The sequence below is a fragment of the Leuciscus leuciscus genome, assembly GCF_965113295.1.
Source record: "Leuciscus leuciscus genome assembly, chromosome: 4".
Taxonomy (NCBI): Eukaryota; Metazoa; Chordata; class Actinopteri; order Cypriniformes; family Leuciscidae; genus Leuciscus; species Leuciscus leuciscus.
The window spans coordinates 53,213,370-53,285,458 of NC_138728.1; the positions used below are offsets into that span (position 1 = coordinate 53,213,370).

General features: G+C 38.7%; 1 protein-coding gene across 1 annotated transcript; it reads left to right on the forward strand.

The window, feature by feature from the left end:
• The first annotated feature begins 26,523 nt into the window (after window positions 1–26,523).
• LOC309497616 (protein insensitive-like) lies at window positions 26,524–29,089 on the forward strand. Its single transcript, XM_082167892.1, has 4 exons — window positions 26,524–26,565; window positions 26,645–26,993; window positions 27,827–28,037; window positions 28,890–29,089. The coding sequence occupies exons 2-4, from the start codon at window positions 26,856–26,858 to the stop codon at window positions 29,000–29,002; spliced, it is 462 nt and encodes a 153-aa protein (XP_082024018.1). The 5' UTR covers window positions 26,524–26,565; window positions 26,645–26,855; the 3' UTR covers window positions 29,003–29,089.
• Window positions 29,090–72,089: the final 43,000 nt, after the last annotated feature.

Consider the following 72,089-nt stretch of genomic DNA (forward strand, 5'->3'; position numbering starts at 1 on the left):
ATCCAAAAACCGAGAGACGAGCAGTGCCAACATAACCTGCATGGACTACACCGCCAGCTTTAGTCCACAGTACAGCTTCATACAAAACATGTACAATACAAACACTATACAATAACGCTTTATTGATGTTGCACATGCGCAGTTTACTGTTAGTTGACGTAATTTCATAATACAACCTTAAATGTTACAAATACTTTACCATTTACAAACGAATGCGTACATTAAGTGCTGTAAATGGATTATTCCTGCTAGCTAATGTGTAGAACATTATTGTAAAGTGTTTTATATATATATATAGGCTATTATTACTATAATTAAACACAAATGTCGCATGAATGCAAAATAAAAAGAACTGCATTTATTAATTTATTTATAAAGATTTTAATTTTAAGAAATGCTCACAACGACTTTGTTTCCTCAGACGAAGATGGGGAATGTCTCCAGCGACAGTGGCATGACCACTTCACCTGGAAGTGGGAGTTTGGTAAGTAGAAATAAATATTGATAGAAAATGCTTTTTCATTTGGCCAAATCTTAATCTTTAGTAACTTGATTTATAACAAATTAAAGCTTGTGGTAATAGCTTCAAGTCAAGTCAAGTCAAGTGAATTTATTGATTGAATTAGAAAAATGAAATATCCCCAAAATATCCCAAATTCACATTTCATTTATTTTATCTTTCTTCCCCAAGGCATCCACGGTAATAATCAGCCGGACTGTGAGTACACTTGCCATTAAACAGTGCATCTGTTTTAGACAGAGATTATCGTATGATGTGCAGTTGGACAGATGTTGTATTGTGTTATTTTGCAGGATACCGAACATTCATCCTCTTCTGAGGAAATCATGGGAGGAGTTAATGTTCCTCCTCCTCCTCCTCCTCCTCCTCCTCCTCCTCCTCCTCCTCCTCCACCCAACAACAGCCCCAATCTCCCCCACCAAGGGGCAAATGAGGATGACTTACAGGTAATGGATATATTCAATGTAGGCTGTCAAACTATCTAGTTGCAATTCTGGTGTTAATTATTCATTTGATTTTTATTTATCTCCAGTACTTTGCTGATGATGAAGAGGAGGAGGAGGATGACGACTGATTTAAAAAAATATATATATATATATTTTATACATACTCACCTTTTAATGTGATTTCTGATTTTATTGCAAAACTAAACAGTTCCTTTGATTAATCTTGTTAATAAAATAGTATAAAGTCAAATTAACACTGAAAATAATTAATTAGCCTAAATTTGCCGGTGTTTGTGTCCTCAACGACAATCAGTTGTATGTAACTTGTAAGGTAGCAAAGTTTCTCTTCAAGCATCATCAATATGATGGGCAAAGAGCATGTGATTTTTAATTAAGTATAAATAGAAGCTATCCTTTAATGTGATTGTTGATTTTATTGCAAAACAAAAAAGGCATGAATCTGGGCTATATGTTACCCTTAGTCAGTTACAGACGGGACTTTAACCAAAACATCCCACCTGTAACTTTTTTCTAACCAAGCACCAGCACTTTTCATTTTTTTTTTACAATTTGAATGTGAATGTGAATGTGACAAAGTGCACCATAAGTGAGTTAAAACCCTCCCCATTTATCCGGGCTTGGGACCGGCACTGACATTGCACTGCTTTGTGTAAAGTCAGAGGCTGGGTTAAAAATATATAATTTTTTGGGGGGTTTTGTTATTTTTTAGTTTTTTTTTTTGTTGGATTTTTTGTTTTTGTTTTTTTACTTTTAAAACAAGTGTGCTTAATAAAAATTAAAGTGGGTTTTTAATGAATAAAACATAAAAAAATTAACCCTAACTACCTATAACTAAAAAAATAAGAAAAAACACTATAATAAATTTTGCAAACTATATACAGGAAAACTAAAATGTGTGTAAACAAATTAAATTTTACACCGGTTTGAATGGGGCCTACTCATCCAGCCATTCAAGGTCTAACCCTTCCCCACGAAAAGATTTTCGATTGACCCCGTAATCAAATTTCAATTCACAGTCAACAGGGATTGCAACAAGTGCTTTGAACAAAACCACCTCCTTTGGTTGACCATCAAACGTCAAAGTGCAGCAAAAGGGCTTTACATTTGCTGCTTTTGAGGAGTGGTTTATACGCCTACCGAACGTATCTACTTGTGGGTGACAGACACAAGGGAATGTTTGTGCATCCACGCATAGGCTTTTCTGACCTGATTTAAAAAAAAACAGGTAGCCTGCCTCATCATGAAGGTTCTCCATTATTGCTCTCCCTTCAGAAGCTGTGATGACTTGTCCATGATAATCACAGACAATGTCATCTGGGTGAAAGGTTCTGGTTGCAACCACTCCTGTAATTAGGAAAACATTAAATTTGGAGTTACTGAATATACTTTGCATGTAGTAAAATGTGTCAATAACTATTTATAATTATTGGTGTAGTCAATAGCTGTAACAAAATGTACAATTTACAGTAGTATTTTATATTATCTGACATTAAAATTAGCTGAAATGTTTTCTTACCAAGACCTTTTGGAGGACCAAAATCTTTAAGAGCTAGGCCTGCTCAGGCCTGCTCGGACACACAGTGCTCCACATAAGGGTCGGTCTCAACCATTTGTTTTGTGGGTGGCTTCCACAACCGCACCACCTCCTCAGCTTTAGGACAATTAGTGGTCCAGCCCTCCTGACCAATCAGCCTTTGTACTTTGCCCGCCGAAGGCCTCCGCAGATTGAAGTGACCTGAAAGACAGAATGACAATACTATACTAATGCAAGTCATTTGTCACAGTGAATCAATGTCAAATTAATGAGTGCCAATGCTATATTGATAGATTTGAAGACTTACTGAGAAGATAGTCTCTTCTAAGACTATATTGGTCCATCCGCCACTTATCATAGAAGGACCGAGCCTCAAAAAATCCTGAGGAACATCGCTGCCTCTTGGATGGAGGCTGGCCCTGCAGAGTCACAGGAAAGGTTTCCAAGAATTGGCCAAATGAACGCCGTGCACTTGACTCCGCAACTGCTGCTGCTGCTGTCCCCTCTTCCAAACGAGTCCTGTATAAGTGAGGAATACAACATTTATAGTAATATAATGTACAAATACTTTTTATTTGTTATGTGCTTGATACATAAAGAGCCATTGTGACAGAGGGCTCTGTCACGATCGCGACAACACTGTATTCACACATGTATATGAACCACTGTTCAACCGTTCACATGTTTATCCTACCCTTGGGTGCACACTAGGGTCAGGTTAACGCTACAGTTTCATACATAACGCATTCATGTCCACTCCATTACTACATCCTATCCTATAGCCCTTAATAAACACACACAAACACCAGATAAGTTCAGCAATACATATTTATTGTACTTATCTGCACGTTATTTCGTCATTAGTTGTGTGTTTATGTTGCGTCTTTGTCCATGTTACCGGAAGCAAATGGCAAACCCCGGTGACGATCCAGAAGGGTGGATATCAGTAAATTCCCGCGTTGCGCATGCGCGATCGCTCTGGTAACTGGACTGTCGTAAATGTTGTTTGTTTAGGGTTGAGTTAATACATGTATGATAAGGAATGATGTTTATATACATATATATAGTATTTTATATATATATATATATATATATATATATATTTAGGTGATGAATGTTACACAATGTGAATGTGTATATTTGATTTTCTGACACTAATGTTATGTATATAAATATGTATGTAAAGCTATAATACTTACCTCTGTAAGAATGTGGATGAGTCCATGTGGGTGGAGCTTCTGGTTTAAAAGCCAGCCTTGTTTGATTGTTCAAGGGGGGTTTTTGTAGTTTGGAGTCTTACTTTGACAAAGTGTAGTTGTGTGTACTTACCTTTCTGTAGAAGGACGTAACAGCCAAGGGCTGTCTGGATATTTTTACTCCAGTTTCCCCATCTTTTCATTTATTATTTTATATATATATTTTTTTCTTTAATAAAACAACTTGCACCAGAAGTACTATTGCGGCTTTGCCATTATTTTCTTGTGGGGGACCATTTTTCTATCACGCCTCATCACAGCCATACACAGCCATAGTGGATAGCAGTTCGGCTGCCTCTACCAATTCGTCGTTGTTGACAGCACCAGCGTTACGGGTCAAATACAGGTCAAGAATCTTTTTTTGTTTTTCTTGGTAATTTTTTCCCACCATCCACACCGCCCGGCGCACGTCCTGGCTTGTTGACACTCCCAGTTTATACCTGTTGAAATAAAATTTAAAAGGACATGTTAATCATTACATGACTGTGACTGACAAGATGTAATTGAGATTATACATTCAGACATGTGTACATGATTCTGTGTAGGTATGTACATTGAATGGAGGTGATTCATATCCTGGGAGACGCTATGAACCTTTTCTCCAGACACAGAGATAAAATATTGGTTGCAGCCTTTGTCTGCCACAACATACTTGGGCCTGATTGAAATGTAGTACTACTGCAATATCTATGAAAAAAAATCAGACAAGTTATTACATTTAAAACATTGGTGTTAAGCTAACTACTCTTTGTTTCACAATGAAACTTACAGCTTCCTCTGACTTGCTTAGGGCAACCCTCATGCCGACAGAGTTGGCTCTTACAGTACGTACAATCACCCTACTGCCATGAGCGACACGTCCCACCCACTCCGCATCCTTGAAAACATTGAAAAGGTGTCATTCAAAATGTGTGTGTGTGTGTGTGTGTGTGTGTGTGTGTGTGTGTGTGTGTGTGTGTGTGTGTGTGTGTGTGTATAAGTGAGTGAGTGTGTGTGTGTGTGAGTGTAAGTGAGTGAGTGAGTGAGTGAGTGTGTGTGTGAGTGAGTGAGTGAGTGAGTGAGTGAGTGTGTGTGTGTGTGAGGGAGTATGAGAGTGAGTGAGTGTGTGAGTGAGTGAGTGTGAGTGAGTGAGTGAGTGAGTGAGTGAGTGACAGTGAGTGTGAGAGTGAGTGTGTGAGTGAGTGAGTGAGTGAGTGAGTGTGAGAGTGAGTGTGTGTGTGTGTGTGTGTGTGTGTGTGTGTGTGTGTGTGTGTGTGTGTGTGTGTGTGTGTGTGTGTGTGTGTGTGTGTGTGTGTGTGAGTGAGTGTGTGAGTGAGTGAGTGAGTGAGTGAGTGAGTGTGTGTGTGTGTGTGTGTGTGTGTGTGTGTGTGAGTGAGTGAGTGAGTGAGTGAGTGAGTGAGTGAGTGAGTGAGTGAGTGAGTGAGTGACAGTGAGTGAGAGTGAGTGTGTGTGTGAGTGAGTGAGTGAGTGAGTGAGTGAGTGTGAGAGAGTGTGTGTGTGAGTGAGTGAGTGAGTTAGTGAGTGAGTGTGTGAGTGAGTGAGTGTGAGTGAGTGTGTGAGTGAGTGAGTGACTGTGTGAGTGAATTTAATAATACATACATGAGAAAATATTAGATGTCACAAGTATAAAGTCTTTAAATTTGATGAACTCACAGTAAAATCCTCCACAGCTCCGGGGAGCTGCATGTGGCTATAAATGAGGACCGCCTCACAGTAATACCGATAGATTGTTCTATCTGTACTACTGATCGTGCGGCCCTCCTGGAGGTCCTTGCTTATTCGTTTCGCGTCATTCTTTACCCAATGTAGGATTGAGTGGCGTGAATAGGAAACATCCACAGCAGACGCAACAGACTGTCTGTATTGATTAAACATGAAAAAACAGAGAGGATAATTAAAAATAACCCTTAAGATTAAGTGAGACAAGACAGGTGAAGGTGGAAAATAAGTGTTATTACCCACTTTGGTCACACTTTATATGAAGTTGCCCTAATACCTGTGAACTTACATAGTTAATACATGTGTACATGGTATGTAAATACAGTGTAAGTACACACTGGTACATAGTATCTACAGCTGTAATATTTGTGTAACTACACATAATTTGTATTATGTAAATACATTTTGTCACATCAATATTGTACACAAGTTGTTTCAACACATCTTAAATACTGCAGTTATCATTTTGAATATAAATGTATTTAATTTCAATCCATGTGGAAGTGGAACAACTTGTGTAACTACATATTGTTGTTACAAAATGTAGTTGCATAATTCCTGTTACATGTGAACTTACTGAAGTGAAAAGAGTGTCGTTACCAATGTCCTGTTACACATTTGTACACATACCATTCCGTGTGTTGTTACATATGTGTAGTTAAACGAATATTACAGCTGTAGATACTATGTACCAGTTGGTTAACTTACACTGTAGTTATATACTATGTGCACATGTACTTACTATGTAAGTTCACAGGTATTAGTTACTATTTATATAAAGTGGGACCCAATTGGTCATACTGAGATGATGAAGTTTCACTGCAAACAATGTTGGCTAACTACACGGCACTAACCTTTCCAAAGGCCTGTCAACATCATGTGTACTGCTTGAACCAGCAGAGGAAGGGTGGTCAGATGCTGAATGAGCTTCTTCGCCGGAGTCCATGTTGGGCTGGTTATGGACCAGAAATCCCAGGCGAAGAAGCTCATTCAGCATAGCCACCTGACAGCCTCTGTCTGGCAGCAGGGCACATAATTTCTCGAAATCCCAGGTGCGGGCATTTCGAGCCCAGTCACAGGCGGAAGTGCTTGCTCGCACTACCTCCTCATCAATCTGGGCCTGTGTGGCCTCTACCATGCAGACATTGTTGAGATGTTCTTTGATGTCCTCCTGCGGCTTGTAGCAGGACAAGCAGTGAACAACCATTTTATCCATTGGATCTTCAAAAACAAAACAAGAACATAATTAATTAAATTCAATTCGATAGTATTATTACATAGTAAATGCATTATGTACACTGCAAAAAATGCTTTTCTTACTAAGTATTTTTTGTCTTGTTTCCAGTCCAAATATCTAAAAATTCTTAAATCAAGATGTATTTACTAGATGAGTAAAATGACATAGGATATTATGTCCTGTTTTAAGGGGGATTTAATCAAAATTAAGTGAGTTTTTGCTTAAAACAAGCAGAATTATCTGCCAGTGGGGTAAGCAAAATAATCTTGTTTTAAGATTATTAAAATAATAAAAATCTTGAAACAAGATTATTTTCCTTAACCCACTGGCAGATAATTCTGCTTGTTTTAAGCAAAAACTCACTTAATTTTGATTAAATCCCCCTTAAAACAGGACATAATATCTTATGTCATTTTACTCATCTAGTAAATACATCTTGATTTAAGAATTTTTAGATATTTGGACTGGAAACAAGACAAAAATACTTAGTAAGAAAACATTTTTTGCAGTGTATACAACATTGATATACATTATTAAGCCTTTTTTTAAATACAGTTAGACATGCTTTATTATTGATTGTTTAAATATATATATTTTGTGTTATAATTGTATTTGCATAATATAATTATAAGCAATTTGTCATTTATAAGTTAAATAATTCATTCTTTATAAACCAGTTATTTAGGACTTGTCAGTTGTTCATAAGATCACTTGGAAATTGCAATTAAATGCAGGTAGTTATAACGCATTTATAAAAAAAAAAAAAAGAGTAATCTGGGTCAATAAAAATGACGTACAATATTAAACAACAACTATATTGATAAAAAAAATGCCATTGCACATAAAATAATATTAATTTTGGTCCATAACATAAAATGCAAACAACACCTATATTGTTCAAAATACAGTATTCAATATACACATTTAACCCCTTCAGACCTGAATTATGTTTCAAGTTTCTGAAAAATATAAAAGTAAATTTTCCCAGCTCATGAGGCTTCTATAAATGAGACCAAACACAAATATTACAAATTTCAATAATCTTTAATAGTAATTTTTTTTGTCCATTTCAATGGACGTCTGGTCAAAACAGGGGTACTTCACAAAAATGTACCATTATGAAAAACAATAATAAACATAAAAATTGTTGGTCTACACTCTAAGCTTCTTCTCAAGGTCAAAAACTTGAACAGTATAACATTTAAACCTTAATTGCCCATGTGTTATTCATAACAAAATTAACCTAGGAATCAATCAAGTCACGTTAGAGTCATTTCCTGTGTGCATCTTTGAAACAATTTCTCTGTGACACAAAGCAGTAGTGCACCTTGCACTTATCACAGAAGACATGTGTTTTCCCAGAACAACCTTCCAATTTGCATCTTGTTGCTTCTTTTTTTGCATCATAATTTGGCAGGTGGTCAACCATATCTTTTTGGACTTCAAGAACTGGCCGCCATTCCCTTGCCCCTCTCTTTTGTCCAGCTTCTTCATGTGGAGTTTGAGAGGTACTGGCTACGTCAGAATTGCTTAGCCTCCCTCGTTTTTTTGAACCCTGTGGCTTCCCAGAACGCACAAGCACTTCGGCCACATTCATTTTGAATTCAAGGAGATCCATGATTTTCTGTGGCTGAGTTCCTTTGGATTCATTGTCCCTGCGAAACTCAAGCCAGCTGTTCACTACAGCAACATCAAAAGCATGAGTAATCATGCGCAGTGGCCATTTGCGGGACTTGATATCAATCCTGTACAGGCTGATTAGCTGATCAAGCTTGTCCACCCCTCCCATGGCCTTGTTGTATTTCTTCACAACCTCTGGACGCTTGATCTTCACATACTGCCTCTCTTTCTTATCCCACCTCTCAATTTCGTCTTCATCTCCAACACCAACAAAGTTGGAGGCCAGTACAACAGAGCGGTTATCAAACCACTTCACTAGAACAACTTTTCCATCCCTACTTATAACTTCATCATGGTTTCCCCGCGTTTTCTTAGACATTTCCTTGTCTGGCTTCAGTGGTGGATTTGCAAAGCGGCAAAGCCTTGCTGTTCCAGCAGCATGGATTTTCTTTTCTGCAAGAACTTCAAGGATATTGTAGGTGGTGAAGTAGTTGTCAAAAAAGAGCTTGTGGTTGGGATCCTGAATTCTCTGGCACAGGTGGAAGACAACAGAAGCTCCATGCCCTAGAATATTTTTGCTTTTCTCAGAAAGCTCTGTTGTGGCACCTTGATAGATGAGGAAATCATAAGCAAGCCCACTTTTGCCACAGAGGAAATAAATCTTCACTCCCCATGGAGTAGGTTTCCCTTTGATATACTGGATCACAGAGAGTTTTCCTCTGAAAGGCACAATCTGCTCATCAATACAGAGATCTTCCTCCAGTTGTAGCTGCAGACAGCGTTTCCTTATGGACTCATAGATTGGTCTGACCTTGAAGAAAACATCAGTGTCTCCAGGAGGCCTCTCATGGTTGTTCACAACATGCAGGTTGGAGCGGAGTTGAAAAAAACGATCTCGAGACATGGTTTCCGTGAAAATTCCAATATTGATACTGGAAGACCAGTACATTCTCGCTCTTGGAAGACCAAGAACTCCCATTGCCATATGTAGACCGACAAGGACTTCAATCTCAGAAGCTGAGGCATGTTTATACCCCCTGACTCCATTTTGCTCTGCATATATATTGGTCATTGTGCTCATCAGCTCAAACATCTGACTTGGAACATACTGCTTGAAGTAGCCGTATGGTGTTAGTGGCTCAGGGGGGTCACTGGTGGGACTTTCCCATGTTGTTTCTACTGGGGTAAAGCGGGTGTGACGACGCCACTGAATATCACTCTTTTTTGTGATATTTGTAAAAGGATCATCACCAAGTACTGGTTCTACATCTGCCTCATGCTCATGCTCATAATCTTCTCTGTCTTCTTGATCCTGACCTTCCTCTGCCTCAATCTCAATTTCTTCCCCTACTACTGGTGGTGGCTCATCTCTGTCCTCCCCTGAAATTATTACCAAAAACTGTCCCTTACAAAACAACTTCATACAAGTTTTATAGTGTAATTTATTTTTACAGGAAATAAATGAAACTGTATATCAAATAAAACTATTCAATACATGTAGGGACATCTAATTGTATGAAACGTCTTAACTAACTATCCCTAATTTTCATTCTACACTCACCAATTGTTGGAGATCTAGCATCATCTGCATTTCCATCTGCATTTCCATCTTCCTCATCACTCCACATAAAATCAACATCTGAGATATTTCCATCAGCTATATTTTCAAGAACTTCAAGAGCTGTATATTCTGCATATGAAATAGTTTAAAAAATGTATTAGTACTGTGATACAGATTTTTTTATATATAAGAAATTTCAATCAGCATTACAGGACATGTGATTTCAGTAACAGACGTTTGAACCCACTGTCCATTCTAATGGACAGACACATTTGAAAAAATCCTGCTTTAAAACTTGCAATTCTATAATCGATTTTTAACTTTAATTAATAAGTTCAATCCCTCTATTTTACATACAAACTATGAAATACTGGCAAATATATCAATAAATGTTAATAAAACCATAGAAAATGCTGCTTACTTCTGTGCTTTGAGTGAAGTGCTGCCATGCTTCTCTTCAATGAAGTGTTTTTTTTTTTAAATTACCACATGCAGAGCTTTACTGCCATTTGATTGGATGACAAGCGTCCAATCTAATGGACTGCAGGCTTTAAACTAAGTTAAATGCTCCAGAAGTAAAAAAAAAAAAGGGCTGACATGTGATGTCCATTGTAATGGACGCAGGGTAGAATGGGTTAAGGAAAACGAGTCATTTGGACCTTTGTTTACACATACAACATAAATGAACAAGAAGCCTAGCAAAAAAACGTCCAATCTACACACAAACAAACACTAAGCTTTCTAATCACTCACAAAGTTCAACTTTGACCGATTGATAGTTGATAGTTTCAAATTCGTTTTTATGTTTATGTTTATGTTAGCTAATTGATAACACCTGCTCCCTTGTTTACCGACGATCACCCGACAAGACCAGGTTTATTTTTCAAAATAAAAGTCCCGATTTCTAAATGCAACTTTATGTTTAATTTAAATGTAAATAAATAAATAATAATAAACTACTTATTTACTTGAATTATATTTACATAGTAAATCTCATTTTTTTCATTTTTAATTTTTTTACTTTATTTAAGGCTTGAAAATAAACCACTGTTATTTTTTACTTTCAATTACACATTCGTTACCAATAATTATTTCTTCATAGCTTGGTAATAAAAAATAAACAATACCTTAAACTCTACATAAAAAAACTACATTTAAAAAAAAAAGCTTTAATTGTACAAAAAAATTGTTAACATTTCGAAAAAAACTTTATTTCAATAGGATTTACATTGTGTTTAAAAGTAACACATTAAACAGCAAGGTTTCTGTATTTTATTCATTTTTAATCTTTATAATTAATTGCTGATATGTTTTTTTTTTTCAATATATGTATATAGTTTAAGACTTGAAAAAAAATCACTGTTATGTTTTAATTTCAATTTCACATTCGTTATCAATTATTATTTATTCTTAACTTGATAATAAAAATAACCGTAATTTTAATCTTGACATAAAAAATCAACAAATAAAAAAAATAAATAAAAAAATAAAAGCCCCGATTTTTAAATGATTTAATGGTTCAGAAATATTTGTACCATTTCGAAAAATACTTTCATTTCAATAGTATTTACATTGTGTTTAAAAGTAACACCGGTTTCTGTATTTTATTCATTTTTAATCTTTATAATAAATCGCTGATATGTTTTTTTTCAATATATGTATATAGTTTAAGCCTTGAAAAATATCAGTGTTATGTTTTAATTTAAATTTCACATTCGTTATCAATTATTATTTATTCTTAACTTGATAATAAAAATAACCATAATTTTAATCTTGACATAAAAAATCGAGAATAAAAAAAAAAAATTAAAAAAATAAAAGCCCCGATTTTTAAATGATTTAATGGTTCAGAAATATTTGTACCATTGCGAAAAAAAACTTTATTTCAATAGTATTTACATTGTGTTTGCAAGTAACACATTAAACAGCAAGGTTTCTGTATTTTATTCATTTGTAATCTTTATAATAAATCGCTGATATGTTTTTTTTCAATATGTATATAGTTTAAGCCTTGAAAGTAAATCACTGAAATGTTTTAATTTCACTTTCACATTCGTTATCGATTATTATTTATTCTTAACTTGGTAATAAAAATAACCGTAATTTTAATCTTGACATAAAAAATCAACAAATAAAAAATTTTACAAAATAAAATAAAAGCCCCGATTTATAAATAATTTAATCATAATTAATGGCTGTAATGTACATCAGTGTGTGGGGCTGTGTCCCCTGAGTGGTGTACAGTAGGTTTCACCTCATACAATCACTGTATATATGAAATATGACCCATTAATATACTCAGCATCTGTAACTTAAAAAGTTACTCACTGGCCTTCACCATATCTTGTGAAATCCCCAATTGTTTACAGGGATTCACCCGCTGAAAATGTCTAAGTGAAAAAACAGCATCCCACCTGTAACTTATTTGACAGAGCACCTATAGGCTGTCTGTGCTGCCATTGGTCAAATGGGCCTCATTGTGTGGGGTAGTGGTCAGTGGGGACTCTCTTGTGGTTAAGGGCCCCTTGGCTCGTGAGGACCTGGGATCTAATCCGGCTGTGACCACGATATGAGATCACCCTGATGATTTGTCCATTTTAAAACTATTTTGATAGTGACAAGTGGTCACTATTTTGAAGTGGTCAGTGTGCACTGTCTTTTGGTTGGGGCCCCTTGGCTCGTGGGGACCTGGGATCTAATCCGGCTGTGACCACGATATGAGATCACCCTGATGATTTGTCCATTTTAAAACTATTTTGATAGTGACCATAAAATAGTGATATTGACAATAAGGGGCCCTTTCAGATAAGTTACATAAAATACAAATTATTGGACTGGGACATATATGCTACATGTACAGCATATCTACTGGGGGCTTTTCCTGTCTTCTGTGGGGAAGTGGTCGGTGTGCACTGTCTTTTGGTTGGGGCCCCTTGGCTCGTGGGGACCTGGGATCTAATCCGGCTGTGACCACGATATGAGATCACCCTGAAGATTTTTCCATTTTAAAACTATTTTGATAAGTGTGGTCTTTTTTTTTTTTTTTTTGGTTTGGGCCCTTTGCTCATCAGGACATGGGTTCTAACCCAGCCGGGACCACGTTATGGGACCACCCTGATGTTATGAATGGACCTGGGAAGCCACTCCAAGACTGGTGTGTTACCGAAGACATGTGAATCCAGAGTGCTTCGTTGTTGTTTGCTTTTGTCATTTTCTTTGTGTGATTGTTATTTTTAATTTTAATATTTTTCATAGTTTCTTATAGAATCACAGATTGCAGAACAACAGTATCTATATGTTTGCCTAAAAACTATGCTGTATTTCAAGTAAATCCTGCTATATACCACACACACAATACAACACACTGATGAACATACCATTAATTATGCAAAGTTATATAGTTTGTGAGAATATTTATTTTGATTTAACATTTATTCTCTTTCAACCATATGCAAAGCATGCTGGGAATCTCGCGTTCAGGCGTGCGTCTTTCTGTGTGCTATTTCTGTTGGATTAGAAATATTAGAAAGAAAGGCAGCATTATTGCGTTCTGAATTGCGGCCGCCATTTTGAATCGCGCCCGCTGGTTTTCGGCAAATATCTCCGCGAAAAAAGCACAAAAAACCATGAATAATGTATCATTCTTTTCAGCTAGATCAGACGGTTACAAAGAGCTAAGCAAACGACGGATACGTCGTGTTTCCGCTGAGATCACTGGGCGCGCGGTGACGTCATGATGGTTCATTCATTCAAATTCATTCTGATCTAGTCATCAGCATGCTCTGCGTATGGTTGAATTAAGAGAGAATAAATGTTAAAATTACGTGCTTTTTTGAGAAAACGAGAAAAGGGGAGGACTTGATATTGTGCAATTGTGTTTATTCTACAATTACATTGGAATTATTACAACAAAGTGACCATTTTTGAGAAGAGTTGAGCATTTGTCAAAACCAGCCTTTAAACTGGTGATCCCTGTGTGCAAACAGCAAAATGCAAGCTATTTAATGTCTTTTGCAGTTTGTACATCAATATGAAAGTATAAATGCAGAATGGGAAGCTCCTAACATACGTGATTGTTTAAGTTTAGGGAGAATATGAGTGCCTTTTTTTGTTTTAATTTTAATGAACATTAATAACTGAAAACAGCTAGGTGATACAGATGATGATGATGATAATAACAGTGAAGATGACACATGATGACAGGTAGCTAAGGAGAACAGGCCTGGTGAGACATGCATAGAGAGACATAGGTCTATTTAGACATGCAATATTTATTATGACATCATTGCAGGCTATTTAGTCACTTTTTGAATCCATTTACTTGCTAAGTAGCATTAATTTATTCCAAGAAATAAATAAAACAATGACTCACCCCAAACTTCTGAATGATAGTATGAGTATCTATATTTGCAACTTATTTAATTATTATTGTTACTATTTGTTTAGTTATTTATAGTAAAACCAAACAAAACTATTTACTCACCTGATAAATTCTTCTTTACTATTGTTTGATTTCATTCTTTCTATTATTAGTACAAATCGACATGATTCAAAAGTTTCAAATAACTGTACAGCTAAGCCTAAACTAGACCACTGTATGTGATGCACACATTTAAAGCTTAGCTCTTCCTCTATACTGCAAGGCAAGGCCCACAATTCTAAGACAACCTGGCAGCTGGTGACCGTTGTGCTTGACAGCGGGCCTCTGGAATCAAATTCAATGAATTCAATAACATGTTTGAAGTCTAAAAAAAATCCTTTGTTATTTTGCAATGTTATTTTATTTCATTCCATTTTTATCAGCATGTGGCAATATACAAAATTAGAACGATGTTATTAAATGTTTTTGTCTTTTACTTATGTAGCAAATAAATGGTTAACATAAAGGAATTCATCATCAACATTGATGGGCTTTTAAAAAAGATACTATTTTTATTTTAAGACTATTTTAAACAAGATTATTTTTAATAACTTTATTCACTTTATTTCTGCTTTTTATTGTATATACTTTTGTTATTGTATATAGTTCTTTAATGTTTTTTTAAATGTGTATATAGTTATTTACTATGTTTTTTAAGTGTGTGTGTGTGTATAGTTTACTATGTTTTTTAAATGTGTGTGTGTATAGTTCTTATGTTTTTTAAATGTGTGTGTATATAGTTCTGTTAATGTATATAGTTATATATATATATATATATAATAAACATACAGAATGGTAATTAACAAAATAAGTATATATATGTTTTCCTAAAAACTATGCTGTATTTCAATTAAATCCTGCTATAGAAATTTTTTTTTTACTCTTAACAATGCTAATACTGAATCCTTATTGTCTGTTATGCACATAATAAAACTGAAAACAGTGTCAAGTTAATAAAATGTGCAAACATCATGCAGTGTATTTAGACTGTGACTGAAGCACCTCTGGTTATAAGACGGTCATGTGGAATAATTCAGACTGATTTGAAAGGAGCAAATTAAAGCTTGTAGAGTTGGGGGAGGCCTGCTTAAGCAGCTACAAACACATTTTGCACTCTGAGAGAACTATTATAACTCTTGTGTCACCTAAAATGTGATCAGTCAACAAGCTACCATGCTAGAAATGTGTCCTATCTTACATAAATGAATGAAAAGAATGCAGTTAAACAATGGCCATTTTATTCCGGGACAAGAAAGAACTATATACAACAAAGCACAGCATAAAAATGAACAATACATAAAATAATGCCAACAAGAACAAAACTTTTTCTTTCTTTTTTTTTTTGGCCCGCCACACCACACCACCCCCCCCCCCCTCTTCGGAGGACAACTTTATTTTTTAATAAGGCAAACTATATACACCACATGTTACAATACAGACAACAGATTTATATACAGTGCGTAAGAACAAAACTGATGAACTCTCAGAGACGATGAACATGGAACATGTCAACTACAGAACCTTAAACAAGAAAGAACACACAAATTAAGCAGTGAAGACGGAGGCCTCTCCAACCTGCTCTTCATCTAGTGCCAGACACATCTCCCTAAAATTGACAGGAACCAATGTAGCAACCACACAAAAGCACAGATGGCTAAATACAAAAATATATGTCTATTAAACATTTGGCCCTGCTGTATCTTACTTTTCAGTGTATATCTCATCGTAGAAAGAAGGAAGGGGAAAAAAGAACTGCTAATTTCACGCCTTCTGCTCCTCTGAGAAGTTTGCAGCCACATCTGTCTCCACGGTCCTGCGTATCTGCGGGCTCTTGATGTTGGGCAGTTTGTAGCTGCAATGGGGCAGAAATATCAGATTAAACTCCCAAACTTGAATGATATAATTTTCTAGAGACTGATTCGTTTAATAAATGCACAAATCCGCTATTAGTTTAATGCTAATCCAACAGATATTTTTGGACTTATGGACTGCTGTTAATACTTACTGTGCGAGCAGACGAGAGAGGTCATTGGTTGCTGCCTGGCACTCCTGAAGGCTCTTCTTACCCTCTTGGAACCGTTCTTACCTAGAATGACATGCAAGACAACAATGCGGCGGAGAATTACACACATGTCTGTATCACATAACCCCAGATGTACAGCCAGCACATAAGTACTATCAACATTAGGGCTGTCAAACGATTAATCGCGATTAATCGCATCCAAAATAAAAGTTTGTGTTTACATAATATATGTGTGTGTACGGTATATAATTATTTTCTATATATAAATACACACACGTTCATATATATATTTAAGAAAAATGTGTTATTTATATATAAAATATTTATATATAATATAAATTATATATAATATAAATATATATACACAGTATATACATGCAAATATTTCTTAAATATATACATGCATGTGTGTGTATTTATATATAGAAAATAATTATATACCGTACACACACATATATTATGTAAAAACAAACTTTTATTTTGGATGCGATTAATCACGATTAATCGTTTGACAGCCCTAATCAACATGCAGGAAGTCATTAAAGAAAAACAAATGGAAAGTCAAGTCAAGTAAAGTCAAGTGTATTTGTATAGCGCTTTTCACAATACAGATTGTATGTCGCACATGTCTGAAAGTGCATGTCACACCTGTCAGAAGTCTGTCCAACTGCTGCAGTCTATGCCTACACCCTGGCAGACGTCCGTGTGATCCCAAGCTGCTCACTTTTGGCAGATAATGCACGGTTGAGAGGGAAAACACAGTCGTCCCCAAGCTGTTAAGCAAAGATTTTTAAATGTCTCAAAAACATGAAAGAAGTCAAAGTATAATTTAAGGTGCACTTCACTTCAATCTTAAAGATTAAGGTTCCATACCTGGTTGCACTTCCATTCTGGGAGACGTCTGTGTGCTCGTCTTCGCTTTTGTCTCCAAACTGCTCATCTTCATCCTCACTTGTGCCAGACACAGATAAAACGTACACAATCAATACAACAGCAGAAGAGGCTGATGATACACAAGTAGAATTGTTGCATTTTTAATGACTCATTGACATGGTCACCACACGGACTTGTGCGCCTCCTCTTTCTTCTGTGGCTACTGTACACCACTCAGGGGACACACCACAGCACACTGATGTACATTGCAGTTATTAATTATGCATAATTTGCATAAAACTCAACCGTCCACAGACAGCATATAGGAGTCATGTCAAATAAGTTACAGGTGGGATGCTGTAACTTGACTTAGACATTTTCGGCCAGTGAATTCCTGTAAGGAATTTCGGATTTCAACATATATGTGGAAGGCCAGTGAGTAACTTATTAAGCTACAGGTGGGATGCCAATACATCAAAAGGTCATATTTCATAAATACAGTGCTTTTATGAGGTGAAACCTACTGTACACCACTCAGGGGACACACCACAGCACACTGATGTACATTGCAGTTATTAATTATGCAAAATTAGCATAAAATTCAACCGTACACACTCCCCCAAAACTCACCCGTACACTGCAAAAAATGCTTTTCTTACTTAGTATTTTTGTGTTGTTTCCAGTCCAAACATCTAAAAATTCTTAAATCAAGAAGCATTTACTCGAGAAGTAAAATGACATAAGAAATTCTATTTTGTTTTTAGATAAACAGAAAGTAATTTAAGTAATTTTTGCTTAAAACAAGCTAAATTATCTGCCAGTGGGGTAACTTAATAAAAACATCATCTTAAAACAAGATTATTTTTCTTACCCCACTGGCAGATAATTTAGCTTGTTTTATGCAAAAATTGCAATGTACATCAGTGTGTTGTTGTGTGTCCCCTGTGTGGTGTACAGCAGGTTTCACCTCACAAAAGCACTGTAATTGTGAAATACGACCATTTGATACACTCTCATCCGACCATTAGCTTAGCTAGTTACTCACTGGCCTTCCACACATGTTGAAATCCCCAATTCGTTACACTTATTTGAATGCGGCCCTGTATGCGGCCAGTGGACAGTTCAAATTTGAAGCAAAACTTGCATAATTAAAAGCTGTACATGAGTTTGTGGTATTGTTTCCCCTGCAATTAAGTATAGATATCTTAAACATGCTAAATTTGCAAGAAAAATATTAAAAAAATTATTTAAAATGTAAATATAGTGCAAATAGTGTAAAATAAAAAATAACATTAAAATGTATACATTACTGATATTAAACACACACACACACACACAGTAAATAAATATAATAAAAAAGTGTATATAAAAAGTGCACAAACAAAATTACAAAGTGTTAGACACTTAAATCCAGGAGGTCACTGAGTCGTGGGCAGGATCTGTAAAAACAAACCAATCACTTTTAATGGTCCTGTTATATAATAATACAATAGCGCCTGATTACAAATGTGCTGACCAATTTAAACTTACCCTGCAATCTAGTCCAAATCCAAGAGGTCCTGCAGGTCCAATATAGCAATGTCCTGACCAGGATCTGTCTCTGTAAATATAAATCATTCACTTTTAACGGTCCATCTAGATAATACAATATAGCCTGATTACAAATGTGCTGACCAATTTAAACTTACCCATCATAAAATACTCCTCCAATGAGTCGTCCAGCCATTGATCACCATCCTTATCGTCAGGGAAATCAAGGGAGACTGTAAAAAATACAAATTAAAAAAAGTTCACAATTCTGTAAAAAAAATACGTATGTTCAAATAAGATTAGGTTGGTTTAGTTACCTAGCGATTGAGAAAAAGAATCATCCTCTTGGTCATGGGAAGCTGTCACTTGGTCTGCTTGGGCCAGGCTCTCAGCGACATCTAATGTGCTGACCATTGGAATTTTGGGATTAGTTGCCCTCAGGCGAGCAAGTGCCTCCACTGAGATCTTCAGCTTGGTGTCTTTTAATATGTCTTTAACCTTATTTGCCTAAAAATAGAGTTTAGTGTAAAACAACAACATTGGTTTTTAAAGATATTGTAATATTAGTGTACTAAAGTTGTAACAACACATTAACAATGTGTTACAATAAATGTTTACATTACACAACTATTATAATATCTTTCTTAAATCAACAACAAGCCTCTGAAGTAAGGAAAACTTCTTGGAGCACAATGGGCAGCTCACATTCTTCAAACTCACCCGTCCTCTGGACAACTTGAGCAGCACAATACGTTCCTCCGGGTTCAGAACCTTGTGCACAAACCCCAAATGATGTCTCAAATGAGTCATTTTGTTGGGGCAAAGGGGGCATTTCAACTCCATCTATGAATGGTTAAATTAAGTTATTACAGTTGAAATGTCTTAAAGGATCATGCACAACTGTGAAATAAAGGTGAAATGTTCAACTTACATTTCAAAAAGTAGCAAACAAAATCTAGACAGTCCTTATGCTGCTGCTTCTTTGAGATGATGTATTGTAATGAACTTAGCCTAGCCTTTGGATGACCTATGAACCTTGGTCATTAGCATAGGTATAGGGAATCTAAGCTTGGGGTTTAGCCAAATAACTTATTATTTCATGTAAACTTAATACATCATTTATTGCAAAAATGGGAAAAAAGGGAACACTGCATTTAAAAGTTCACAAAGAGCCTACTAATTTGTCCAAATAATCCATAACAGTTGTCCAGGATGCACACAGAGAGACCCCAGCTCAGTCCAGGATGCACACAGGGTTCAAACCCAGCTCAGGCCACCTTTTTGGGATAACCCTTATGTTATGGAATGATTTGTCCATCTGAAAACTATTTTGACCTGGACAGATGGCCTGCACATATTATTTGACCCTCAAAAAATGGTTGCCCTTGTCAAAAAATCCTAATGGAATTTCAGTTTATCCTGTAGGATCTTATTGGATTCCAATAGGATCTTAATAGATTATTATAATCCTATTGGACATTCTGATTTATTTTAATGGAATTTCACTTTGTCCTGTAGGATCTTATTGGATTCCAATAGGATCTTAATAGATTATTATAATCCTATTGGACATTCTGATTAATTTTAATGGAATTTCACTTTGTCCTGTAGGATCTAATTGGATTCTTATAGGATCTTATTAGATTCTTAGAATCCTTCATTCAGATTTATTTTCATGGAATTTCAGTTTGTCCTGTAGTATATATATTTTTAATTCTATATCTGTATTTCTTTATGTTGTGCTGTTTTTCCAGGTAATTACAATTAAATATTTTATACAGCAAGATCATTTTAATAATTTCAATTCAGAAATTATATACATTATAGATAGATTCATAAATAAAAGAATATAAATACAATTTAGGTAGAATGTCATGTAGTCGACACAATAAAAGGATTTATTTACTTTATACTTGCAGGAACACCATTAAATATGAAATATATTAAATCAAATATATAATATTAAACATTAAATATATAATATTAAATATTATAAACATTTATACAGCAAGATCATTTTAATCATTTCAATTCAGATATTATATACATTATATATAGATTCATAAATAAAATAATATAAATACAATTTAGGTATGTCATATAGTAGACACAATAAAAGGATTTATTTACTCTTGCAGGAACACCATGCAGCTCAGTTACTATAAAAGTATTCAGCCATCAGCTGAGCTTTATGCTAGGCCTATACATCAGTCAAGCTCGATGCTGTTTGGTTGTAATGCAATATAGCATGTTTTTTTTAAGCAAATGTGCACAACCTTACGGACAATTTCCAGAGGTTTTACAATCATACGTGTTGGAGTTGGCACCACTTCTTTTATATGGGAAGGAGATCCTTCAGACACAAAACCAGCAAGTGTGGTTTGTAAAAGCTGAACTTGGATGAGCGGATTGTTTTTGTGATCATGTATGATATTTACAATTGACTCAATCTTTCCAATGCAACCATTACTTAGCTGGACAGTAAAACTGTTGTGTTTGTATTCCTTTCCATATTTCTCTGTCGTTAACAGTTTTCCATTCACAATTGCTCTGTCATATGTCTCTGCAGAGTACGCATCATTTTCAGATAGATCACAGACTGGGAGCATTAAGAACTTCTCTTTGTGATCTAACATTTTTTGTCGGGAACATCCCAGTAAAACAACACCCTCTAGCTTTTGTGCCTTAGCAACAAGAGGATAAACACATAGCCAGTCATTGACAAGTTTGTCCACCCTATTTGAGACATCAGCACTAGTCGTTGTTCGTTTAAGTAGTTGGGGAATTGACTGAAGTATGTTGAATTGGCGTGCAATTTGAGATGGAATACAATTTGTTCCATGACACAACCTCTTCAGTTTCTGGTTGTGACCCTCAAATGAAAATGCAGATGTACACCAAAGAGGTCCATACATCTTGACAGAGAAGGGCAAATGTGTAAGTTGATGGACATTGAAGGACATTTGGCTCAAGCCATATGTCGTTGGTATCTCCTGCACAAACTTTGTGATCTTGGATGTTGCTGCTGCCAAGTCACTTTCTGTGACAGTGTCTTTCAGAAAGCAAAAAATGGCAGTGACCAGAAGTAGCCAATGTTTCAAAAATTTAGTTGGAAGAATCTTGTACAGAACAGGACCACTGTAGAATAATAGCCAGCTTCTGCATTCTGCAGCCTTCCACCTTTGCGCAACTTTCACAGTTCGTGGTATTCTTGGTATATCAGATGGAGGTTTGATGGTAAGCAGCCTTTGATCAACAAGCTTATGTGATGTCCCAATGTACCATGGGCTGTCATGGTACTTGCTATTGAACCACAAGTCCAAGAACTGCTTTGTCACTCCCAAGGCAACACAGTGCATGTAGTCAATTGGAAAGCTGTTCACAATGTCAAAACCAGTGGAGGGATTCAGGAGGACTAATGGTGAAACTGTCTTCACCCCAAACACATGGTCAACATCATTCTCAATGGCCCTCTGCCCACATTCAATGACATGGTCATGGGTTCTTTTCTGTGCCTCAGTGGGTGGATAGACTCTGGCATATCCTCTTCCCTTTGGAACTGTTTTCCCTTCATTTAAGCAATGTCCACATCCATATGCACCATTGAACTGATGTATACCTTGAAGCACACATCGGGCTACTGCGTCACATGAGCATACAATAGGGAAAACTTTAGACACCACAGTTGTGTTTGTATGTGGGTGCCTCCATTCCAGACCTTGTGAATTGATGTTTAGAATGTCATCCACAAATTGCTTAAGGTAGGTGGACATGTCAGGTTTACCACGCCCAAACCAGACACCTGCGAGTATCATGTTTTTGAAACGAACATTTGGTTGGAGTTCATTTATTACACATCTGATGGGCCACAATGAAAAAGGTGAAGATTTAAACATTGGAATGCCATCACAGTTCCATAGTAGTGATATGTCATTAGCTGTGAAATTAGGGAGTGTTTGATACATTTCACCCTTTCTCACATCATTTGTTCCATATACTTCTGATTGAAATGCACAATCATCTTTTTGTAGGATGTCTCTTAGCTGGTCCTCGATAGAGAGACTTATATAAAAATTGCCTTCTGCAATATTCTTTTTTGGGTCATTTATCTCATTACACTCTGGACAATGCATGTTGTTCTTTGGAAGATATGTTTGGCAAATGTTGCAGAAAAGGTGAACATTTAGAGACTCAGATGGATCATGGAATATTTTTCGGAAGAGGTGGAGAGACTCTGGCAATATGTTGCTACTCGGGAGAAAGACATTTAAGAGCTTTAAAAGGTCTTCCACAGCACTTGCTGTTAAACTGTGCCTCAGAGAAAAGGACAAAATTAGAACTATTGCCTGTGCAATTGTTATCTCTGATCCTGTGTAAAGAGGGGCCCCAGATTTTTCAAATTGTGCATTTGAATCAGAATTTGTGACAGCAGTGTCATCCATAGTAGAGTCTATTTCTCCCTGAGTGTCACTCCACTCATCTTCACCATGGTCCATTGCATCAACAGAATCATAAAATTCCTCCCCGTCTTCCTCACTGTCCGCAAGGGAGTCATCCTGATGGGTAAGATCATCCCAATTGTAATGAAGAGCGTTGTTTGTCCGCCATCGACTTGTCTTTGGAAGAGGGCAACTCGATTCTGGGTCCAAAAATCTAGTAATATGATCAATGACTATTTTAACATGTGACAGTGCTTTCAAGTGATAATATTATAAAGATATAATATTTATTTAACCCTCTGGTACTTTTCAGTCATTTTCATGTTTTGAAGTTGTTCAATTTTTTACTTTATAAAAATGGTACAAAGCTTTGTGATTTTTGTAGCACTTGCTGCAGTATAGACACACATTTATTTGACTATAGTGAGGATTTGATATCAAGCTAAAACTATTTTATAATTTTATAATATAATAAAACATGTTTTGGCAGGAGGACATCCAACCCTAACCCTACTTTAACCCTAAACCTACCCTACCCTAAGCCTCAAGGTTTTTTAATTTTATTTGTATACTTTACATACTGTATATTCTGTCTCTTAATTCCAGACCTACTGCTAAACCTACAAATCACAGAAAAGTTTCAGAATTTTTACATTTTCAAAAAACATCACTTAGTCTGATTTAAGCTGTTTTCATTAGGGGACCAAAAAATATCCCCACAAGGATTTGTCCTCGTAATGTAGGGTGTACCTAGATGCACACACAAGATTGTGGAGATAAATGAATGAATGAATGAATTAAGCAATTAATGAAGAAATACATGTATCTAGTGGCTAAAGTTGTATAGATGATTTTCTTTATTTCTTTCCATCTGATGCCACCAATAGATTTGTAAAACAAATTATGTACAATTAAATGGTCCATAATTTAGATATTTAGAATGTTGTTTAGTAACATGTTATGTACTCCAAAATTCCAAATATTAAAGAAACATTACTGAAATGAAATGTAGAACATTCTCTTAATAAAAATAAAAATAATTATACAAATATAATCTCGGGTCTGTTTTGACAGTAAACCATAAGTGTGGCTACAATATAAATGAACAGTACTAGAGGGTTAAAAAACTTTCTTTAGAACAAAAACAAATAATTATATAAATAACAGTGAACATTGTATTAGATGTACAACATTGTATTAGATGTACAATGTCAATATTTATGAAAAATTATTTGCATTATTCATATTTTAAATTTACAAATTATTTCAAATGTATAAAATTGAAATGCTTATCTATACTCAGCTTCAAGCTGTAAAAATAGGGTACCTTTTGTAAGGGCCTCGTTGTTTTGCATTCATTTCAATGTAGGGATATCTTCTTGTTTAGAGGAATCATTTGTGGTCACTGTTGTGGAAAAATGTAATATGTATAACGTACTGCATATGTAAATAATAATAATTGTAATACAAAATCTTGGCGTTAGAAAGTTAACATAATTAAAAATGAACAGAAAATAATTTGTATATTCATACAAAGAACACCGCCCACAACTCACATTGTAGGCATAAACATTCAATTGCGCATGCGCATCCTTGTTCACTGCAGCGCAACGGTCGGTCGGAGGAGACGAACTTTCTGGAAGACGAGCTGTGACAAACAATTGTAAGTAACATATTTAAACGTTTCTTTATATTAACATTTGACACAATCTAGAAATATTTATGTGTAAACCTGCGTAAAAAAATTTTTTTTCTCATCTTAAGACATGTGTGGTCACAGTAACGTTAACGTTAGTCATCTGCTTTTCAATATATAACGTTATAATTAGATCATGTTTAACGGTCTTACATTTATCAACTACTTACACCATAAGTAGAAACTTAAGTCATTTCTTAAACGTTATTTTTGTTAACATCACAATGGACTTAATCATCAGTGGCTGTCGGTTATGCTTCGGACATACGTTTCTGTTGCTGGTTGCTTAGTAACAGTTTTAAACATTATTTTGGAGGGAAATGGCCCTTATCTGTTCTAAATCCACTGTAAACCTCGCAATATAAACGAGAAACAACTTATGTTCTTTGACCTTGAGCATATCTCTCCTGAGAGAAAGCAAGCAACAGGCTGTCATAATGTACAAGACTCATACAGGCACGCAACACCTATAAAACATTCATGTCTTTTTACATTAAACATCAAAGCATATAATATTAGGATAAACACTGTTTGTTTTACACACCAAGAGCATATGATTGACTGAATATGGTCTTTTATTTTTATTTTTATCCTATTTAGAAAATGAGGTTTATGCTAATCCAATGGATTGAAGATCCCCCAACATGGGATGTGCTTCCAACGGAAAAAATTATGAATGGACGGTGTGAAATTGGTGGTTTATGTGATGTACAGTACAAGGAAGAATCCAGCCCTGCAAAAATATTAAACGTTGGTAAGTATTTTTTGTAATATGTCTGTGCATTACTGTGAAAAAATTTATTCATCTTGTGATAATTATTATTTATCATTTCAGGAACTAGATCTGCCATGCTTAAGCAGCTTCATTCTATTGAGAAAAATCAGTCCATCAAAAGATCTGGAGGGAATGAAGAATTAGGGAGAGGGCAGCGCCAGAAATATAGCAGAATACTTTCTGAATCAGAAAGCAGTGAAGAATATGAGGTAAGTTAGACCCAGATGATTGCCACTTTCAGCTAATTTGAAGGTTATATTTGTAATTATATTATTCTATGCTATGCTAGGTAGCTTTAAACGGTTGCTAAGGTGTGGTTACACAGTTACCATGATGATATTTACAGACTGGTTTCTAATACCTAGCAACCATATTGCAACGTATAGAAGCCATATTTCAGCTCCACAACATCGTACAGACATGTTTGTTGGTTCGTATGCAATCATGTACCACACTCTAGCAACCGAGTGGCGAGTTTTGCCACTGCAAGCACCACTCACATTTTCTTTTTTATTTACAGTCGGTCAGTAAACAAGTTTCTGAAAAGAGCGTCAAAAGGATAAGAGCCAGATCCTTTCTGCAGCAGTATAATCAAGAAAAAGTACGATTATTTCAACAAAGTTACATATATCAGGGCTCTAGACTCATTCTAGATGTATTTAACAGTAGCATACACGAAAGAAATTAAATGAATAAATACAAAAAATAAAACACTACATAGACTTTACTGTATAAATTATACATTGATTCTTATTAAAGTTCTCACAAGACTCTTATTTTCACAGCACCCATTCACTGCAGAGGATCCACTGGTGAGTCAATGATGTAATGCTACATTTCTCCAAACCTGTTACAAATGATGAAACAAACTCATCTACATCTTGGATGGTCTGGTGTTGAGTACATTTTCAGCAAGTTTTAATTTTTGACTGAACAAAATACAAACTGTATTAACAAATGTTTTACAATTCTAGGAATCAAGCAGGGAGGCAACAACATCAACAAGGACAAGCAATGACAGTGGAGTCAATCAACAAATTTTGGCTGAATTAAAAGAGATTAAGAGTGTTCTTGTTGAAACTCTAACACTTTTAAAAAAAGGTAACCCTATGAAATGTTTAAAATATTTCTAAGTGATTGCGTCAAAAGATATAAAAACCTATTTTGTTCTAGGATGTTCCATTAATGACTGCACCAGTCCAACCTCTCCCTGGACCCACTTCGGATTTGCCAGCCCCAGAGTCTTCGCCTGTGGTACCTGCCTCTTCCTCTCTACTGCCTCTTCGTGTAAATGAGACTAGGAGTAATAATGACTGCAAAAAGGTATTGTTTTTAAGTAACAATGCCTTCTTACTAGGTCTGCATGATTTGGTCAAAAATGTATATAATGATTCAGTGTTTCCCACATGAGTTTATATAGTAAAAGAAGTCAGAATTGTTAGATTATGTTTGGTTCATATTTTCAGCCTTTTTTCTCTTTCGGCCAAAAAATGAAAATGCCATTTTACATGAGACATGATACAGATTACGGTATGTAAAATGGACAGAATTGTAAATCTGACACTTTAAAGGAACAAAAATACAAGTAAACACAACATGATCCTGACAACTTCCTCCAATGTTTGTTTTATTTTTTTATTTTTCTAGAGATATGCAAATTAGCGCATATTTAAACATAACATTTCAGAAAACTTGTATTACAAAAATGTTTGCAAGTAATGTAATCAATCATTTGGAGATGTCAATATTGGGTATGCGTGTGACGTCACCGTCAGCTGGATTGACTGTGGTCACGCCAACTGAGTGGCAAAAAGCGGCAGCATAGGTTTCTCCTATTAAATCCAGTCACACAGCAGCTCGTCTGCCACTCAGTCCGGCTGAGGGAGTGTGATGGTCCCTCGATATTTATTAGCGATTTTTATTTTAATTTTATTTTTTACCTTATTCACCCTGGGGTGTCTTGTCGTAATTGCGTCTACTCACAGAATGAATTAATCATGGCTGAATTTTTTTTTGCTTTCTACAATGGCATCAGTAACTTTTGCTCTTGGATGATTCTGAATCTACGCTCATAGGTTTCATCATAACAAACAAAATATTATTAAGTTCACTTTTTAACTCTGTTACTGCTTTCATTGTTCGATCACTGTTTTCAGGTTAGAATTGGCCCCAACACGTCCATTGGTGCCGAACAGTTTGGCCACTTGAAAAGGACAGATGCAAAAAAAGCAGCAAAAGACCTCCTGGTGGCTGTCTTTGGAAGAGCAACACTGGCAACACACTGCTACACAGGAAAAAGTTCCAATGCCTTCAAAGACAAAGAAGCAAAGCCACAACTGGAGGCTCAAAAAGTGTCTGACATAATTGGTGAGTAATTTATTTTCCTGAAAAAAAGTTTTGGCAGGATTGTCATATTATTTGATATATAAAACAACAGGATATAAAGATAGATGTAATTCATTTTTCTATTTTTTTCAAGCAAGTCGTTTAATAAAAATTGTGCGAACAAATAAAACTGCAGTGGCTGTTGCTGACTATTTAAATCTAGCGGTTTGGTGTCTCGTGTTGTAAATCCTCTGACCAATCAGTGATCTGTAGTGTTTTCACGTCACATTTTAGTATCGGTACAGTGCGCTTGGAACCTCAGCAGAGGTGGTAAGCTACCATTTAAAGCTTGCCGGACCGAATATGTCATACCGGATGTGTCATAAACGGGCTTAATTTTAATGGAGATCATTAAGTACTCGAGTATTCATTTTCTTGGGACCTGTCATTATCGAAAAGAGAAATTGACAAAAATGCCTCTCCCTAGTAGGGCTGGGACGATACACCTATCTCCCGATTCGATACTATCACGATACTTGTGTGCCGATACGACATGTATTGGGTTTTTTTTTTTTTGAATTGCGATTCTACAAGTATTGCGATTCGATATTGCAATATATTGCAATTTTTTTTTAACACTAGACCATCAGAAAAGTTAAATCATACACTTACACAGACTGTACATGATATATAAGATTTCTGACTTTTATTTCAGAAGCATCATACAGTACTACATTCTCTTGAATAAATGATTCAATAACAAATAATTTTTTTAACAGTCACTTGTAAACAATGTAATCAATAAATGCGTTATTTGAAGCACCAAGTTTTGAAGCAAAAGCTCATTATGATTTTTGTTTGTTCTGTATGTTCTGTTTATTTCTTTCCTTACAGGCTACATCAAAAATAAATTCAATATTGAAGCAAGTATAATTAAGAAGGCCATCTCCCAGAAATGTGCAGATGAATGCAAGATGTCAAAAAGGCGCCACAATGATTGTGTGTGAGTTTGTTTGAATCAAACTGATTTGTTCAGGATGTTTAATTTTGTATTTCACAGTTGGTGTGTGTTTGTGTGCGTGCGCGTGTGTGAGTTTGTGTGAATCAGACTGATTTGTTCAGGATGTGTTTGAGTGTATGGTGTAATGAATATAATCTGTAAAAAAAATATTAAATAAATTCATTAGTTATGAAAGAAGAAATAAATAAATAAAATACTAATGAAATTAAAATAACAGAAAATGCATTTGTTGATTTGTTTTTTTTTATTTCATCAATCCATTATCAGTGCCTTAGAAATGTGTGCACTAATACTGTGTGCCCAAATCACCTGCCATGCTGTTTATAATGTGACTGCAGGTTGCACAACATACATTAAACAGTGAACAATGTCTACATTGAGGTGAGTTTAAGCAAACTGCATGCAAGACACAATCAAAAAACGACTATTGGTAAAAGAAAAACATTGGAAAAGTGCACCTTTAGGATTCTAAAAAAAAAAAAAAAAAGGAAATCCCATACCGGAGTAGTGACCCAATTGGATCCCATTAAAATCCTGTAGAAAATCCTACAGGATATTTATGCATTGTCCTATAAGATCATTTCTATTGGAGTCCTATAGGATATTTATGTCTAGTCCTATAAGACAATTTCTATTGGAAATCCTATAGGAATGGTTCCAAAATATGATAGAAATTCTAATTAGAATCCTGTACAATTTTCTTATTGGAATCTTATAGGATTTTTTGACAAGGGTGTACTGAATGAACTCCACAGGAACATGTTTTTGTCTTCCTAAACTAAACTAAACCAAACCAAACCAATGGGCCATTAACACCTAGCCAAGCAGAAAACACTGTTTTGGTCAGGTGACTTGGGGGGGGCTTTTGAGATGCTGCGATCTGATTGGTTGAGATGGATTTAAATCCTAAGTCCTTTGTCTGCTCAGGACAATTTCAAAAGGTCTTGAAGAGTCAACATCTGGAGAGAATCTTGTGATTTGAAATGGCTGAACAAGCTCAGAAAAGGTAAGGCTTGTGTTTTCTTTGTTTCTTTGTGTTACTTTGTGTTTCCTTAAGATGATGTTTCCCTCTTTAGAGAAGTATTTTATCCACAAATAATTAGTTTTTAGGTCAGAGGTAATGGTGGTTACATTTGAATGGGTGTTTTTGTCTCACTTTTGATTGTGGTTTAAGACTTAATTGTGAAATTAAGAAAAAAAAAAAAACACACAAAAAAACACATGTTGGCAAAGTTTAAAAGCAAAGATACTGTGTTTTTTAAGTTTGAAAAGTTGAAACTGAGCACACTGGAAATGCTACAATGCATAGTTAGGTTATTTTAAATCATTGTTTTTTATATAATTTCTCATTCTTTCAGATCTTTGTTTGTATAATTTATTTTATATCGTTTCATTTTACATTAAAGGTCTGCTGATCGCCATGTGCTGTACTGTCTGCTGTGCCACAAGCCACAGGACAGCCTGTCTTCTCACCTGAAACGGGTGTGCATGAAAAATTGCACACCCGAACAAAGAGAAGCCGAGGTAAAAAAGGCCAAGGTTTCACACAGTAACTGGGTCCGGAACAACAGATGCTGGGACTACAACCAGCTCTGTCTGATCTTGCCTGACCAGCATTCCCGAATGGCCATGTTAAAGGAGCTTCTTCGTCGTGACTTCTTTGTTAAAAACCAGCCCCAGGATTTGGAAGATGAAGAAGCTCGCCCTGCCTCTACTGCTGCTGTTGATGATGAACCTCCAAAGTAAGTGCATTAATCCGTGTATTTATTACATGTTTATTACATGATAATAAAGGATATATTTTATTGTTCTATATTGAAGAATGTTTCACAACTTGGGTTTTATTCTTCAAAAGTCTCATTTGTTATGTTTAATCCAAACAGAGTTCAGCTGGCTCCTGGGATTGCAGATTGCCAGAAAATTATAACGCTGGCAAAGTCTGACGTCCTCAGGATCCAGAGGGACCTGGACATGGACAAGGAGGGCCCACGGACGGACAAGACCATGTACCGCTATTTCTGTGAAGCCCTCTTGGTCTTCAAACACATCCAGTGTCCACAAGCTGTGGAAGCATTGACAGTAAGTTCATATATTTTAATGAGTATATAGTTGTGATATACTGTATTATTTACACATGTATGCATTAATAACTACAACATTTTCGAATGTTTTCCAGGACGAAGAGTGGATTAACAGGAAAGAGCTGGGTGACAGGGTTGTGGTGGGTTTGCGGGAGGATAGAGCCTCCAGTATGCACATAGCTCTGAGCAAAGAGGAGGAAGCAGTAAGTTTTAATTTGATACAAATAGTAGATTTCTTACCACCATTCTTTTACATTTAATAACTTGTTTGTCCTTTTTGTAGTTCTTGGATCTTTACTTTGTAAAGATAAGGCCTGAGAACCTGCAGCCTCAGAAAGAAACCAATATTTTTTTTTGTTTCCTCTGATGGCAACGCAGTACAAAGTGTATCACGGGACATGAACCGCCTCCATGAATTGTAAGTACATACACAGATTCATGTGCATGTGTGTTAATGGATCCATATTTTGTCATTCTCACCACAATTAACAATTCCTTTTTCATTTTCTTTCTGCAGGTATAAGATGGCCCCCTTTACCAGCCAGTGTGTGAGGAGGGCTGTGGAAACAGTTGCCAAGAACCTCCCAGCTGAACAAAAGGGGGCCCATTCTTCACTACATGGGTGCCAGCGCTGGTGTTTTCCAGCTCCAGGATGTCGCGGACGCAGCTCTGCTGCTGGAATCATTGGCCAGGTATGTCTCTTCATCCAAACAAGACATAACTCATCACAGCACATATTTATCAGAGCAGATTAGCAAGTTTTCATTCATATTTTTTGTGCGTATTATAAACCGTGTATTCCTCACTTACACAGCCGGTCTGCGGACGAGACATCATTGGATACACGAGGCGCAGCTGGAGGACCGCGGAGAGACTTTCTAGCATTCTTAGATAGATTTCCGGTGTCGCTGGAGGGTGTGCCGCCATCCAAAAAGCAAAGGATGGAGTCCGGTTTCTCAGAAGACCGGAACTTCTATGATAAGTGGAGGGCCACACAGTACGCCCAGAGAGAGAAACATCTGCTGTGTAAGTCTCTAAATCCATCAATACAGCACTGATTCAACACAAACTAGGCCATTTATTTACAGTGACAAGTGAATCACATGAGTAAATTAATTTCATTCTGTATTTCAGCATACTACAAACTACGCAAACCTTCCGCAGCAAAGGTTTCACGATTAATTGCCCAGGAGGGCTGGAGGGTCAACTGCCCCAGGCCGGAGGACATCGTGCAGTTATGGAAACCAGCCCCAAATACAGTTCTTGAAAATGACGATTTTGTGATTCGCTGTGTGTCCAATCAAACCTGGACGGGGCTGGCCATAAAAGATTTTGGCGCACCAGAAGGTCTAGGTAAGAAAACATTTAATTTTTTTCTTGTCAGGGCAGAAAAAAAACAATAATTTAAAATGTACATTTCAACAACAATGAACTACATGTAATGTTTTTTCAATAACTAAAAAAGTAATGTTCTCTTTATTATAGGGGTCGTCGCAACCCGACACTTTGCAAAGGATGATATCCTCTGTGACTACCATGGCAATGTAGTCACAGCTGCGGAAGGGAGGGCCAATGTGTTGAGACAGCACAACGAGCCTGGATATGTTTTTTTTTTTTAAGGCTGATGGAAAGTACCTATGCATTGATGCACAGACCTCCCCTGCTTGTGCCACCCTCACACAAAAACTTTAGGACGTCTTATTAATCATTCGCGTAAGAATCCTAACATCAAGCCATTTCATTGCCAACTGAAGGTGCATGGGCAGGACCAGCATGTCATCCTGTTTAAGGCCAACAAGGACATTAGTGTGGGGACCCAGCTAAAGTATGATTATGGAGTCAGGAGACATTCTTTTCAAGGCGAGGCCATGGCCTTTGAATGGCTTGATGAATAGTCTAAATTACTCATTTAATAATAGATTCTTTACTTTTTTAAGTTATTTCGTCTTTATGTTTATTGTAAATAGTTTTGTACAGTTGTATTTTCTTCTAATTCATAATAAAATTTGTTGACATGAAAAAAAAGTTGTCAAGTTTAATCATTACATTATATGTTTTTATTGGATAAGACCTAATCCAAAACACACAGTAATTGCAATATAAACACACTGATCTGCATTACAGCTAATAATTATGAATCATTATTGTTGAAATGAACAATTATATGCTTTTATTGGGTAAGACCTAATCCAAAACACACAGTAATTGCAATATAAACACACTGATCTGCATTACAGCTAATAATTATGAATCATTATTGTTGAAATGAACAATTATATGCTTTTATTGGGTAAGACCTAATCCAAAACACACAGTAATTGCAATATAAACACACTGATCTGCATTACAGCTAATAATTATGAATCATTATTGTTGAAATGAACAGTATACAGACTGCTCACTGTCAGACAAGTACATATGCAGAATATCTGTCCCAGTCTAATAGGTTGCTTATGGACTTAATAAGATGGAGACAATGTATGGCTGAATGTAATTTTGAAGTAAGTCTGTATGCAATGCTTGGAAAATCACTGCATTAAACAGTGTCTTACCTCAAAATATACTAGAGACCTGAATGTATAATTTCAAGTAAGTGACTATGTATCACTGTTTCTTACTTGAAAGTATACTAGAGACTTACATAGTGGCTTACTGTACTTCAAGTTGTATTAAATTTGCATAGCTTCTGCAAGCAACTCCCTCATGTTCTCAGTAGTGAGTTAATCTTTGTTGGATGCAGACATCATTCGGATTTTGCACTTCAAACTTTTCTACAAAAATGCCTCATGTTCACAATTGCCCGCTGTGTACACGAATGTACTCTCGGTTGAGCCAGCATCTCCAAGTGTTCCACAAGGTAGAGAACAAAGATGAGCGAAAGCTTTTGCTTGCTTTGGAGTCCGGACGTGTCAACGTGAGGTCTTGCGTATTCCCCGTGGCTGGCTGTGGAATCTCAACAACAAGAATTGACCGGCACCCGAAGTCACATGCAGAGCTGTCGACAGCCGCAAAAGAAAGCGTACTCAAACAGTGTAAAAGAAAGAAAGTGTTAGCACAAATTGCAGCACTTAGGGCCACTGACCCAGAGGTGCCTCTCGTCAGCAACCTGGACTTGCTGCCTGACATCGAGGATTGCGAACCGTCCTTTGAGTTGGCTGAGGACGAGGAGGAGCAATGCAGCAACCCTGGCTGCAAAGAGAAGGTACAGAGTTTGTGGACAGAAAACAAGCGGTTGAACGAGAAGGTGGACACGCCGTGATGTGACTCGCCGGTACCGCAGGCTTCAGAAGAAGTCAACATCTATGGCTGCTGGAAGCTTAAGCAAGGTGAAGAGAAGACTGTTCACTTCCCTCGGATCTGGGGATGACCCTCTTGCAATCACTCAGGCTTCCACCCTTCCGCCAGCCTCCAGTGATTTGGAGCCCTCCACCAGCCAGCAGCCAGGCGTCTTTTAGGAGCCTGAGGTTGATCAACGCTTGGCACTGAGTGAGTACACTTGCATTGTTTTAACTTGATGTTTTCTGAAATGTCATTGTCAGCACTGCAAAAAAAAAAAAAAAAAATGCTTTTCTTACTTAGTATTTTTGTGTTGTTTCCAGTCCAAATATCAAAAAATTCATAAAATCAAGAAACATTTACTAGAGAAATAAAATGACATAAGACATTCTATTTTATTTTCACAAAAACAGAAAGTAATTTAAGTATTTTTTGCATAAAACAAGCAAAATTATCATTATGGGGTAAGAAAAATAATCTTCTTTTCCATTTGAATTGAGATTTTATTTTTTTCTTACCCCATTGGCAGATAATTTTGCTTGTTTTAAGCAAAAATTACTTAAATTACTTTTTTTTATCTTGAAACAAAATGGAATTTAAAAAAATGTAATTTTACTTCTCTAGTAAACGCTTCTTGATTTAAGAATTTTTTGATATTTGGACTGGAAACAAAACAAAAATACTAAGTAAGAAAAGCCTTTTTTTTTGTAGTGTGTCTGAATATTAATATGTATTTAAACCGTTTATTATCCCTTTACTTACACTTTCTAAGGGATCTCATGAACCACTGACAACTCCTAAATAACCCGTTTGTAAATAATGTAGTATTTCATTTCATAAATTAATCATTAATAAATTATGAAAAAACAATTATTAAAGATACATTATAATATGCTTATAAATCAAGAAAAAAGTATTTATAGCTGTATTTATAAACTGCTTATTAATGTCTATTAATGCTTTATAAATGGCAAATTAACTGTTTACTAATGATTAACTAATGATTAATAGCGTTTAGTTATTATAAACTGTTACCAACAAAAATACAAATTAAGAAAGCATTTTTTGCAGTGAGTGTGTTGACTGACAATTGTCTCTGTCCTCATTATTCTTTGTGCACAGAAACCATCATGGAGGAGTTCAGGGTCAACCAGCTCGGACCAGACCCGTCATCAAAACACACGGATAATGTGAACGCAAAAATGTACCGCATAAAAAAGTTCCTGCAGTACATGGCCGAGGGGAAGTCAAGGCTGAGCACTCTTTGCTTTTTAAACGAGACTAGCCGGATTCACGCATAAGTCATTTTCTTATTATGTGTCTCTTGTAATGATGTTTTTAGAAAAAATATAATAATGAAAATGAGTTTTTATAGAGGGCATATTCAAGCCTCTCTGAATGTCGTCCAACCTGTTGAAAGGGATGTGTGTTTGTGTTGTTTGTTTGTGTGCAGGTGGATCAGCTCTCTGCGCCACGCCAAAATGAAAGAGACAACCATAGAGTACTATGTACAGAACGTGTCTCAGTTCTTAATTTTCATCAGTGACACTCCTCCACCTTCCTGCCGTCTTTCAAAGACGGTCCTTATTGGTCTGCGCAGGGAGATGCAGAGTATCAAAAAATCGCTAAAGAGAAAGGTTGCCATGCACCGGACGTCCGTAAAAACAAAAAAAGAGCAAAGGGTGCTCAGCAAGGTGACAATTCTGCAGTGCCAGAGCCAGGCCAAGCAGGCCATCCCCAAAATTCTGTGTAAGCCCCCCCCCCCTCCATTTAACTCATTGTACTGACATATTGTAAAATGCATAAGAAATGTTCAACATGAACCCTGAGATTGTGCTCTTTGTTGTTTATAGCCCAGCTCGAAAGTGACGTGGCCACCACATCCTTGCAGTGGGAGTTTTATGGTCACCTTTCTGCGTATTTGGCAGCCCTTTATGGTCACCGAGGGGGGGTTTATCAAAATATGACGATCAGCGAGGTAGAGGAGGCCCAAGAATGCCCAAACGAAAATGTGTTCCTGATCAACGTGAGTTTATTGCTTCCTTTTTATGCATCAGGTGACCTTAATTTGTTTGATCTCTGTTCTGATTTGCTCTTTTTTTGTGTGTGTTTTTATTTTTTTGTGTGTCAACAGATACAGTTACACAAGACAAACCAGGCATTTGGCCCGGCACAGATTGCTGTTACAAAAGAGGAGTATGACTGGATGCTGCGTTTCTTGAAAATTCGCAGAAGACTTCCGGGTGGCAGTTCTGCCAAATATTTTTTCTTTACATCGACTACCAACATCTGCAAGAAATTGGTAACTTATTTTCGGGATGCGTGGAAGTCAATGGGCCTCCCCGGCAACCCAAATTTCACAGATTTGAGAACCTCTATCGCCAGCCATGTAAGTGTTTTCTCTCGTGAGGGGGCATATTTCAGAGACATTCAGTTAGGTGTTGTCTCCTCAAACTGCTTTTGTTTTCTCCTTCTTTCTCTCTATTTCTAGGCCAAATTCACTCATTCTGAGGGCGACCGACTTAAGGTATCTAAATTTATGTGCCACGATGTCCAGACGGCGGACAAGTTCTATGTAACGAACTTGTCCGCCAAGCAGGCTCTGGAGCACCGTAAGCTATTTGAGGCTGCGCTGTTAGGTGAGGACAACACTGTGGTTGGGGTTAAGCGGAGGCGCCGTGGCCCTGAGGAGGAAACACATCGTAAGAGGGCAAAGACAACAGGGTCCTCTGAGGAAACATCTAGCGACACCACAGCTGACACGAGTCCCGAGACCAGCCAGGTAAACTGATATCCTGTAAACGTACTGAGTCTATAATGCCGTATTTATTGGCACAATGATGATCAATCCTTCACCATGTATTTTCTTTGGAAGGGTGAAGAAGAGGTGTAAGGAAGCGCACAAGGCCAGAAGAAAACTTCACCAGTCGTCCTCTTGAAAAAAACAGTTGTTGTAGTTACTCCTATAAAATCATCATAAAAAAAAAGGATCCTTCGCCCGCGCCGCATTTCCCCGATAAAAGTTTCACACTTAAATAAAATGAACAAACAAAAGGCAGCCAAGGCCAGGGTTAAGAAGGCAATTCGGAAATGCAGGATGAAAAAGTAGGCGTTTTTAATCCCCCTGTCCCTCCCCCAGATTGACCGTTGTGTCTTTTATTTTTTTATTTTTTTTATTAAATATTTTTTGGTCTTGTTTTGGTTATATACTTTAATAATAATAGCAATTCGGAAATGCAGGGGGAAAAAGTAGGCGTTTTTAATCCCCCTGTCCCTCCCCCAGATTGACCGTTGTGTCGTTTCATTTTTTTCATTTTTTTCTTAAATATTTTTTGGTCTTGTTTTGGTTATATACTTTAATAATAATAATAAAAGTAAAATTAATAATAAAAGTAATTAGTGTGTGTGTGCGTGTGTGATTTGGCTTTGTAATAAAACTTGTTTGCTGTGTTAAAATTTTGTCTTGTCATTTTTATCCTTTTATTATTGTTGGTTAAATGCATCATAGTCACTTATAGGTCTTTGACAAAATTCCCAGGTAACTTCTGTGGTGAGGTAACACTTTATAATAACTGTACATATAATATTTATCATTAATTAGGCATTAGTAAACAGTTAAATAATCATTCATAAACCATTAATATACATTAATGGGTATATCACTATTGTATTGTAAAGTATATACACTGCAAAAAATACTTTTCTTACTCAGTATTTTTGTCTTGTTTCCATTACAAATATCTAAAAATTCTTAAATCAAGAAGCATTTAATTGAAAAGTAAAATGACATAAGAAATTATATTTTGTTTTAAGATAAAAAGAAAGTAATTTAAGTAATTTTTGCTTAAAACAAGCTAAATTATCTGTCAATGGGGTAACTTGTTTGCCATTTTAATTAAGTTTTTTTTTATCTTGATTTCCATTGTTATTCAGATTTTTTCGCTTACCCCATTGGCAGATAATTTTGATTGTTTTAAGCACAAATGACTTAAATGACTTTTTTTTTTTTATCTTAAAACAAAATAGAATTTCTTATGTCATTTTACTTCTCTAGTAAATGCTTCTTGATTTAAGAATTGTTAGATATTTGGACTGGAAACAACACAAAAATACTAAGTTTGAAACGCATTTTTTGCAGTGCAATTCTTTTAAAATACATCATAGTCACTTATATAGGTCTTTGACAAAAATCCCAGTTAACTTATGTGGTGAGGTAACCCAGGTAAGCTTATCTGACAAAACTGTATGATGTACTGTAAATTTTGCCTAGTAACACTTTATAATAACGGTACATTATTCATCATTAGTTAGGCATTAGTAAACAGTTAAATAATCATTCATAAACCATAAATATACATTAATGGGTATATCACTATTGTATTGTACAGTATATGCACTGCAAAAAAAATGCTTTTCTTACTCAGTGTTTTTGTCTTGTTTCCAGTCCAAATATCTAAAAATTCTTAAATCATGAAGCTTTTATTAAAGAAGTAAAATGACATAAGAAATTATATTTTGTTTTAAGATAAAAAAATAAAAGAAGTAAAATGACATAAGAAATTATATTTTGTTTTAAGATAAAAAAATAAATTAATTTAAGTAATTTTTGCTTAAAACAAGCCAAATTATCTGCCAATGGGGTAAGCCAAATAAAAAAAATTTTCCATTTGAATTAAGTATTGTCACTATCAAAATAGTTTTCATGTGGACAAATCATTCATAACATCAGGGTGGTCCCATAACGTGGTCCCGGCTGGGTTAGAACCCATGTCCTGATGAGCAAAGGGCCCAAACCAAAAAAAAAAAATCCACACTGACCACTACCCCACAAAACATGTGGATTCTGATTACATTTTTTACTAAATGTTATACACTTTGGACAACATTTGTGAGTATTGTCCACAGACATGCAATGCTGTAAATACATTGCCTCCATCTATGTTGTAAGCACACAGAACATCTTGAGTGATTAAGTACATAAGCAACCTATTGGGTACAGTAGGTTTCACCTCATAAAAGCACTGTATTTATGAAATATGACCTTTTGATGTATTGGCATCCCACCTGTAGCTTAATAAGTGACTCACTGTCCTTCCTAAAAATCACACGTATTTCCCCTAAAACTCACATCCCACCTCTAACTTATTTGACAGGAGTCCTATATGCTGTCTGTGGACGGTTGAATTTTATGCTAATTTTGCATAATTAATAACTGTAATGTACATCAGTGGGTGGGTCTGTGTCCCCTGAGTGGTGTACGGTAGGTTTCACCAGATAAAAGCACTGTATTTATGAAATATGACCTTTTAATGTAATGTCCACAGGCAGCCTAGAGGCCGCGTCGAATAAGTTACAGGCGGGACTTGACCAACTGCATCCTTCCTGTGACTTATCTGAGAGGGGCGGGGGAAAAGCAATTTTAGGGCCATTTTTTCCCCGTTGCGGGGCCCCTGGAGGGTCTCGGGAGACGGGACCACCGTCCCATGCCTCAGGGGGAGAGGCCGCATCGAACCATAGGCGTCGTTTGGGGGCCAAAAAATTATTAGAGGGCGCCGCGCAGCGCTTAGGGACTCTCGTCCACAAAGTCCCTTTTATGCTATAGATTGGCACCAGGTTCCCGAATTAAGCATTAGGACAAATAGGCAGTCTGTGGATTTTGGCCAGTTCATTTAAGCTGCCATATGGCGCTTTAGGTGTACGAACGGATGAAAAGGCACCATTCCAGATCCTACGTTCAACTTATATGAATGGTTTTCCCAAATTTTTCGCAAATTGAACCCAGCGGGCACATAGGCTCCTAGGTGGCCACCACTAGGGGGCCAGGTTCCCTAAGTCATGTCTACGAAGTGCCTAAAGTGCCACCTAAGTGCCTACTCTTCATCGTAATCTTCCTCTCATCCCACGAACGGCCTATTCGTCCACCTAAGTGCCTATTTTTCATCATTAAGTCCACGAAGCGCCTAAAGTGCCACCTAAGTGCCTACTCTTCACCGTAGTCTTCCTCTCGTCCCACGAACAGCCTATTCATCCAGCTAAGTGCCTATTTTTCATCAATATGTCCACAAAGTGTCTAAAGAGCCACCTAAGTGCCTACTCTTCACCGCAGTCTTCCTCTCGTCCAACAAACAGGCTATTAGTCCACCTAAGTGCCTATTTTTCATCAATATGTCCAAAAAGTGCCACCTAACTGCCTAGATAACCCAAACCCATATGGGACTTTGACCGGGTGGTATCTAGGGACCCGTCCTCCTAGTATGTTGCAGTGGGGCCCCTAGGCTACCAGCATGAGAAGTTTGGGGCCCCTCGGACCCCCGGTGGCCGAACAGTAGCTGAGGACACGTGCAACTTATTGTATGCGTTTTCATAGGTGGTCGGTGGACAGCGGCCCAAAAGGGACCGTTTGGCAGGGTTCAATTGGTCGCAGGGGCTCCAAATTTGACACGGTGGTAGTCCAGGGGCCCCCGGGTCAGGGTCCTGGGTTTCAGGCTACCAGCATGCAAAGTTTTGGGCCCCTCGGACCCTCGGGGGCCGAACAGTAGCCGAGGACACGTGCAACTTATTGCATGCGTTTTCATAGGTGGTTCGTGGACAGCAGACCAAAAGGGTCCGTTTGGCAGGGGTCAAAAGGTCGCAGGGGCTCCAAATTTGACATGGTGGTAGTCCAGGGGCCCCCGGGTCAGGATCCTGGGTTTCAGGGTCCTAGGTGGGTGTTAAAATTTTCCCTGCACTCTAGAGACCTGTCCTCCTGATATGTGGCAGTGGGGCCCCTCTGCTACCAGCATGCAAAGTTTGGGGCCCCTCGGACCCGTTTTCGTGCTTAATTGTCCACAAACAGCCTACGTCAAATAGGTTGCAGGACGGACGTCTGGAAAGCAGGGGTCAAAATGTCGCAGGGGCTCCAAATTTGACATGGTGGTAGTCCAGGGGCCCCCGGGTCAGGATCCTGGGTTTCAGGGTCCTAGGTGGGTGTTAAAAATTTCCCTGCACTCTAGAGACCCGTCCTCCTAGTATGTTGCAGTGGGGCTCCTAGGCTACCAGCATGCGAAGTTTGGGGCCCCTCGGGGGCCGAACAGTAGCCAAGGACACGTGCAACTTATTGTATGCGTTTTCATAGGTGGTCGGTGGACAGCGGCCCAAAAGAGTCCGTTTGGCAGGGGTCAAAAGGTCGCAGGGGCTCCAAATTTGACACGGTGGTAGTCCAGGGGCCCCCGGGTCAGGGTCCTGGGTTTCAGGGTCCTAGGTGGGCCCCGAGTATTTTTCTTGACCCTACCTTCTCTTTTCATTGTGCCCTGTCTCTCTGTCTCTCTGTCTATGAGCGCAAGAGGCCTTTGTGAGAGATTTTGACAAAGCAGGCCAAAAAAATTTCCCTTCGCTCTAGGGACTCTTCCTCCTAGTATGTGGCAGAGGGGACCCTAGGCTACCAGGATGCGGAGTTTGGGGCCCCTCGGACCCCCGGGGGCCGAACAGTAGCCGGGGACACGTGCAACTTATTGCATGCATTTTCATAGGTGGTTGGTGGACAGCGGACCAAAAGGGTCCGTTTGGCAGGGGTCAAAAGGTTGCAGGGGCTCCAAATTTGACACGGTGGTAGTCCAGGGACCCCCGGGTCAGGATCCTGGGTTTCAGGGTCCTAGGTGGGTGTTAAAATTTTCACTGCACTCTAGAGACCCGTCCTCCTGATATGTGGCAGTGGGGCCCCTAGGCTACCAGCATGCGAAGTTTGGGGCTCCTGGGTCGAATTGCTTAAAAATTAGGCACTTAGGTGGACGAATAGGCTGTTCGTGGGACGTGAGGAAGACTACAGCGAAGGGTAGGCACTTAGGGGACGTTTAGGCGCTCCGTGGACGAATTGGTGGAAAATAGTCACTTAGGTGGACGAATAGGCTGTCCGCGGGACGAGAGGAAGACTACGGTGAAGATTAGGCACTTAGGTGGCACTTTAGGCACTTTGTGGACGTATTGGTGAAAAATAGGCACTTAGGTGGACGAATAGGCTGTCCGCGGGACGAGAGGAAGACTACGGTGAAGATTAGGCACTTAGGTGGCACTTTAGGGACTTTGTGGACATGGGAATAGGCAGTTAGATGGCACTTTAGGCGCTCCGTGGACGAATCGGTGAAGAATAGGCTGCCAGGTGGACGCTTAGGCGCTCCGTGGACGAAACGACCAATAATAGGCAGCTAGGTGGACCGAAAGGCTGTTCGTGGATTTGCCCCCTCGGCACAGCTCGAGGGCGCCCCCAGAGGTGTCCCTGCAGTGCCTATAGGACCCTACTTTGACCCGAGTTTGGTGTCGCTAGGCGGCCGGGTCCCCGAGTTATAGCCGTTCAAAGTTTGGTGCCCACCTGCAAGTTATTTGACAGAACCCCTGTACGCTGTCCGTGGACATTACATTAAAAGGTCATATTTCATAAATAAAGTGGTTATTGGTGCTCAAACCTACTGTACAGCCCTCAGGGGACACAGCACAACACACCGATGTACATTTCACCCATTAATTGTGCAAAATTAGCATAAAATCATACTGTCCACGGGGAGCCTACAGGGGCTCCGTCGAATAACTTGCAGGTGGGATGCTGTTTTCGACGTAGACATTTTCAGCCGGTAAACGTCCCCCTTACAGCCTATCTCCCTCCCACCCGGCCCGCACCATTGGCCGAAGTCGCGGGGTGGGCGGGGCCGTCCACGGAGAGCCTATTTGTCCCCTTACAGCATAAACGAAGCCAGGGGGCGGGGATCGATCACGAAAACGCCCACTGTCCACGGAGAGCCTAAACGTCCCCCTTACAGCCTATAATTCATGCCTTTTGTCCACAAAGTGCCTATTGTGTCCCCTGACAGCCTATTATTAGGCTGTCCGTGGAAATTGCATTGAAAGGTCATATTTCATAAATAAAGTGGTTATTGGTGCTCAAACCTACTGTACAGCCCTCAGGGGACACAGCACAACACACAGATGTACATTTCACCCATTAATTGTGCAAAATTAGCATAAAATCATGCTGTCCACGGGGAGCGTACAGGGGCTCCGTCGAATAAGTTACAGGTGGGATGCTGTTTTCGACTTAGACATTTTCAGCGGGTGAATCCCTGTAAGGAATTGGGGATTTCAGCATATCTGCTGAAGGCCAGTGAGTAACTTATTAAGCTACAGGTGGGATGCTGAGTTTGACCGGGTGTATCTTGGGAACGAAGCCGACTTGGGGCTCCATACTCTGGGGTCATGGGGGTCCCACTGGTACCCCCCAATGCCCAGAGTATGGAGCTCCAAGTCGGCTTCGTTCCCAAGACACACCCGCTCAAAGTTCCACAGGAAGTTGCCATATCTCAGGAACGAAGCCGATTTGGGGCTCCATACTCTGGGGTCATGGGGGGCCCATGGGTGCCTCCCTACCTCCGGAGTTTGGAGCTCTAATTCGGCTCATCTCCCAAGATACACCCGGTCAAAGCTGGACCGGAAGTGGCCGTATCTCGGAAATGGAAGGTCCCAGAAGCTGGGGGCGGTGGGATCAGAAGGGGCCCTAAGGGCCCTCCCCATGCCCGGAGTTTGGAGCTCCAACTCGGCTTATCCCCCAAGATACACCCAGTTATACATAAGGGACTTTTGGACAAAACGGTCTAGATCTCGGAAAGGACGAGCCCCAGCGGATCCTCCTTTGGGGAGGTGAGGGGCCCCTAGGGACCCTCTCAGACCCAAGAGTCCCGAGCCTCTGGGACCCTTCCTTCTGAAGTGCACCCTTTCCTGTTGGGCCCCATATCTCGGACCGTGGGGGCGCTCGGACCGTGGGGGCACCTTACTTTGACCCCGAGTTTGGTGTCTCTAGGCGGCCGGGTCCCCGAGTTACAGCCGTTCAAAGTTCGGAGCCCACTTGCAACTTATTTGACAGAGCCCCTGTACGCTGTCCGTGAACATTACATTAAAAGGTCATATTTCATAAATAAAGTGGTTATTGGTGGTCAAACCTACTGTACAGCCCTCAGGGGACACAGCACAACACACTGATGTACATTTCACCCATTAATTGTGCAAAATTAGCATAAAATCATACTGTCCACGGGGAGCCTACAGGGGCTCCGTCGGATAAGTTACAGGTGGGATGCTGATTATATTAATGGGTCATATTTCATAACTACAGTGCTTTTATGAGGTGAAACCTACTGTACACTACTCAGGGGACACAGACCCACACACTGATGTGCATTACAGCTATTAATTATGCATAATTTACATAAAATTCAACCGTCCACAGACAGCATATATGGGACCCATTGGATAAGTTACAGGTGGGATGCTGTTTTCGACTTAGACATTTTCAGCGGGCGAATCCCTGTAGGGAATTGGGGATTTCAGCATATGTGCTGAAGGCCAGTGAGTAACTTATTAAGCTACAGGTGGGATGCTGTGTAAAAATGCATCGCATCAGAAATCGCATCAGAAATCAATTTGACAGCTCAAAAATTTGACAGCTCAAAAAGACAGCTTTGACAGCTGGTTGAGTGCAGGTATAATCTCAAGTAACTCTCAGCAATTACATGTACAATTACTCAGAAGTATACGAGGAGTGTGAGGGTATATTTTTAAGCAAATGGTCAATAATTTGGAGTAAATCACTGCCATTACATGCACCGTTACTTAGAAATGTACTAGTGGTTGAGTGCAGGTATACTCTCAAGTAACTCACAGCAATTACATGTACAATTACTCCAAATTATTGACCATTTGCTTAACCCTCTGAGGTCGAGAAACGCGCCGACGCGTTTTGCTGGATTTTTTTCACATAGCAGCAACATAAACTTATATTACTCCGTCATTTATGGTTATACAGAAAAAAGAAATATAAAAAAATAATCTGTGATATTTCTACTTTTGTATGTGTCCACTTACAATCAAATCAAAACATTGTGCTTTTGTAAAATAAAGAAAATAAACAGGGTGTGCGTTCTGCCTCTCCGTCGCGGTGAACTTTCTTTTCTTGAGCATGTCTATAAACTGAAACAAAACTCAGCGAATACTTCTCACACATTTATGAGCCATATACCTTTATACACATTTAAGTGTGTACTTTTAAATGATCGGATTCAAACTGAAAACAAATATTCTCTGTTTAAGTAATTTGTATAAAACCAACAGGATGTCCAGTATCTCAAACGCTTGCTAATTATTTTTTAATTCGGCCACATGGATCGCGTTTGCAAATCTCCACATGGAACGCGAACGCCCTCGTTACCTCAAACACAAAACACCAAAACACTTCACAAGTCTCTGCTTTTCGTCGAGTTTGGAAGACGTGCTGTGAGCTTACATTGGATTTACATCAGAAGAAGAAGAACGCGATTTGAAGACAAGAAAGATGTAAGGTAAGAAATTCTTACTTATTAGTTTATGGTATTGTTGCATAAACTTCACATTGCAGTTGAACTGTTGCTAGATATATGGTGAATATTATACTATTTAGACTCGTGTTTACTGTTAAATACTGTTTGTGGATATCTGCTCAAACATAGATATGTATAACCATAATGTTTAATATTTTGGAGCGTGATGGCGTTTGAATGTATCATATTTTGGAACGCGCTGTGGGTTTGAGTATCATATTTTGGAGCGCGCTGTGCGTTTGAATGTATCATATTGTGGAGCGCGATTGCGTTTGAAAGGAAAAATGCACCAAACATTAGGCTTTATGTTTTTACTATTATCTCATTTCATATCATCATAACGAATGGAAACATTTGAAGTAACATAAGATAATCAATATATTTTTCTCTAGCATTGTTACTGAAATCTTTTGGAAGATTTATAGGCTGCTTTGTAAAATAAAATTATTTTATGCAGTACTGCACATAGCTGATGCCTACAAGGCACAACAAACATGGTGTTCATTATATTATATATTGTTGGAAACATTTGTGTGTGTGTGTGTGTGTGTGTGTGTGTGTATTCTGTGAATTTTAAAAAGCAATTTTAACCAGAAAAATCTAAAATGTATTCCCAAAATCGTGCAGGCCTGGTTTCTCTTGATACCAGTATGTTCACTTTTTTTCTTTTCTTTCAGGGACCAGATGCAACTGAGTCCTGCTGACTTCAACATTCACATGAGTCTCTGTACGTGAACATGGTAAAGTGAAAATCAAACACCTTGGAAATGAAAGGTATGTACAATGTTTTTAGGAATGGCACAAAGGTCTCTGTCTTTGGATCATTGTTTTCAATGTGCTCTTTTGTCATTTGTTGTGTATTTTTGGATTATGTTGTGTTGTAAATAAATCCAAACAATCTAAAAGCCATTCTTTTTTAAATCTCCTCATTCTTTGTGCAAGGTTGCTTTGAATGACAGGGCCTGATAGCTCCTAATAGGGCAGTTAGGGGAGTGTCTTTGTCTTTCTCAGGTGTGAAAAGCTTACATATTAATGAGCTCCCGCATAAAGCTTTCTCACACAAAACACGTCGTAAAATTTTTAAATCAATATATTGTCTTATCTGAATGAGCAGTCAGGGTGATTTTCACATCGTTTTGGAGCAAATAATCAGGGCTACGTCATACAATTTTCAAAAGTCTTGTGAAGAAATAATCAGTATGGGTTTCATGGCCTTATTTCAGTGAGAATTTTTTTTTGTATTTTCACAAACCACGCATAAATGTCATTATCTCAAAACTACAAACTTTTACATACATGCTGCTGATATATTATGGTAGCAGAGTTTGTGCTGAATACAGTGTAATTAGACTTTAGCCATGAAAATGTCACTAGTAACAGAAAAAAACACAAATGTCAGAGCATGTCAGAACACCTCCAGGGCCCAGAAAACAGCTCAGACCTCAGAGGGTTAAATGCATTGTCTCCATCTATGCTGTAAGCACACGGAACATCTTGAATGATTGCGTACATAAGCAACCTATTGGACTTGGACAGATATACTGGACAGTATATATATATATATATACAGTACCAGTCAAAAGTCTGGAAACATTACTATTTTTAATGTTTTTGAAAGAAGTCTCTTATGCTCATCAAGCCTGCAGTTAAAAACAAAACAAAACAAAAAAAACAGTAATATTATGAAATATTATTACAATTTAAAATAATGGTTCTCTTTTTTAATATACTTTAAAATGTAATTTATTTTTGTGATGCAAAGCTGAATTTTCATCAGCAAGTACTCCAGTCTTTCAACAAGGATGCATTAAATTGATAAAAGGTGATGGTAACGATTTATATTGTTAGAAATGTTTTTATTTTGAATAAATTCTGTTTTTATGAATAAATGCTGTTAACGTTTTACTCATCAATGAATCCTGAATAAAGTATTCCAACAAAATATATTAAACAGTTTCCATCATTGATAATAACTGAGTATCAAATCATCATATTAGAATGATTTCTGAAGGATCATAAGACACCAAAGACTGGAGTACTTGCTGATGAAAATTCAGCTTTGCATCACAAAAATAAATTACATTTTAAAATATATTAAAAAAAGAGAACCATTATTTTAAATTGTAATAATATTTCATAATATTACTGTTTTTTTTTTTTTAACTGCAGGCTTGATGAGCATAAGAGACTTCTTTCAAAAACATTAAAAATAGTAATGTTTCCAAACTTTTGACTGGTACTGTATATATATATATATATATATATATATATATCCCTATCCAAAAGTACAAACATTGTTCCACCCGTTAACTTAATTAAAAGGGCCCCTTATTGTCAATATCACTATTGTATTGTCACTATCAAAATAGTTTTTTAGATCGACAAATCATCCAGTCACTATGTAATAGCTGTGAGGGTATGACTTAAAGTAATTTTTAATTAAACAGTGTCTTACTTGAAAATATACTTAAAGAGTGACTCACTTCAAAATTGAACAGAGTGATTGAACATAGTATCATTTAGAGTAAGATACTATGTAATTGTTGTGAATTACTTTAAATTATACCCGCAGACCCCCACTAGTAAATTTTGAAGTAAGGTGCATGTAGTTGCATTGATTTACTTTAAATTATCAGTACGCACCTGCGAGTATATCTTTAAGTAATTTTGCATGTAATAACAGTGGATTACTTGAAATAGTACCTTCACAACCCTAGTCAATTTTAAAGTAATTGCACTGTAACTTCCTTTAAGTCAAATTATGGGAGTGTACTCATGAGACAAGTCCTCTGTTCAGAGTTTTTACTGACACAATTCTCTAGATCCCTGAACCTTCAGCATCAGCAGTACGCGTATCCTGAATTCAGCAATCTCTTTATTCTGATTTTATCAGCCATGCCTGTCGAATCGTGCCCGTTGTGTTGCCGTTTGTTTGCACGACTAGGCCAACACTTAAAAGTGTTCCATAATGTTAAAAATGTAGAAGAAAGGAAATTACTCCTCTCTTTGGAGTCTGGACGGATAAACATCCGCCAAGGACGCTGTCCAGTGCCTGGCTGTGGCAAGGACACAACTCGCCTGGACCGTCACATGAAGTCTCATTGTGAATTATCCACAGCAGCCAGGAAAGGATACATGATGTCCAGCAAGCGGGTAAAAGTGTTGGAGAAATTGAGTGCTTTGAGGGCATCTCAGCCGGAGGTGCCAATGGTCTCCACCCTCGACCTGGAAGATGCTGAACACCCCTGGATGGATGAAGATGTGGTGCCGGTGTTTGAGAATGATTCGGATGACGAGGACTGTGGTAATCCTTCTTGCAACCGCCGTGTAGCGAAGATGAGGGCACAGATTGTCGATATGAATCAGAAAATTGACACCCTTTCAAGTGCCCTCAAAAATGTTACCCGACAGTACCGGTTGCTGAAAAGAAAGTCTTCAGCAACGGGGGGCAGCCAGAGTCAAGCAGGTTACGAGACAAAATCCTCTCATCCCTTGGGCCAGAGTTAGAGAGTGTGGACCCTGACGAGCCCACTCCACCCTCCACCCACGACGATCCCTCAGACACCCAGCCAGCCTCTGACACCCAGCCAGCCTCTGACACCCAGCCATCCTCTGACACCCAGCCAGCCTCCGTCCCCCGGTTGCAAACCTCAAGTCCACCTCACTACCCCGATCACGTGGTTGTCCTGAGTGAGTATAACATTTGCACGGTTTTAAACATTTGTTTGGATAATTGTTTTGTAAAAAATGTAAAAGCAAATATATATTCTATATGTGCTAAATGTTTTATGAAAGGCTGTGACTGTGCTGACAGTTTTTTTATTTTCCTCTTTCTTTGTGTGCAGATTCGCTGCTGGAAGAATACCGAAGGCACCAAGAAGGCCCGGATCCTTCGTACAAAATGAGGGAAAATGTGAGCGGGCAGATTTATCGGATAAAAAAATTTCTTGGATTTATGTCCGAGGGCAAGACCAACCTCGCCAACCTGTGTTTTTTAAACGAGACGTCAAACATACATAAGTCCTGTTCTTCTTGTGTTCTGAAGTTTGTTTAAATAGTAAAATTGAGCACTTTTTAAATTGACTTTCTTGAAGATTAAACTTTCAATCTATTATGAAAATGTCATTGTACCCACAACTTTGACCATTTGCTTAGAAATATACCCTCACACTCCTAGTATATTTTTGAGTAATTGTACATGTAATTGCTGTGAGTTACTTGAGAGTATACCTGCACTCAACCACTAATAAATTTCTAAGTAACGGTGCATGTAATGGCAGTGATTTACTCCAAATTATCAGCACACCCCGACGAGAATATTTTTAAGTAACTGTACATGTTGAGCAACAGTCTGTGCTTTCTGAATGAAACGTCCAGAATACACATGCAGGTTTTGTTTTTCTTAGAACGGAGCTGTCAAATTGATTTCTGATGAGATGCAGTTTTTAACTTGGTGTTTTTTGCTTTGGACTTAGAACGGCGCTGTCCGCGGTCCTGAAGTTGTAAGGCTAATGTTGCGCTCTTAACAGCTGTGATGTAATGCTGACAAATAGATTTGTGATGGGATGCAGTTTCGAATTTTGTGTTTTTTTTGTTTTGGACCTGGTCCTGTACATTACTGCTTGATTCCGCACTGCTTTGTTTTATGTGACCGAGATAGAGAGGCTGTTAGAAACAGCACTATTTTTAAATTGACTTTCTTGAAGATTAAACTTTCAATCTATTATGAAAATGTCATTGTACACTCAACTTTGACCATTTACTTAGAAATATACCCTCACACTCCTAGAATATTTTTGAGTAATTGTACATGTAATTGCTGTGAGTTACTTGAGATTATACCTGCACTCAACCACGAGTACATTTCTAAGTAACGGTGCATGTAATGGCAGTGATTTACTCAAAAATATTCTAGGAGTGTGAGGGTATATTTTTAAGCAAATGGTCAATAATTTGGAGTAAATCACTGCCATTACATGCACCGTTACTTAGAAATGTACTAGTGGTTGAGTGCAGGTATACTCTCAAGTAACTCACAGCAATTACATGTACAATTACTCAAAAATATTCTAGGAGTGTGAGGGTATATTTTTAACCCTCTGAGGTCTGAGCTGTTTTTTGGGCCATGGAGGTGTTCTGACATGCTCTGACATTTGTGTTTTTTTCTGTTACTAGTGACATTTTCATGGCTAAAGTCTGATTACACTGTATTCAGCACAAACTCTGCTACAATAATATATCAGCAGCATGTATGTAAAAGTTTGTAGTTTTGAGATAATGACATTTATGCGTGGTTTGTGAAAATACAAAAAAAAATTCTCACTGAAATAAGGCCATACTGATTATTTCTTCACAAGACTTTTGAAAATTGTATGACATAGCCTAGAATATTTGCTCCAAAACTATGTGAAAATCACCCTGACTGCTCATTCAGATAAGACAATATATTGATTTAAAATTTCTAAGACGTGTTTTGTGTGACAAAGCCATATGCGAAGAGGCGTGATCATCTCATTAATATGTAAGCTTTTAACACCTGAGAAAGACAAAGACACTCCCCTAACTGCCCTATTAGGAGCGATCAGGCCCTGTCATTCAGAGCAACCTTGCACAAAGAATGAGGAGATTTAAAAAAGAATGGCTTTTAGATTGTTTGGATTTATTTACAGCACAACACAATCCAAAAATACAAATGACAAAAGAGCACATTGAAAACAATGATCCAAAGACAGAGACCTTTGTGCCATTCCTAAAAACATTGTACATACCTTTCATTTCCAAGGTGTTTGATTTTCACTTTACCATGTTCATGTACAGAAACTCATGTGAATATTGAAGTCAGCAGGACTCAGTTGCATCTGGTCCCTGAAAGAAAAAAAAAAAAGAAAAAACTGTGAACATAATGATATCAAGAGAAACTATAGGGCTGCACGATTTTGGGAATAGATTTTAGATTTTTCTGGTTAAAATTTCTTTTTAAAATTCACAGAATACACACACACGTTTCCAACAATATATAATGAACACCAGGTTTGTTGTGCCTTGAAGGCATAGGCTACGCAGTGCTGCATAAAATAATAATAACAATAAATTAAATCTTCCAAAAGATTTCAAGAACAACTACGCTAGAGAAAAATATATTGATTATCATATGTTACTTCAAATGTTTCCATTCGTTATGATGATATGAAATGAGATAATAGTAAAAACATAAAGCCTAATGTTTGGTGCATTTTTCCTTTCAAACGCAATCGCGCTCCAAAATATGATACATTCAAACCCACAGCGCGCTCCAAAATATGATACATTAAAACGCCATCGCGCTCCAAAATATTAAACATTATGGTTATACATATCTATGTTTGAGCAGATATCCACAAACAGTATTTAACAGGAAACACGGGTCTAAATAGTATAATATTCACCATATACAGTATCTAGCAACAGTTCAACTGCAATGTGAAGTTTATGCTACAATACCATAAAAATAATAAGTAAGAATTTCTTACCTTACATCTTTCTTGTCTTCAAATCGCGTTCTTCTTCTTCTGGGGGTAAATCCAATGTAAGCTCAGATGTGTCTTCCAAACTCGACGAAAAGCAGAGACTTGTGAAGTGTTTTGGTGTTTTGTGTTTGAGGTAACGAGGGCGTTCGCGTTCCATGTGGAGATTTGCATGTGAATCACTTTTGCGCGAGTGGGTGTGTCGAATTAAAAAGTAATTAGCAAGCGTTTGAGATACTGGACATCCTGTTGGTTTTATACAAATTACTTAAACAGAGAATATTTGTTTTCAGTTTGAATCCGATCATTTAAAAGTACACACTTAAATGTGTATAAAGGTATATGGCTCATAAATGTGTGAGAAGTATTCGCTGAGTTTTGTTTCAGTTTATAGACATGCTCAAGAAAAAAAAGTTCACCGCGACGGAGAGGCAGAACGCACACCCTGTTTATTTTCTTTATTTTACAAAAGCACAATGTTTTGATTTGATTGTAAGTGGACACATACAAAAGTAGAAATATCACAGATTATTTTTTTATATTTCTTTTTTCTGTATAACCATAAATGACGGAGTAATATAAGTTTATGTTGCTGCTATGTGAAAAAAATCCAGCAAAACGCGTCGGCGCGTTTCTCGACCTCAGAGGGTTAAGCAAATGGTCAATAATTTGGAGTAATTGTACATGTAATTGCTGTGAGTTACTTGAGAGTATACCTGCACTCAACCACTAGTACATTTCTAAGTAACGGTGCATGTAATGGCAGTGATTTACTCCAAATTATTGACCATTTGCTTAAAAATATACCCTCACACTCCTCGTATACTTCTGAGTAATTGTACATGTAATTGCTGAGAGTTACTTGAGATTATATCTGCACTCAACCAGCTGTCAAAGCTGTCTTTTTGAGCTGTCAACTTTTTGAGCTGTCAAATTGATTTCTGATGCGATGCATTTTCGAATTTGGTGTTTTTGCTTTGGACCTAGAACGGCACTGTCTTTGCTGCAAACCTAATTCTGTACATGATCAGCCCATCTGTGCAATTCAAGACAGTTTGCGTATGTGATGGTACTTTGAACTGAGTGTTTCCTGATTTCTGATGTTGTTGTTTTTTTTTTGGTCTGTGTCCAGGTGGATATCTTTCCTAAGGCAGTCCCACATGAAGGAGACAACAGTGAGGCACTATGCCCAGAACGTGGCGCAGTTTTTTGATTACATTACCGAAACACCTCCAACCTCCTGCCGTCTTAGTCGCACTGTTCTGATCGGGCTGCGCCGGGAGATGCGGCGGGTCCTGAAGACCATGGGTAGGGGCGTGGCCATGCACCAGGTGGCGGTGAAGGCACTGAAGGAGGAGCGCGTTCTGTCAAAGGCGACCCTCCTGAAGTGCCAAGACCTTGCATCTAAGGCCATCCCAGAACTTCTGGGTAAGTTTTTTTATTCAAACATTTCAACTTGTACTCTCAAGGAGTTAACTGTAAAAATTATTTGCCATTTAATTGCTGCGTTTTTACTCGTTGTTGTTGTTGTTTTTAGGGAGTTTGGAGATGGACCCGTCATACAAGAACTTATGGAGGTTCTATGGCTACTTTTCGGCCTTCCTGGCATCCCTCTACAGCCACAGGGGAGGTGTCCTAACGAACATGACAATCCAGGAGGTGCGGGGGGCACGTTATTCTTCAAATGAGAAGGCGCATGTAATAAACGTATATACATAAATGTTTTGGGGACTTGTATTTATCTGTTCTGTTCTTAACTGTCTTTTGTGTGTGTGTGTGTGTGTGTGTGATCAGGTATGCAGCCACAAGACGAAGGGTGCACTTCAGAAGGAAGGGTCCCAGAGGCTCGGGACTCTTGGGTCTGAGAGGGTCCCTAGGGGCCCCTCACCTCCCCAAAGGAGGATCCGCTGGGGCTCGTCCTTTCCGAGATCTAGACCGTTTTGTCCAAAAGTCCCTTATGTATAACTGGGTGTATCTTGGGGGATAAGCCGAGTTGGAGCTCCAAACTCCGGGCATGGGGAGGGCCCTTAGGGCCCCTTCTGATCCCACCGCCCCCAGCTCCTGGGACCTTCCGTTTCCGAGATACGGCCACTTCCGGTCCAGCTTCGACCGGGTGTATCTTGGGAGATGAGCCGAATTAGAGCTCCAAACTCCGGAGGTAGGGAGGCACCCATGGGCCCCCCATGACCCCAGAGTATGGAGCCCCAAATCGGCTTCGTTCCTGAGATATGGCAACTTCCTGTGGAACTTTGAGCGGGTGTGTCTTGGGAACGAAGCCGACTTGGAGCTCCATACTCTGGGCATTGGGGGGTACCAGTGGGACCCCCATGACCCCAGAGTATGGAGCCCCAAGTCGGCTTCGTTCCCAAGATACACCCGGTCAAACTCAGCATCCCACCTGTAGCTTAATAAGTTACTCACTAGCCTTCAGCAGATATGCTGAAATCCCCAATTCCTTACAGGGATTCACCCGCTGAAAATGTCTAAGTCGAAAACAGCATCCCACCTGTAACTTATCCGACGGAGCCCCTGTAAGGCTCCCCGTGGACAGTATGATTTTATGCTAATTTTGCACAATTAATGGGTGAAATGTACATCAGTTTGTGGGGCTGTGTCCCCTGAGCGGTGTACAGTAGGTTTGACCACAAATAACCACTTTATTTATGAAAAATGTCCTTTTAATGCAATTTCCACAGGCAGCCTAGAGGCCGCGTCGAATAAGTTACAGGCGTACAGTGGCTCCGTCAAATAATCTGCAGGTGGGCTCCGAACTATGAACGGCTATAACTCTGGGATATAGGCTGTCTGTGGACAGTTGAATTTTATGCAAATTATGCATAATTAAAAGCTGTAATGTACATAACTGTGTTATATTGTGTCCCCTGAGTGGCATAGAGTAGTTTTTATCTCATAAAAGCACTGTAGTTATGAAAAAATGACCCTTTAATGTATTGTCCACGGACAGCCTAAATGGGTCCTTTCAAATAAGTTACTCACTGGCTGCAACCAATTGGACGTCGCCCTGTGTTTTTTGGCTAATATCGCAGCGAAAACACCACCAAAAATCATGAGACTGGTACCGTTCTTTTCAGTTCGACGAGGCGGTTCCAGTGAGCTCACCTTCGCGGAGTTACGGCCGATTTAAAAAAATTGCAGTGGGTTACCATCCATGGAACTGCATGCGCTTGTAGGTGGGTTTGCCCAGACCGGGCCGCCCTGCTTCATACCCGGCTGGGATCCCCTTGCGCCGCAGTTCACCCTGGGGCTAGCTGGTATGAGAGGGTGCCCTGCAACGATGTCCTCCATTGAGGCTTGATTTTCAGGGGATGACCCTGGGGCTTGAGCCTCTGAAAAACATTATAGCTCCAGGAAAAGACAGGCCCGAGCTGTGCAGGAGCTCTGGTTCTCTGAGTCGGGTAGATGGCGGACCTTCGTTGGGGTCTCTGCCCGGAACTCTGGTTCTCCGAGTCGGGCAGAGGGTGGACCTAGGTGGGGGTCCATGCCCGGGGCTCTGGTTCTCTGACTCTGGGCAGAGGGTGGACCAAGGTCGGGGTCCCTGCCCAGAGCTCTGGTTCTCCGAGTCGGGCTGAAGCCGGAGAACCTCGGCCGGAGGGAACCAGAGAACCAGAGCGGCCGCCAAAACCTAAGTCGATTTTGGGTTACCAGTTGCCCGGTTCTCTGGTGGCGCGGGGTGGCTAGGTAAGTAATGCCCGGGCTTAAGTTTGGGACCCCCGGATTCGCCTGGTGCTCGGGTGAGGGTGGAGGCCGGGGCTGAGGGGTAGCTCTGGTTCTCCGAGTCAAGCAGAGGGTGGACCAGGGTGGGGGTCCCTGTCCGGAGCTCTGGTTCTCCAAGTCAGGCAGAGGGTGGACCAGGGTGGGGGGTCCCTGCCCGGAGCTCTGGTTCTCTGAGTCGGGCAGAGGGTGGACCAGGGTGGGGGTCCCTGCACGGAGCTCTGGTTCTCTGAGTCGGGCAGAGGGTGGACCAGGGTTGGGGTCCCTGCCTGGAGCTCTGGTTCTCTATAGGCTGTAAGGGGGACGTTTAGGCTGTCCGTGGACAGGGGGCGTGTCCGGGATTGATCCCCGCCCCCTGGCTTAATTTAGGCTGGAAGGGGACAAATAGGCTTTCCGCGGACAGCCCCGCCCACCCCGCGACTTCGGCCAATGGCGTGGTGCGGGTAGGCGGGAAATAGGCTATAAGGGGGACGTTTAGGCTGTCCGTGGACAGGGGGCGTGTCCGGGATTGATCCCCGCCCCCCTGGCTTAATTTAGGCTGGAAGGGGACAAATAGGCTTTCCGCGGACAGCCCCGCCCACCCCGCGACTTCGGCCAATGGCGTGGTGCGGGTAGGCGGGAAATAGGCTGTAAGGGGGACGTTTAGGCTGTCCGTGGACAGGGGGCGTGTCCGGGACATATAGGCTGTCAGGGGACACTATAGGCACTTTGTGGACGACTTCCGCACATATAGGCTGTCAGGGGACACTATAGGCACTTCGTGGACGACTTCCGTACATATAGGCTGTCAGGGGACACCATAAGCAGTTTGTGGACAAAGGTATGAATTATAGGCTGGAAGGGGACAAATAGGCTTTCCGTGGACAGCCCCGCCCACCCCGCGACTTCGGCCAATGGCGTGGTGCGGGTAGGCGGGAGATAGGCTGTAAGGGGGACGGATAGGCTGTCCGTGGACAGGGGGCGTGTCCGGGATCGATCCCCGCCCCCTGGCTTCATATAGGCTGTCAGGGGACACCCTAGGCACTTTGTGGACAAAGGGATGAAGAATAGGCTGTCAGGGCACACTCTAGGCACTTCGTGGACAATAGGAAGACTACGGTAGGGATAGGCTGTCAGGGGACACCATAGGTGCTTCGTGGACAAAGGGATGAAGAGTAGGCAGTCAGGGGACACCATAGGTGCTTCGTGGACAAAGAGATGAAGAGTAGGCAGTCAGGGGACACCTCAGTCACTTCGTGGACAAAGGGATGAAGAATAGGCTGTCAGGGGACACCCTAGGCGCTTCGTGGACAAGAGGAAGACTACGGTAGGGATAGGCTGTCAGGGGACACCCTAGGCGCTTCGTGGACAAGAGGAAGACTACGGTAGGGATAGGCTGTCAGGTATATACAGCCTAGTATATATGGTATATATGTAAGTACACATTGATGGCCTAAGACACGAAACGAGCGGTTTGTGTGAGAAAACGAACAGTATTTATATCGTTTTTAGCTCTTATACACAGCCATGTCCGAGTGATCTGAGGGCGCGCGCGCATCCTGGTGTGTGACGTGTACGCAGACTGGTGCATAGATATATACACTAGATGTCGCCTTAAAGACATTCGTTCCAATGAACTGCCGTAGACAAGGCGACATCTAGTGTATATATACCTATGCACCAGTCTGCGTACACGTCACACACCAGGGTGCGCGTGCGCCCTCAGATCACTTCGACATGGCTGTGTATAAGAGCTAAAATCGATATAAATACTGTTCGTTTTCTCACACAAATCGCTCGTTTTGTGTCTTAGGCCATCAATGTGTACTTACGATGGGGAATTGTTTAATTTGGACGATGGGGAATTGTTTAATTTGGACTCTGTGCATGCTCTTTGAGACCGTGACCATAGACCTGCATTATATGACTGACAGACAAGAACGGTTTGACCTAAAAATATCAAAATTGAAACTACTGCGGAAAAAAAGACACCTACATCTTGGATGCCCTTGAGGTAAGCTAAAACATACCAAAATTTAATTTCAAAGTGAACTATCCCTTTAAAGGAATTAAACAGCTTAAAACTCACTTTTTAAAATTAATTTAATATTAACTTCCTCAGTAGTATTAATAGTTTTAAACCATTCTGTATGTTTATTGTATATAGGTTTGTGTATTTCTGTTGTCCACTCTAATAAATTTGATAAAAAAAAATTCATAAAACAAAGTTATCAAGTTTAACTAGCAGCAGCTTTAGCAGGGCCACTAGCATAGCATATCAATGGTCTTTCTCTCTATGTGTGTGTGTGTGTGTGTGTGTGTGTGTGTGTGTGTGTGTGTGTGTGTGTGTGTGTGTGTGTGTGTGTGTGTGAGTGTGTGTGTGTGAGAGAGAGAGAGTGAGTTGGGGGAGGTGTGCATAAATACACACAGAAGCACTTAGTAAGTTTAGGCTCAGATTAAAATACAGGTATTTTCTGTTTGCATCTAAAAAATAAATAAAGACTGAAAACTAGATATGGGTGGTCAATAAAACATTGCTAAACAAGTGTACTGTATACTGGCTATGTTGGAAATATATTTTAAAAATGAGAAGAGTAGACCATAATGATATATAAAATATTTATTTTTATTTAAAACAAATAATCAGTCATCCTCCTCTTCTTCGTTGTCTGCAAAATATTGAAGAGAAATCAAAATCAAATGAAAAATGAATAACACAATTGCAACTATGGACATATTCAATGTAGGCTTTCAAACTCTATTACCTCATCAAAATCCTCCTAATGAGGAAGAGGTAGTGGAGGAGATGGGGGCGGATGGTTGGGGCTGTTGGGAGGAGGAGGAAGAGGAGGAATATGACCTCCTCCTACGATCTCCTCCGATGAGGATGTGTGCTCGCTGTCCTGCAAAATATTGATTGCCTTGGGGAAGAAAAAAACATTGAAAACATAAATGAAATGTGAATTATTACCACAAGCTTTAATTTGTTATAAATCAAGTTAATAAAGATGAAGATTTGGCCGAATGACAAAGCTTTTTATATGAATACTTATTTCTACTAACCACATCACTTGCTCCTGAAGTCACCACACCGCTGTCACTCCTTGTGTCTTTGTGCACACACTGAAACAAAGAAAAACATAGGCTATTATTACTATTATTAAACACAAAGAGTCTTCATGCCACATTTATTATTTTTATTTGAAAGACTCTTATGATCATCAAGCCTTGATCAGAAATACAGCATTCTAGGGAGTTTTTTAGGCAAACATAGGCTGTAGTTTTAAAGTATAGTTGGATACCCAAATCTATTTTATGTTTCATCCACCTGGATATTTTATATTGATATATTGATGTATTTTATATTGATATATTGAACTAAGTTCCATTTTTATTTATGTATTACTAGTGTTAACTGATGTATACAAATAAAAATAACTACATTTATTCAAAATAAAAAATGACTCACCCCAAACTTTTGAATGATAGTGTATAAGTGTTACAAAAGATGTCCTGCACTTTTGACCAAATGAATGCCGGCTTGATGAGCATAATAGACTTCTTTCCAGAACATTAATAATAGTAAGGGTTAGTAAAACAAAACCAAACCATTTACTCACCTGAGAAACTGTTCTTTACTATAATAGATGTTGTTTTTCTCAGCCTGACCCTAAACTTTCACACCTTTCCAGGGGGCTGGTGTAAGCCGAGTTCTGTTTTTTCTTCTAAAAAACTGATATTTCATCTCAAAACTTGAAATGGCTTCTGAAGGGTGAGTAATTTCTAACTATTATTACATTAGTTGTGTTAAGATGCCTTGTTTTTGTTTGTTAAAAGTCCAGATATCTAAAAAGTGTTAAAAATCAATAATCATTTACTAGGTAAGTATTATGTATTCGGTTGTTTTCTGAAGAGATAAATAAAATTTCAATCTCCCTTTGCCATTTGGGGATAGTGCAAAAAAAAATAAAAAAAATAATCTTAAAACAAGATCCATTTACTTTAGTAGTAAAATAACATTTTATCCTGTTTTCTGTGGGAATTAATCTAAATTAAGTGAGTTGATGCTTAAAACAAGCAAAATGATCTGCCAATGAGGTAAGAAAAATACTGTTAATTCGAACAGAAACAATATTTTTTTTCTTACCCCATTGGCAGATAATTTTACTTGTTTTAAAGAAAAAAAAAAACGATATTATGTCTTGTTTTCTGGTGAAATAAATAAAAAAGTACTTTTTAAAAATTAATTTCACCAGAGGGGGGCGCAGCTGAGCAGCGACATGTGAAGACGTGTTCTTGCGAGCTCTGCTTGAATTGAACATTTATTTAATTTTCCCACTCTCCTCTTCGTTCTTTCTGGTGCGAACCTGTCTCTAGTGTGCCTAATTCTTTGAATTAGTAGTATTTTTAATTTATTTTTTAGTCCAAAGCTGCTCAAAATGCCTAAATCGCACAAGCCGAGGCCAGGGCCTGATGCCGCAGACTTGCCTGATGTGGAGCCGCCCGCGGAGGTGGGGTCAAGGTCGGACCTCGGTGCAATTATGGCTGCCATAAAGCAAACGGAGCAGAATGTGCTAGTCAAGATCGACTTGTCTGTGATGGCAGCTGCAGGTGAATTACACAAGAAAATAGACAATTTAGCGAGTGATTTAAGGACAGAAATCCTGAATGTGCGCGCAGAATTTGCGAAGGTTAATGAAGAAATACGTAAAGAAAGCGCCACATTATCAAACCGCATTGATGATCTTGAGGAGGAAGCTAATGGCCAGGCTAACCGTGTTGTAGCACTTGAAGCTCAAGTTGATACGTTATCTACTCAAGTTACCCGGTTGGTAGATAAGACCGATGATCTGGAGTCACGGCAGCGGCGAGATAACTGCAGACTAATCGGAATTGAAGAGGGATTCGGAAATATACGACCGGAGAGAGCCGTGGCTGAATTGTTGAAGGAAGCGCTAACCCTCGACTATACGCCGACGCTCGATCGGGCGCATAGGAGCCTGCAGCCGAGGCCAAAGGATGGGGATGCTCCGAGACCAATAATCGTCAAGTTCCACTACTTTCAGGAGAAAGTGGATGTTCTTCGGAAGGCCATGGGAGCAGGGCCCATCACCCACAATGGGAAGCGTTTTTACATCTACCCAGATTACTCGGCCGCCGTCAGGAAAAAGAGAGCAGCCTTTACCGAGGTGAGAGGATTGCTTCGCTGGTGTACGGGCGTGATATATGGTCTCCTGTTTCCTGCTACATTAAAGATCACGGCCCCAGCTGGTGAGCAGATGTCTTTCGAAGACCCGATCAAGGCAAAGCACTACATTGAGACCAATCTGCGCGCACGGGAGACGGAGGGAGAGTGACAGTTAATTCACGGACCATAACAGGTATCACGCTGCATGTTAGCATTGCAGTAGTCTGTGCAGGCTTTGACTGGTAAACGCCACCATGCTACAGTTGGATGCATTTTGTGTTTGGACAATGCATAGCTTACTACAATATGTTGAGGGGTTATGTGGACATTATGTGACCTGGAGAATGTTTTATTTAAGAATATCTTTAGTATCCTCATTTGTTTTCCCCTTTCTCTGCCACGTCAGTGTGGATAGCGCTGAGTTTCAACTTGACACTATAACCCCAATTGTACTTTTATTTTGTTTTCTAATGTATTTTGTTTAATTAATCCCATTATTACCACCAGTGTCATTAATTTTATTTGATTTTACTCTTTTCTTGTGGGATTATTTTCCAACTGTGAGTATTTGAAGCCGAGTATTTGAAGCCAAACGATTTCAGGAATTGAAATAGGTGCTGACTCGATATCCCGCAACCCCCGAGTCATTAATGATCAGTTTAAACAATTTTATTCTACCCTATATCAATCAGAGGTGGGTAGTAACTCGTTTGAGATCTACTCATTTCTTGATTCGCTGGATCTCCCCAAGCTTTCTCCAGATGCTCAGTCATCTCTAGAACAGCCACTGTCGCTTGAGGAGATAGCGAGTGCCATCAAGTTGTCTCAGACAGGAAGGGCGCCAGGTCCGGACGGTTTCCCCATGGAGTTTTATAAGGAATTCTCTGCTAAACTCACACCCATCCTGAAATCAGTCTATGATGAAGCTTTGGCTACTGGAAATTTGCCACAGACGCTTACCTAGGCCACGATTTCAGTCTTACTAAAGAAAGATAAGGATCCTGTACAGTGTAGTTCATACAGGCCAATAAGCCTTCTGTGCTGTGACTATAAGATTTTAACCAAAACTCTTGCACAAAGGTTAAACCCTATTATTTCCACTATTATTGATGAGGACCAAACAGGTTTCATTCCCGGACGGCAATCATTTTTTAATGTGAGAAGACTATTTAGTTTGATATTTTCCCCCCATTCAACGATACATCCAGAAGTTATTCTGAGCCTTGACGCTGAAAAGGCGTTTGACAGAATTGAATGGACCTATCTTTTCGCAGTGCTAGAAAAATTCGGCATGGGGCCTACTTTTTGTAGGTGGATCAAAGTTTTATATTCAACACCTATGGCGGCAGTCAGGACAAACGGTCTGATCTCGGAATATTTTCCGCTCTACAGAGGAACAAGGCAGGGTTGCTGCCTGTCGCCCTTCCTGTTTGATATTGCGATCAAACCATTGGCAACTGCTATCAGATCTGATGGGAGGATTAAGAGTATATCCAGGGGTGAAATAAAACATAAAATTTTGCTTTATGCTGATGATCTCCTTTTGCAGATATCAGACCCAATTGAGAGTATGCCCCATCTTCTTTACTGGCTACAAAAGTTTAGTAACATATCGGGGTATAAAGTTAATCTGTCAAAATCTTTATTGTTTCCATTAAATAATCTGGCAAAACAGATCACTTATGAAAATCCGCCTTTTAAAATTGAAAATGACAAATTTACTTATTTGGGAATAGAAATAGCTGGCTCAATTAAGGCTATTTTCCAGTATAATTACAGGTCTATCTTAGATCGTACCAAAACTGATCTGGATAGGTGGTCAAAAACTCCACTATCCCTGGCAGGACGGATAAATGCGGTGAAGATGACTGTAATGCCCAGGTTTCTTTATTTATTTCAAATGATTCCCATTTTTCTCCCCAAATCTTATTTTGCTCAGCTGGACCGCTGTATCTCTTTGTTCATATGGAACAAAAAACCTGCACGTATAAAGAAAGCAAGCCTGGAGAGAGCTAAATCTGGGGTTCACACAACTTTTGTAATAAATGCTGAACTTATGTCAATGTTTTGTTGAAAATCATAAATAAAGTTGCAAAAAAAAATAAAAATAAAATAAAATAAATTTCACCAGAAAACAAGACATAATATCGTATTTCATTTTACTACTTTAGTAAATGGATCTTGATTGAATAAATGTTTGATATTTGGACTGGAAACAAGACAAAAATATTTTTGTGGTTGTTTCTTGCAAAGTGGTGCTTTACTATGCTGCAGACTACATTGACTACATTTCATTTAACTTGTATGTGGTAAAATAACCTTTTTTGTTGTTGTTCATACAGAAAGTACCACAGCAGGCTTTACTTCCTCTGCCCGATCTGCAGGAAGGCTCCGCGCACTCTTCCTGGGCATCTCAGGACGGCCTGCATGCAGGGAAGGACTGAGGAGGACATCCAAGCCACTGTACTGCAGGCCAAGAAGGAGATGGCCGACTTCACCCACACCGGGCGCTAGGGCTGTAGTACTCGAGTCCGGTCTTGGACTCGAGACTGCTTTTCTATGGTCTCGGACTCACTGGTATTCGGACTCGGACTTGTCTCAGTCTCGGCCACTGGTCTTGCCAAATATGGCTTTTGGTCTCGACCGAGTCCAGGTGTCTTTATTATGTTCCCAGTAATCACACATACGTCGCCGCGATATTAAAACAAAATATTATTGGAGGGAAAGTGAAACACTGGCCACCTAATAACTATTTTTTCGTGAGCCGGCTCGTTTCACTCAGCTCACTGAAAAGAGCCGGCTCTTTTGACTCACAAACAGCTCTTTAAAAAATAAATGTTTAAATAAACTCGCTGAAAGTCCACCGCTAGTGCAACGTGAATATTCACATTTTTAATTGTCCATAACACCCCGAGAACTAGCCTGCTTGCCTTGCACATCTAATTAATGGGCAAAGTTTTCCGACTTTTTTTCTTACCTTTCTTTCTTTGCGTATTCCACGAGTGGTAGGCTCCAATGACTGGCTGTTTTAAAATATAGCTAATATCAAAATAAAATAACCCAGCTCATAACTTGCAGGTTTGCTTAATGGCAAACTTTTTTCATTTGATTGCTTCAGCCGCCCGAATTTAATTAAAATATAATTTTTCGTCACGTCGTCCGCCCGATTCGCGGTTTATCCGCATCTCTTGTGTGTGTGTGCGTGTGTGTCTGTGAGTTGGCTCGGCCCTCCCTCATGCAGTTTAATTGGTTGACATCGCGTGTATGATTGACAGGAACATAATGTAAGGCTGATCAGACAGTCGAAACGAATGTGTGTGCTCCTTTAGGCCTATATAATTATAATTTTTTTGTTATTCTTTGAATTAGTCAATTATTTTAAATAAAATTTAAATTATTCATTATTTCATTATTACATAACGATTTAATTTCTATAGGCTAGCCTATATTTTTTTAGCAGACTTTTTTTTTTCCTGTCCTGGACTCGGTCTTGACTCGGACTCTAACCTCTTTGGACTCGGTCTTGACTTGGACTCGACTAGTCCTGGTCTTGGACTTGTCTTGGACTCGACAAAGGTGGTCTTGACTACAGCCCTACCGGGCGCTTCTGGGAGTACCAGAGGATTCGGGAGATTTTGGGAGCGGCTGATCCTCTTGCCAGGTGTGTAATTAACCTTTATGCCTCACTGCTTTGTCCTGTTGCAGTGCAATACTCAATATTCCATCAAATGTGTGTGTATTCACTGTTTTTCCTTTCTTAGCTTGTTAGAGGAAATGGACAGGAAGGGCTTGGTGGTGAGGAACATCCCTCCACTCCGTCCTGCTCCATCTTCAGTTCCTCACAGCTCCACGACAGATGCGCAGCGTCTGGTTGAGGACATTGCTGGAAAAACACGGTAAACAATCTGAAATCTAGTGAACGAGATGATTATTATTTGTAATGTTGCTACTCAAAGCAGTCCTTCATTGGCACTTTCTTTATTGTTTCTTCATTGATCTTCTAGACCTGGGTCTGCTGCATCCACGAGCAGAGAGCAGAGGGTGGATGCGTCTGACGGGCCTCCCCCAAAAAGGGTACGGGATCCATATGACTGTTTCGTAATGCTCCACAGGCTTCCCTAACACTGAGGCAGTGGGAGCCTTACGGGACCGTTCAAGTGGACTCTCTTATCAGAGACCTTGTCCAAGAACAGTGACGTCCACCTCCTCTACAACACCCGAGCGTACGTGTTTGGACCATAGTTGCTCCAGCAGGAGCGTCTGCAAAGATTTTATTTACTTTTTCGTTAATTACCATTCTGTATGTTTCGTGTGTATAGTTTTGTGTATTTATGTTGTCCACTCTAATAAATGTGATACATTTTTCATAAAATACAGTTGTTGTCAAGTTTAACTACAAAAAAACTGATTTAATTTCAGCGAAGGTGTGCATAACTACACACAGAAGCACTTATAGTAAGTTTAGGCTCAGATTAAAAGAGGTATTTTCTGTTTGTATCTAAACAAATAAAGACTGAAAACTAGATATTGATGGTCAATAAAACATGGCTAAAACATTTTACATTTACATTTACATTTATTCATTTAGCTGACGCTTTTATCCAAAGCGACTTACAATTGCTATATATGTCAGAGGTCGCACGCCTCTGGAGCAACTAGGGGTTAAGTGTCTTGCTCAGGGACACATTGGTGTCTCACAGTGGATTCGAACCCAGGTCTCTCACACCAAAGGCATGTGTCTTATCCATTGCGCCACCACCACCCCAAAACAATAAAGCTGGTGATGGCCTTAGGATTGCACTGTATACTGCTTTAAGGCCAGGCAGGGTGTGCAGATCTAGAAAAAAAGTGAAAGAATACACATTTTGACACTAAAATTTTTATTTTATTTCACATTTTGTAAAATATTTTTGTGGCTAAAGTGGTGCTTCTTTACTATGCTGCAGACTAAGTCATATTACACGTTGACTAATGGGTAACTGACAAATTATAAAGAATACTAATTTTACTCTGAACATAGTAATATAAAATGCATCACTAATTGGAAATATATTTTTTTAAAATGGGTAAAAAGGGTATAAAAATAAAAAAGCTATGATAAAGCTATCCCCGCTATGATAACAGTAACTTTCTCAAATGTTTACAGAACAAGCGGGAACACAGTGTGCCTGTATCTTTCTCTATTGCTGTTCTATTACAAGATAGAAAGTCTAAGGCCTTCAATAGCCGTACAGCAAACCCAACTAATCTGGTGCCTATTACACGTCAAACTAATATTGCTGTGGGGACAAAAATAAAGACTGTTAAGTTAGCACTTTTAAACATTCGCTCACTTAAAAATAATTCCCTTCTAGTCAACGACTTAATAACCACAAACAACCTGGATTTTATGTTTCTAAATGAAACCTGGCTAGAAGACAACTGCAGTGCAACAATCCTCAATGAAACAGCCCCTCCTAACTTTACTTTTATGAGTGTCTGCAGAGCTGTTAAGAGAGGTGGGGGTCTAGCTGCTCTTTTTAAAGATATCTATCAATGTAAGCAAATATCATTTGGGAATTACCCTTCTTTCGAATATCTGGGTATTGTGTTAAAAGGTGCTCCACGCATTTTACTTTTCATTATTTACAGGCCTCCAAAATATTCTCCAGCCTTTGCTGAGGACTTTTATCAACAATTACCTCAGAGTTTGACTGTTTTGCCATTGCTGGAGATTTTAACATTCACATAGATAATGCAGAAAACAATATGGCAAAAGAAATCAAAACTGTTTTAAAAACTTTTGATCTGACTCCGCATGTACATGGACCCACACACAATCGTGGACACACTCTAGATTTACTTATCAGTAAGGGTCTAAACATTTCATCGATTGTTATTAAGGATGTAGCACTGTCTGATCATTTCTGTATTTTCTTTGATATATTGATCTCTCCTGCCACTGAAGCTAGATCTGTGTCTGTCAAGAAGAGATGCTTAAAGGGAAAATTCCATGTGGTGTGGGGTAAGTTGGTTTGTAATCATGCATATGCAGGCTTGTACAACGATTTAAGATTTAGCCTCAAGTGTTTAATCAAATTTTATAAAACATTAACAAAGTTTTTGTATTATTTTTGGCTGTCAGTGTGGAAACAAACTTGTTGCTCCTACATTTAATGAAGGCCAGAAGCTCGACGGCAATCTGATTCAGAGGGTTTTTAAAGGAGCTTCTCTTTATTTGTCCTACATTTTGGCATTAACTTCACACAAATGTAACTGTGTACAATAGCACTGATCAAAAGTTTGACTACTGCTAACTTGTTTTTGTAGTTTGTGTATGGAGAAACCTCAGAGTCTGAAGAAAACTGTGAGGAAGAGGAGGTAGAGACAGGTGGTACAGATGATGAGTGGCCATCACATTCCTCAAAGACATGCAAAGAACAGACAGGGAATCCCACCTTTGTTTCAGCAAGTGCTAAAACCTCAACAGCGGAGCTACCCGCAACAGAGTCCCATGCCATGGCAATATCCATTTCAAAACAACTTGTTGAACAACTATCAACAAATGCCCAAGCCTCTTCCAGCAGCCAACAAGGAACATCTCAATCAAATAGCCCCACCTCAAGGCGCTGGCAAAATGATTATGGAACTTACATTAACCTCATAAATGACTCATTAGATGAAGATGAAGACGAAGAAATGTACACCGCTATTATTGCCAGTATTGAGGACCAGACGTAAGTGCATTATGCTAAATTAAAGCAATAATTTTACTGAACTTTTGATAACATCATCTGAAGGAGTGAGTCTTTTTCAAATCAAGGTCGGTTAGTTAACATGAAGTAGGAGCTTTTTTAAGTAGGAGACTTTTTACTACATATTTTTAAGATGGGATTTTGACATAATGCAACCAATGTAAAGAGCCTAAAAATTTAGCTTACGTCTTTAGCATATATTAATCATGGTTTAGAAGTTTTGATTTGAGTAAATGCATGTTGTATGAACTGCAACTATTGCGGTTCATGAACATTTGTTTACAGTCTTAATAATAGCCGTCTAATCAGATGAGTAGTTGGATTATTGCTGTCCATCTAATCATGTTCTGAAGGATTTCTTTTCTTGTCATTTTAGACGCCCCAAAGAAGATGTCTCCATAAGTGACATCTTAAAAGGACTTGGTGAAAAGATCAAAAGCACAGGCATTTGCAAGTTCAATATAAATCGTGCAGCAGTGCTTGATGGAGCTATTCGAGGCTTTCGAAGAATGTCGTACAACCCAAACCACAAAATGTGCATTAAGTTCTCTGATGACAAGGGCACAACCGAAGAGGCTGTTGATCTTGGTGGCCCTCGACGAGAATTTCTACGGCTTCTAATGGAAGCACTATCTCACTCTGAAATGTTTGAGGGACATGAGGGACACTTGAACTTGGCCCTTGATTCCTTTGGTATATATAATTGCATTGAGTCAGTTAAAATGATAGTAATAATGAATATGCTGTATGAATTTTATTTATTTATTTTGGGCCACAGAATTATAACAAAGTGGTAGTTGCCTGATTGGACTTTTATTCTGCTTATTTTACAGCTGTGCGGGATGACAGATGTTTTTTTGCTGGTCAATCCATTGCTGTCAGTCTGGTTCATGGAGGCCCACCACCATGTTTCCTCTCTGAAACTCTTTTCAGCTGCTTAGTTAAAGGACCAGAGATGAGCAGGCCAGTCATTGAGGACATTGCAGACAACGAACTCTATGAAAAACTGAAACAGGTTCGTAAGCACTTTTACTTTTCCTACTTGTGTAATGTACTATATATATATATTTTTTTTTTTTTTTTTTTTTTTTGGAACCAGATTTCTGAATCCAGAACAGTGGAGGAGCTTCAGACATCTACTGAGCCTTTGACAGATTACTTGTCTCATGCTGGCTGCCTAAGACCTCTTACAAGTCTGATGGACAAGAATCCGTTACTGGAGGATGTTCTGATGTTTCAAGTTGTTCATCGTGTCTGTGGTCCCTTTGAAAGGTACATCTTGTCTCAGTGAATACTGTGCTCTCTTAGTCTAGTGGACAAATAGGTTTACATGTGTTTTTGCAAGTTTATTATTTTAGCTACTCTTTTAGGTCTACCTCTGTAGTAGCGATTGTAATAAAAAAGCAATAAATGTTTAAGTGACTGTCATGAGAAGATGATGAAGACGAGGGTAGACGGGACCCAATAAGAAGTGGTTTTAATAACAATAAACACAAGAACAGTGCAGTTAATTGTTTAAACAAGGGGTAAACACGCAAACATCAACCAACACTAAAGAATGAAAACAGAGAAACTAAATACACAAACAAAAGTAAGTAAATGATGAGCAGCTGTGGTGGAGGATGAGTGTCTATGGTGACTGATGAGTGGCGGGAAAATCAAACGGATTAAAAGGATAGGAAATTAATTTTGCTTTAGAAGAAAAGCTTAAGTAAGTTTTTGATTGAATAATTTCTGTTGTAAAAACTGATTAGTTATTTAATTTGGCGCCACTTAAACAACACCACCCTCAGCTCAAATAGAAACCCCCCGATTTCTCTAGATTTAAACTGCATAGTGTGTCTGCTTCCTGAACAATGCCAAATTAAAAGTCCATGAAGGTCACACTTACTGAAGATAAACGTGACGGGAACACTGTTTAATAATGGAGTGTTGGATTATATTCTCTGTCTCAATTTTGTATATTTAGGTTCAGAGATGGACTGAAAACACTTGGAGTCCTCCAGAAGATCCAGCAACATCCAGAAGCTTTTCATGCTGTCCTCCGCTACACTCCAAGGAACCGATCAGCAGACATCATGGATGGGCTGTTTGAAATCAGATGGTCGGAGACAGGAAGCAATAGACAAGCGAATGAAAACTGAGTGGTCTTCTATTGGAGAGATTACCTTCAGGATGCTGAAGGTGGGCATATTTAGTGTTAAAAGCTTTAGAATACTGGGTAATATTTTATAATAAGTATACAGTGAAATGGTACTTAATGCACAAATCAAAGCTATTAATTCAAAGTTAATGTATTGTAGTCTCTACATTAATATATTAGGCTATTAAAAATAGTGAATTATTCATTCATTGTCTCCGTAATTAACACTATTTTTATTGGTTAATTAGCTTGTACCGAAGGTACTGTTAATTGTTTATCAGGAGTAAATAGTCCTCACTTTAGATTAGTTAGATTGGTCACAGAAAATGGATTCATTTGCAGAGTTCTTTAAAATGTTTAAAAACACATTACACACACACACACACTAAGACTATCTCACTCACTCACACTAAAGCCCAGTTTAGACTTCTGCGTTGAACTCCTGCCATAGCTATGCTGGGCTGTGTGTAGCTGACATGCACCTCTCCAAAAATGTAACAACGCGTCAATTCTATGCGGACGCAAGCGCTGTGATTGGTCTGCTAGAACCCCTCCCTCGGGTTTCGCACGCTCCCTCTGCATGTGTAATTGCGCATCAAAACAGACAACAGCGCAGAAGTATAAATCAGCCTTTAGACTCAAACTCACACAACCAGACTCACATACTATCACTCTCACACACTTAGACTTGAACTCAAACTCTGACTAAAACTATTAAAAAAACTAATAAAAACTATTCGTTTGAAAATGATTTGTAAGTACTTTATTACTGTATACTTATTGTAAAATATTACGAATACAGAAATTGGTGCCTGAAGCTTTGTTTAAAAATTGATACATGTTCAGAGGGGGGATAGTGTCTTTTTGTTGTTGTTTTTTTCTAGGAATCAAACCTATAATATAGGCATTGTGAAATGGAATCCCCAGTTGAGCTACTGGAAATCCATTGTATGCTTGTCTTGTTGATAAGTGTTTAGTGTAAGCCACGGCATACAGTATTAGTTAATCTTGTCAGCATGTTTAATGTTTTCTATGCTACATTTCCATCAGAGGTGGAAGGGCCAACAAAGCTGGAGGCCATTTTAACATTTGCAACAGGATCAAATGTGGTGCCACCCATTGGTTTTTCTCCTCAGCCCTCTGTGGAATTCCTTCACAATGAAGGAAAATATCCAGTGGCCAACACCTGCATCAATTTCCTTCGACTTCCCATCCACAAAAGTTACGAGGATTTCAAAAACGACATGGACTTTGGAATCCAAAACACTCAAGGTTTTGGAATGGAATAGAAGCTTGCCTTGAAAGCATTAGTTTCTTTTGCTTGTTTTGTTCAAAAGTGTTCCGTTTACTCCAGGTAAAGGACATTTGTGTTAAGTTATATCTTGTTAGACAGTGCAATTATTTGACTAAACACTTTAAGACAAAAAGCACAACTTAAATTTGCACTACTATGCACCTGCAACTTTGTAAGTGAAGATGCACATTTTTTTTATGTTTTCTTAAAATAAATGTTACATGTTCTGAGGCTCTTGACATCTTTATTGTATGGTAAAATAAGCAATTCAGTTAATGAACATAATGAACATGACATTTTCCTTGTGTGTTTTGAATATTTTCAGTTTTTTATCACTATTCAATACAGAACATAAAAGAGATAACACTTGACTTTGATAAGGTACTTGCAAAAACAAATTTACAATTACTGTCTCGTTTCAAGAAAATTTACAAGAGCCAAGAAAATGTCAATTCCGTGATTACCATCGTCTTGTAAAGGATCAAATGTGCAGCGTTTATACGCCCACGTATAAATATAATTAATTATTATTCATAACGGATTATGATCGATAATTAATATTTTAATTATTTTTAATTATTTTCATAATTTACTGTAGCAGAATCAATAGTATGATCATTTTATCAGTTCATCCAATGAACAAAAAGCATAAACAAGTATTAACTCTAGGAAATATAATATCTTCCTGGCCAAGAAAGAATTAATCCCCAGCTAACAATAAATTAAGAAATAATCACGGGTAAAAGCATCGGTAACTTAGATCGAAGT

Excerpts from the sequence above, each read along its gene's own strand:
- LOC309497616 (XM_082167892.1), top strand. The coding sequence starts at position 26,856 with ATGACTGCACCAGTCCAACCTCTCCCTGGACCCACTTCGGATTTGCCA. Across the intron at positions 26,994-27,826 it reads GTAATAATGACTGCAAAAAG|GTTAGAATTGGCCCCAACAC; the intron begins GTATTGTTTTTA and ends CACTGTTTTCAG. Across the intron at positions 28,038-28,889 it reads AAAAGTGTCTGACATAATTG|GCTACATCAAAAATAAATTC; the intron begins GTGAGTAATTTA and ends CTTTCCTTACAG.